Genomic DNA, 58,965 nt, shown 5'->3' on the forward strand with positions numbered 1-58,965 from the left:
ATCCAAATAGAAACCGGGCATTTTACACTGCATTAAGAATGCATTATACAAGTATATAGTATTGTTGTAAACGTTTTGTGGCAAATTTCTGCGAAGTCGATTTTGTCGTGTTAGCGGAACAAAGACATCGCGACAACACTACAGATACAAAAAGTGTCGTTCTGTCGTACCCGCAGTACCCGTGTACAGATCGAAGGTACGACAATAATATAGTTCGACAAACAAAGGGCGCCATAACGACATTTTCATACTCGCAAACATGAAAACTTGATAACATAAATGTCGAGTGGGCGTCCATTACTTATCTTTTTCTTCGTTTAAATTACGGTGCTGTTATAGTGTCGTGTTTTGCCCAGACAACACTACAGTGCGACAGAAGGACGAGTTCTGTTTTTGACTAACTTTCGTGTATATGCGTCTGTCGCCCATGCGTGCGTAACACTCCGAAACTATTGAAAAAATTTTGTTAAACTTCAAATAATGGCAGAGACCATTGAAGTATAGTGTGCAAGCACCGAAATTCTGCCTTATACACTTATCTTCCCTAAGGACCAAAGGGAATTTAAGCATAACTTCACCCGAAAAATACAAGCGGAAAAAAGACAAGTACATTGTCAGTTCCAGTGGGATGGGAGATAACTGATACTTTTCTTTTTCTGAACCATTTACCACTTTATATCCCTTGCTTTGTCTGCCGATTGTATTTACTTTATATATGTAAACTTACACTAAATCGATTGCGGCTGGCTTAGTCAAGCGGGTACTTCGAAATTACAAATTTCTATTAGATTTGTGTTATCGTTGGGACCTGGAGTGCCACGGAGTACATAAAGATGAAGAGGATACCCGGTGGTGAGCCCACAGGCTACTCCTGTCCCGCCGATGCCGCCCAGCTGCTGTTTTTATACTAAATTAGTATTTTTAACTATATGGCGACTAAATTTTCTAAACACTCGAATTTGGATAGCATTCAACTGTTCAAATCATACAATTTAAGATATACTTTTTTTTTCTTATCATATTTTTATATGTATGCGTGACATTATTATCACAAAGTCAATCTTCAATATAATCTTTTTTGTTTGTTTTAGCACATTATTTGCTTTTGAAGTTTGTAAAACAACATATTTCAAAAATACAAAATACAAATTTATTGTGAAGGAACCACGTGTTGATGAGTCCACTTCATCAAAAAATGCATTGCTGACGACGTATGTAGAGGCTCGATCGTTAGCCCATCTGGGCTCTAACTGTCACCTCAAATCTGAGGGTCAGAGTCCTCATCTTTAAGTAAAATTATATAATGCTTGACACTACGTGTGGACTGAACTTTAAAAAAAAATATCTTGCATCATGATCTGATAGACAAAAAATGGGTTATATTTATTGTTTCAATGTTTTTAAGGCCTCAGAATCAAAAAGAATTTTCAAATTTGATCAATATTCCAATACATGTACATTCTACTTTGTATTTATATCGTTTTACCTGTGGATAATCGTATATAAAACATTTTACTATACCTGGTACGTCACGGTTTTGTGTGCTCAGGTAGTTTAGATCAATACAGATATCGTTGTTAAAATCCAATATAGATTATGTACTGGCTTAGCCTCGCGGATACTTCGCAAATACTTACCTGCTTACTCTAGATCTACCCAACATGGGTTTATCCATCATCATGGGGGTTCGATCCCCTGATCCGCCGGCGCCATCCAGTAGTTTCTTTTATTATTTTGTGAAGTTAAAAAAAACAATTTTATTAACTGCTTTTCTTGATTTATAAACAGTGAAGTATTTTAATATCTCCCAACTTGAAACATAGTTATACAAGAACTGAATCGGTAGTCAGCATTCTTATCGGTTGGAATGAAACTCACTTTTGGTGGAATTAGTAGCCTAAATTGTTTAGCAATAATATTTCTATCATGGAACGGCACGCAAATAATATTTTCCGAATTGTCTGCATCAATGAAACAGATAATTATAAGTAAGTCATTAATGAAAACAGATTTTAGAAAAATCCACGACAGGATGCTACAAACAACATTTGGTGTAATTCAGGCCAGTAGTTTAGGAAAAGTAAAACAAAAAACAAAAAACAAAACAGAATGGTGACACACGAAAATAGACGACGGACGTTGACTGATGAATAGCTGACAATCCATCTACACTAATTGCTTATCTTGAAAAAAAGTTAATATACAACATTTTTGCTTGTATACAAGAGAGTGTATGATGTTAAGGCATGCGTCCAACCTAAAGTACATCACGCATGCACGAACGTACGCATGCACAAAACACACACACACGCATGCACGAACATACGCATGCAAAAAAACACACACACAAACGTACGCATGCAAAAACACACAAGCACACGAAGACAAGGAAAACAGTAGAGCACCGCTGTGGAATAGTCAGTTGCAAAAGACCACAAGAATTGTGCGTGCTTAGCCCATCTAAAACAATTACAAAACTGCAGGGCACAGCTAAACTTGACTCGCTGTCAAAAAAAAAAAAAAAACAAAAAAAACCCGGCCCCTCTTGCCCTACAACTCTGAAAATTGCCTAACATTACATTACACGTGACATTGAGGGTGGAAATAAACTGTGCAGAGAAGTGATAATATTGCTACCAGTATTTGCTTCCAAAGAATCTTTTTACAGATTTTATTAACAAAATAATTACACAGATCAATCAGAACATTCAATATGATTTCATAACCGAAACTTTATTTAACAGATTGCAAAATCTTGAAAATATTCTGCAGATCTAATGATGAATACATCCCTATTAAATGAACCCGATCAATTTTATTGCTCATGTCTTGTTTACTCTATGTTTATATTTACATAAACCTTGATGTGTATTCACCGTAATATTTTACTACTTGTTATCAACCTTACTTGGGAATCCAGATATATATGAGAATATTAAAGGTTTCCCGAAAAACACATGCTAAGTATAAAACAGCTTAATGCAATGAGGTCTGATTGTACTTTAAGGCAGCATTATTTATTTGGTTTTATGTCACAAACACCATCAAAGGTCATATGGCGACGTTTTAGCTTTGATGGTGAGCAAGATCAAATAAGTCCCTCAGTGCATTATTTTATCACGGGCGGGCACCTGGGTAGAACCACCGACCTTCTGTAAGCCAGACGGAAGACCTCCTCACATGGAGAATGCAACGCTCAGAGTAAAGGTTTGAACACACATCGGTGAGGGCCAAGTGTTTTAAAGTCAACGATCTTAACAAACTCATTTACAAGTTTGCTGTGAATAGCATTAAGTATTCATAAAATGGCAAAGTCAACTAATATTGAGATCAACTGAAGTAATACACTCTCTCTAATATCCAGTTTGTTTTGTTCCTTTCATTGTTTTCTCGTTTAGGGCAACTGGTAACCATGAAATTACACGTGCATTCAATTACCGTTCAAGAACAGACTCAACCAAAAGAATATTGTGACATCCCCCCACCCCTCCCCCAAATCCCGCTAAATATCAAATGGCATAATATGTGCTGTGTGAAAATCGTTTTTCGGTCCGGTCCGACTGGGTGGTATTTCGATAGAATCAACAAAAAATACCGAAGACATCGAATCTCATAGAAGCATTCTGTGCGAAATGTTTTTGCAAAGTGAAAACATGTGTCGCATGGAGGTGCCAAAAGAGGGTTTCAAATAATTCATTAATGATTTACTTATAAATATCTGCTTATTTTTCATTTTGTGATGAAATATCGTGAATTTTGTTAAATATTTAAAACAAGAAGACCCATAAAGCCCTGCATCGCTCGCCTGAAGAACATAGGTCAAAAGGTCACATTCATGGTCAATGAAGTCAGTTTTAAGATCGGTGTGCAAAACTGTACATGTCATCCAAATTTCAAGGCTGTTTCTTAAAAAATAAAAAGGAGGACAGTAGGTTACATTCCACATGACCCAAATTCAAACTTGACCTAAAGATCATCAAGATTAACATTCTGACAAAGTTTCATGAGGATACAGTCATAAATATGGTCTCTAGAGGGTTAACAACCTTTTCCGTTGATTTGACCTGCTGATCTAGTTTTTAACCCCACCTGACCCAAATTAAAATTTGACCTTAACATCATCAAGGTAAAACCTCTGACCAAGTTTCATCAAGACAAAATCATAAATATGGCCTCTAGAGTGTTAACAAACTTTACCTTTAATTTGATCTAGTGACCTTCGATCAGTTTTGTCCAAATCATTCCATTTTTTCGGATGTACTAAACTCTAAAATATTTAAATTGAAATAAATTTCATCATTTCAATGAATTTGACGAATTAATTCTAATTCCATTTAGCAGTTACAGTGCTGGTGCTTCATAACTAATATGTATTGTCAGAGCTATCAAACATTTGGGTAACCTGAAAACCGATGTATTATCTCGTATGTTCTACATTGTGTACCTAATATAATTATTATTATTTAAATTACGTTGCGTCATTAGTTGTATACTCATTATTCCTAACTGCAGCACCTTTTAATGCTTGGAAACTGCAGCAGTTGTACAATATCTAAATCACTGCATTCATATACTTAGACATGATTATAAGTATCTACAAATAAATATCATTTATTTTCTTTCTTTTAATGAAAAACAAGGATAGCAGTTTGTAAATGCTACTCAGTTGTTATGTTCAACATAGCTGAAATTGAAAGATCTGTGAATTTTATATCTCTGGTATACCATCGAGCAGTTACACAAAATGGAAAATTTTCGTTCAGCTCACATTTTGTATTAATAGTTTATTGAAGTCTTGTAGAAATTGGAGAGGAGTTTCGGAAACATATTGGACGTTTTCAGTTACTTCGTATCTTTTAGTTCACCTGAGTACGAAGTGAGGGTTAGCTTTTGTGATCGCCCTGTGTCCGTCGTTCGTCCGTCGGTGTCGTCGCCGTCAACAATTTGACTGTTAACACTCTAGAGGTCACAGTTTTGGCCCAATCTTAATGAAACGTGGTCAGAATGTTATTCTTAATAAAATCTTCGGTCATCTGGAGTCAAAAACTAGATCACCAGTTAAAATCAAAGAAAATGCTTGTTAACATTCTAGAGGCCACATTTATGACTGTATTTATATGTCTGAATCTTAATCCTGATGATCTTTAAGTCAAGTTCGAAGCTGGGTCAGATAGGAAAGAAAACTAGGCCACCAGGTCAAATCAAAGGAAAAGCTTGTTAACACTCTAGAGGCCAAATGTTTGATCATAACTTCATGAAACTTAGTCAGAATGTTAATCTTGATAACCTTTAGGTCAGCTTTAAATCTGGGTCAGCTGGAGTCAAAAACTAGGTCAGCAGGTCAAATCAAAGGAAAAGAATGTCAACACTCTAAAGGCCATATTTTTTATGTATCTTCATGAAACTTTGTCAGAAAGTTAATCTTGATGATATTTAGGTCAGGTTCAGAAACTAGGTCACCAGGTCAAATCAAAGATAAGGCTTGTTAACACTCTTGGGGCCATTTTTATGAATATAAATTAATGAAGCTTGGCCAGAATGTTAACCTCGATGACCTTTAGGTTGAGGTCAAATCTGGCTTAGGTTGGGGCAAAAACTAGGTCACCTGGTCAAATCAAAGGAAAAGCTAGCTAACACTCTAGAGGCCACATTTATGCCTATATCTTCGTGAAAATTGGTCAGAATGTTAATGTTGATGATCTTTAGGTCAAGTTAAAATTTAGGTCAAGTGGAGTCAGAAACTAGGCCACCGGTTCAAATCAAAGTTAAAGCTTTTTAACACTCTAGAGGCCAAATATATGATTATATCTTAAAGAGGCTTAATCAATATGTTAACCTTGATGATTTGTAGGTAGAGATAAAATCTTGGTCAAGTGGGATCAAAAACTAGGTCACCGGGTCAAAACAAATCTAAAGCTTGTTAACACTCTAAAGTCTAATTTATGACTTTATCTAAATGAAACTTCAGAATGTTAACTTTGATACTCCTTAAGTCAAGTTTAAATCTAGGACAGATGGGGGCAAAAACTAGGTCACCAGATCAAATTAAAGGTAAAGTTTGTTAACACTCTAGAGGCCATATTTATGACTTTGTCTTGATGAAACTTGGTCAGAATTTTTACCTTGATGATGTTAAGGTCAAATTTTAATTTGGGTCAGGTGGGGTTAAAAACTAGATCAGCAGGTCAAATCAACGGAAAAGGTTGTTAACCCTCTAGAGACCATATTTATGACTGTATCCTCATGAAACTTTGTCAGAATGTTAATCTTGATGATCTTTAGGTCAAGTTTGAATTTGGGTCATGTGGAATGTAACCTACTGTCCTCCTTTTTATTTTTTTAAGAAACAGCCTTGAAATTTGGATGACATGTACAGTTTTGCACACCGATCTTAAAACTGACTTCATTGACCATGAATGTGACCTTTTGACCTATGTTCTTCAGGCGAGCGATGCAGGGCTTTATGGGTCTTCTTGTTTTAAATATTTAACAAAATTCACGATATTTCATCACAAAATGAAAAATAAGCAGATATTTATAAGTAAATCATTAATGAATTATTTGAAACCCTCTTTTGGCACCTCCATGCGACACATGTTTTCACTTTGCAAAAACATTTCGCACAGAATGCTTCTATGAGATTCGATGTCTTCGGTATTTTTTGTTGATTCTATCGAAATACCACCCAGTCGGACCGGACCGAAAAACGATTTTCACACAGCACATATTATGCCATTTGATATTTAGCGGGATTTGGGGGAGGGGTGGGGGGATGTTACAATATTCTTTTGGTTGAGTCTGTTCTTGAACGGTAATTGAATGCACGTGTAATTTCATGGTTACCAGTTGCCCTAAACGAGAAAACAATGAAAGGAACAAAACAAACTGGATATTAGAGAAAGTGTATTACTTCAGTTGATCTCAATATTAGTTGACTTTGCCATTTTATGAATACTAAATGCTATTCACAGCAAACTTGTAAATGAGTTTGTTAAGATCGTTGACTTTAAAACACTTGGCCCTCACCGATGTGTGTTCAAACCTTTACTCTGAGCGTTGCATTTTCCATGTGAGGAGGTCTTCCGTCTGGCTTACAGAAGGTCGGTGGTTCTACCCAGGTGCCCGCCCGTGATAAAATAATGCACTGAAGGACTTCTTTGATCTTTCTCACCATCAAAGCTAAAAAGTCGCCGTATGATCTTTGAGACATAAAACCAAATAAATAATGCTGTCTTAAAGTACAATCTGACCTCATTGCATATATATATATATGGATTACCAAGTATAGTAAAATATTACGGTGAATACACATCAAGGTTTATGTAAATATAAACTTAGAGTAAACAAAACATGAGCAATAAAATTGATCGGGTTCATTTAATAGGGATGTATTCATCATTTAATCTGCAGAATATTTTCAAGATTTTGCAATCTGTTAAATAAAAGTTTCGGTTATAAAATCATATTGAATGTTCTGATTGATCTGGGTAATTATCTTGTTAATAAAATCTGTAAAAAGATTCTTTGGAAGCAAATACTGGTAGCAATATTATCACTTCTCTGCACAGTTGATTTCCACCCTCAATGTCACGTGTAATGTAATGTTAGGCAATTTTCAGAGTTGTAGGGCAAGAGGGACCGGGTTTTTTTTGTTGTTGTTTTTTGACAGCGAGTCAAGTTTAGCTGTGCCCTGCAGTTTTGTAATTGTTTTAGATGGGCTAAGCACGCACAATTCTTGTGGTCTTTTTGCAACTGACTATTCCACAGCGGTGCTCTACTGTTTTCCTTGTCTTCGTGTGCTTGTGTGTTTTTTGCATGCGTACGTTTGTGTGTGTGTGTGTTTTCTTTTTGCATGCATATGTTCGTGCATGCGTGTGTGTGTGTTTTGTGCATGCGTACGTTCGTGCATGCGTGATGTACTTTAGGTTGGACGCATGATACACTCTCTTGTATACAAGCAAAAATGTTGTATATTAACTTTTTTTAAGATAAGCAGTTAGTGTAGATGGATTGTCAGCTATTCATCAGTCAACGTCTGTCGTCTATTTTCGTGTGTCACCATTCTGTTTTGTTTTTTGTTTTACTTTTCCTAAACTACTGGCCTGAATTACACCAAATGTTGTTTGTAGCATCCTGTCGTGGATTTTTCTAAAATCTGTTTTCATTAATGACTTACTTATAATTATCTGTTTCATTGATGCAGACAATTCGGAAAATATTATTTGCGTGCCGTTCCATGATAGAAATATTATTGCTAAATAATTTAGGCTACTAGTCCCACCTAAAGTGAGTTTCATTCCAACCGATAAGAATGCTGACTACCGATTCAGTTCTTGTATAACTATGTTTCAAGTTGGGAGATTTTAAAATACTTCACTGTTTATAAATCAAGAAAAGCAGTTAATAAAAATTGTTTTTTTTTAACTTCACAAAATAATAAAAGAAACTACTGGATGGCGCCGGCGGATCAGGGGATCGAACCCCCATGATGATGGACAAACCCATGTTGGGTAGATCTAGAGTAAGCAGGTAAGTATTTGCGAAGTATCCGCGAGGCTAAGCCAGTACATAAACTATATTGGAATTTAACAACGATATCTGTATTAATCTAAACTACCTGAGCACACAAAACCGTGACGTACCAGGTATAGTAAAATGTTTTATATACGATTATCCACAGGTAAAACGATATAAATACAAAATAGAATGTACATGTATTGGAATATTGATCAAATTTGAAAATTCCTTTTGATTCTGAGGCCTTAAAAACATTGAAACAATAAATATAACCCATTTATTTGCCTTTCAGATCATGATGCAAGAATTGTTTTTAAATTTCAGTCCACACGTAGTGTCAAGCATTATATAATTTTATTTAAAGATGAGGACTCTGACCCTCTGATTTGAGGTGACAGTTAGAGCCCAGACGGGCTAACGATCACGCCTCTACATACTTCGTCAGCAATGCATTTTTCGATGAAGTGGACTCATCAACACGTGCTTCCTTCACAATGAATTTGTATTTTGTATTTTTGGAAATATGTTGTTTTACAAACTTCAAAAGCAAAGAATGTGCTAAAACAAACAGAAAAGATCATATTGAAGATTGACTTTGTGATAATAATGACACGCATACATATAAAAAATATGATAAGAAAAAAAGCATATCTTAAATTATATGATTTGAACCGTTGCGTGCTATCCAAATTCGAGTATTTAGAAAATTTAGTCCCCGTATATGTTAAAAATACTAATTAAGTATAAAAACAGGAGCTGGACGGCGTCGGCGGGACAGGAGTGGCCTGTGGGCTCACCCCCGGGTGTCCTCTTCATCTTTATGTACTCCGTGGCACTCCATGTCCCAACGATAACACAAATCTAATAGAAATATGTAATTTCGAAGTACCCGCTTGACTAAGCCAGCCGCAATCGATTTAGTGTAATTTTACATATATAAAGTAAATACACAAGGGATATAAAGTGGTAAATGATTCAGAAAAAGAATAGTATCGGTTATCTCCCATCCCACAGGAACTGACAATGTACTTGTCTTTTCTCCGCTTGTATTTTTCGGGTGATTTATTTATTTGGGTTTTACGGCGCACCAACACAGTATAGGTTATATGGCGCCAAGCAGGACTACAAATTTTGCTTCCACACCTCATTTACATCGAAATAAAAACATGAGGTATGGAATCAAAATTTGCATACCTTCTGGAATCACAGAGTTACTGCAAAACCAAGTGTTAAGACCCTATTAGTCGCCTCTTACGATCATGCAAGGGTAAGGCAGTGGTTCCAATTCTTTTCATACACAGATCGTCCCAGAACCACATAGGGCATTTTTCGGGTGAAGTTATGCATAAATTCCCTTTGGTCCTTAGGGAAGATAAGTGTATAAGGAAGAATTTCGGTGCTTGCACACTATACTTCAGTGGTCTCTGCCATTATTTGAAGTTTAACAAAATTCCTTCAATAGTTTCGGAGTGTTACGCACGCATGGGCGACAGACGCATATACACGAAAGTTAGCCAAAAACAGAACGCGTCCTTATGTCGCACTGTAGTGTTGTCTGGGTCTGTACAAAACACGACAATATAACAGCACCGTAATTTAAACGAAGAAAAAGGTAAATAATGGACGCCCACTCGACATTTATGTTATCAAGTTTTCATGTTGGCGGGTATGAAAATGTCGTTAAGGCGCCTTTTATTTGTCGAACTATATTATTGCCGTACCTTCGGTCTGTACACGGGTACTGCGGGTACGACAGAACGACACTTTTTGTATCGACAAAATCGACTTCGCAGAAATTTGCCACAAAACGTTTACAACAATACTATATACTTGTATAATGCATTCTTAATGCAGTGTAAAATGCCCGGTTTCTATTTGGAGATTTTATTTAGATACTTTGAAAAATACTAAATCAAAAAAAAATGTCTGAGTCGGGAATCGAATCCGGATTGCCTGTGAAATAAGAACTTCCCATGCACCTAGAAGGAATTCGCACTTAACGGTTATATAAAGCTTAATAATGCAGTTTAGTTTAAACGCTTTTCAATTTCGAACGGTAAAATCAGTAAAAGGAAACCCAACTCATTCTAATGTATTACATAGCTAAGTAACTAAGTTTCTAAATCTTCTGAAGCAGTTATAACCTAATAACCTGTAATAACTTTTATATTCGTACTATGTAGATGTCAGTCCTTTTAAGGTCTGTAATATGAAGAGCGCTCTAGGTAAAAGCCAGTGTATCCTCTAAAGATATGAAGTTTTGAGAATGACACACTGTAAGAGTATCACCAAATGGAAAAAAGCAGACTTTACCAATGGTAAAAAGACACAACTTATAAATTTAAGAAATACCGTTTACGCAAATGGTAATCAGCTTTATATTTATTTTTCATTCAAGTATTTTTCATTCAAGATATGAAAAAAAACAGTCTTAAACGGGAAACCTGTCTGTTCTTTTAATATTTGAAAAACAATATGATACAAATGTATTACTTTTCAAATTTTGGATTATATAAAACAAATTCGGAAATTATGCCGATGTGGTAAAAACCATTATTGTAATTTAAAATGCTGATACGATGACTGGTCCTCGTATACAATAATTGGATTGATTTCAGAATATTTTAACCTTTAGCCTACTAAAACCTCTAAAATAGACTGGGTTATCATTCAAAGGGGTGTGCACTGAAACATTACTGACTGAATAGCGAACAATGCAGACCAAAATTAGCCTGCACGGACGTGCATGCACTTGTCGCAAAGCAGAATCACTGGCCGCCAGCAGAGTAAAGGTTAATGGAATATATTAATACAGTGTATTCTTAATCTGATTTATACAATTCAGAATTGGTCATTGTTTGGACATAAACAATCATTACTTATTTTATTTATCACAACCACAACATTATGAGTCAGATCCTAATGAGATGTATGTTCAATAAAGCTGTAAAATTTATACATATATTGCGAAGCGTCAACGTATCTAGAGTTGGCCGATCGAATAAAAATAAGTGGATATGATCATTTTACACAACTTACAAAAGAGACAGACAGGACACCCAATATTTGTTCAAACTTTTTTTCCTTCTTTGTTTCTATTGGAAAATATCAACCAGATAAAAATCGATATCGCACTGCCAGGTGATTTCAAGGGGGATAATTTTACCGATAAGACGACAAATTTTACCTAATTGTTGATCATGTTTGCATGCATGTCTGTGCATTCATTCGTTCTTTTGCAATATACAAACTAGTATCATGATGATAGAATCTTTCAGCAAAAAGCACATGACCTGTTATAAGAGTAGTTTGTTAAACAGGGACGACCTTTCGACACACCCTTTTATGGAAGCCCTGGAGGGACAATTGATTTCCGTACTTTCCACTTCTGACTTCTATCTTTTGCACTTCTCACTTTCAACTTCTTGACTTTCTACTTCCTACTTCTAACTTCCGCACTTCTGACTTCCAACTTCCTGACTTTCGACTTCTGATTTCCAACTTCCACACTTCTTACTTCCGACTTCTTGACTTCTTACTTCCTTCTTCTAACTTCCTGACTTTCGACTTCCAACTTCATCCGGGGAACCACGGTAGACCTCTGGTAGACCTCTGGTATGCGAGAATGGTATAGTCATGCAGGCTGTTTGTCAGTTTGTCCTTAGACATTTTTTATGCCCCCGAAGGGAGGCATATAGTTTTTGAACCGTCTGTCCGTCTGTCGGTCTGTCGGTCTGTCAGTCTGTCCGCAATTTTCGTGTCCGGTCCATATCTTTGTCATCCATGGATGGATTTTCAAATAACTTGGCATGAATGTGTACCACAGTAAGACGATGTGTCGCGCGCAAGACCCAGGTCCGTAGCTCAAAGGTCAAGGTCACACTTAGACGTTAAAGGTCATTTTTCATGATAGTGCATTCGTGTCCGATCCATATCTTTGTCATCCATGGATGGATTTTCAAATAACTTGGCATGAATGTGTACCACAGTAAGACGACGTGTCGCGCGCAAAACCCAGGTCCGTAGCTCAAAAGTCAAGGTCACACTTAGACGTTAAAGGTCATATTTCATGATAGTGCAATGATGGGCATGTACGGTCCATATCTTTGTCATTCATGCATGGATTTTGGAATAACTACGCATGATTGTGTGGCACAGTAAGTCGACGTGTCGCGCGCAAGACCCAGGTCCGTAGGTCAAAGGTCCTAAACTCTAACATCGGCCATAACTATTCAATCAAAGTGCCATCGGGGGCATGTGTCATCCTATGGAGACAGCTCTTGTTTTATTTATACTTCTAAAACCTATTCGAATTGTTCAAACTTTGAAACTACACGGTACTTATTATCATTAAATTATTCAGTTATATTTATTAGCAGTATTTGGCTGTTTTTCTCGTAGAAAACTGTAATTTTAGAGTTGGTTCTCGGTCCGCCTGCTACACGACTTTGCCAGATATTTCATTACTGATTATTTTATTCAGTTTTAATTAATATTGATTGTTAAGGCTTCCCATAAATAAAAGTTGTTTGAAGCCGAAAGGAACATTGTTAGTAGTTTATTTTAACTCTGAAATAAATTTGAACTCGGACGCTACCAGCCTTGTTTTAGTCAACATATTGCTTATCCCCAAAATGAATAACCTTACAGTATTGTATTTGGTGGACTCAGTCCCCAGACTGTAGTCCCCTTGCCCTTGGTTTGTTTAATTTAACATTTTTTACCCTAACCCAAGTTCAGTAAAGTACAGTAAGAGTGACCAGGGTGAGGTGGGGGGGGGGGGGGGCACTACAGAATTTGGTAAGCAGCGGTGGGATCCGTTTTTTCAAGTCGGATCCAGTGATACGAACTCTACACTCCATAAACTTGCTGAAAAAACGCTACCATGAACAAATGATTATCTAGAAGTTGTTGACAGTGAGCACACAAATGTTTTCAATCAGAAAGATACAGCTTAGCAGGATAAAGAACCACACATCAACATAACCAGTGACCTTATTTACTGCCAGTATCGATCGATAAACGAGTATGACATTTGTATTTTAAACATTTGTGAACTTGACCTAGATATTTACTACAGTGATGGTGTATCAATTGTTAAACCACCCCAGTATACCGAGGAGTCGAGGACTTGATTTAAGGTATTGGACCCGTAATAGAGTACCTCCTTTTTGGAGAGTATTTAATTCCTACCATAAACCTACTTTGACTGCAATTTTCAGGGGGGCGTAGGTTCAAGCCCAACTGGGACCAAATTTTTTTTCTCCATATTTTCCTTTTTTTCTAGTAAATTTTTACTTCTTTCAAGACTTATTATGGATGTATTGTACAAAAGTGGAACATTTTCATTTTATAAGCGATTTTTTGCTGTTCAAAGTGAATTTACCTCTGAATCAGCAGGGGTAGAGTTAGACAGCTTTAAAAATACTGAGTTACATGCGGTAAAAGTTCTCTATTTTGCCTTCATTCTTTAGATTACATATTGTGGAAGAAATGCAGGTAGGTTTTACTTCTGCCCCAAGGATATTTTTAAATGAAGTGAGCAAAATTCAAAACAGACCCACAGGATTCGACCTTAATTTTTCAATTTTTGGAGTTAGAATTCTGTCTCATTAAATCTGTTTACTTGAGGCACCCTAGAAGATATGATATTTACAGTTTTATTTTGTGTTTTATAATTGTTTAACAATAGTTTGATGTTTCTTTTATCAAAATTATAGCTGTAATGAATTCTCTGCAAACGTTTTAGATAGTGGCCATAACATTGAAATTTGTCTCTTCTTGCGCTCGAGGAAATACCATAAACTATACAAAATTTACAAAAAACGGCACGGTAAAAGTTGTTTAAAATTTGCAACACAGTGCAAAATATGGTCAACTTTAAGAATATACCAAGCAAAGGCCATTTTTTAAACATTACTATTAAGGGTCCAATACCTTAACCGAAGTCAGAGCCGTTCTTTAGCAGTGCTGATTTAATTGTGGAGACTGCAGCCTTATAATTTTTTTTTTAAATAAAATATTGTACATGTTTAATCTTAAATATAAAATTTAGATTTCAGTCCAGGTTAATGTAAAAGATAGCAACTTAAGGCTGTTTCCAAGCCTTGGTGAGTAAAAAATCAGTAGATCAGGAGTAGTTTAGACTTTAAAAATTTAGTACAAATCTAGTATAACCACCAGTGACTTGTTTTGTTATGAAAGTCGACTCCAGACTTTATAAGGGTCATAACCAGACCTTGCCTTTGGTAAAGTCGTTACCAGACTATGGTAAGAATTTTTTCGTGTTGTTTTGTTGGCGCCTTGAGCTTAGTGTACTTTGTTCTTGGTACATTTCATAGAGCCGTGCCCTGCCGCTTATTAAATATCTAGACAACCATCCTTTTGAATATTGCAGCTGTCTCCAGGCTTGTATTGTGACCGGTACCAGGTCAGGGTATAGCGCTAAAGCCATTCCCAGGCTTAGGTAACAAATATATTTCATTGAATACTAGTAACTGTACCATTCCTGACCTAGATGTGAAACAGCTGTCAGCCGGTGGTATTTGGCACGCCTTCCGGTGAGGTGACCTGGCGCAGGCGCTCAGGGGAGGACCGAGTTTCAGAAGACCAGGGTTTTATCCATCCTGGCAAGTTCTGCATTATATCCAGTGGAGAAGCCAGGGCCCCGGGGGTCAGGAACAAAGCCTTGCAAGGTGGAACTGATATGGTATGTGGGGGATGGGGGGAAAACAGGGTTTTTTGTACTAATGCCAATTATTGTGGATCAGTTCCTTTATACGCGGACAGGACCTTGGCCGATGGTATTATAGACCAGTGTCAGGAACCTAGGGGATATATTGATAGGGGAATGGAACAAGGGATTTTTTTTTCCTTTGTCCCCGTGATACTCGTGTTGATGCAGACTTCATATGCCTTTTTTACCTAGGAAGAGAGATGTAGGAAGGGAATTGTCGGCATACATAGCATCTACACCTAGACCATCAATTGATAAACCAAGGGAGATAATTCCATCGACCTTAAACCCTACAAATTTTATGAATGGACTAAGGGAGGCAAATCCAACAATCTTAAACACTTTAATTTGCAAGTCAAAGATGATAATGATAGAGACAGAACAAGAATCAAATGAATGCATGGGATTGTCAGTCAACCTTACCTTAAATGTATTCAGAGTCTGCATGAGAGAGAACGGAATGGTTATACAGGAAAGAATAAGAGTGAAGTTACAGACGACCAACCAAGAGCTCTGGTGGGTGATCTGTTGATAATTGTTACCGAGATGCTTTTTCAAGGTTCCAATAAGAATTCTGACCCCCTGAGGAATACTGTAAGACCGCTTGAGGATACACCAGAGGTAGATTTGTCGACAACCCCGCAGGAAGATCCCAGCATAGTGAGGAAATTTCAAGTTTTATAATTATTTAATAATACTGTCTGTTAGAAAATTTTAAGTGTAATATTTTGGTCTGGGCTACTTTTTGTGACATTTTAGTAGGGTTTTAAGCTTTAAATAGTAAACTAGTTGTTTTCGTAAAATGCTATTATTGCCACATTTTTGGTAATATTTTGGTAACAGTTGATTAAATGTAAAGTATTTTGTAATGTTTACCTCTGATATAGTAAGTCATTAGTATATCTCTCGTATTTTAACTTTTATAAGTGAAAGTAGATTTTTGACTTTGTCACTTCATTTAGCACTATTGTCAGTCAGTGGTTATAAGTAAACTTGATAAATTTTCAACATTTTGTTTAAAGTATTTGGTACATTTCAAGTTTAACTGTTGAATATAACTGAGCCCTGGAACAAACTACTGATTAATATTGATTGTTAAGGCTCCCATAAATAAAAGTTGTTTGAAGCCGAAAGGAACATTGTCAGTAGTTTATTTTAACTCTGAAATAAATTTGAACTCGGACGCTACCAGCCTTGTCTGGGGCGCTACCAGCCTATAGGGTCGCGACCAGACCCTAGTTTAGTCAACATATTGCTTATCCCCAAAATGAATGACCTTACAGTATTGTAATTGGTGGACTCAGTCCCCAGACTGTAGTCCCCTTGCCCTTGGTCTGTTTAATTTAACATTTTTTACTCTAACCCAAGTTCAGTAAAGTACAGTAACAGTGACCAGGGTGGGGGGCACTACACTATTTTGAATCTGAAATCTACGGTACATCCATGATTTTTTTCTTCTGATGAAAAGTAAAGTTTTATCAGTTTTACTAAATTATAGATGATGAACTTTAAATTGTATTGCATCTGGTGTTTATTATTGCAAAAATGTTATAAACAGATATTACCAATTACATGGTACACAAGTATATTACTCTTCTCTTGAAACAGGCGTTTTACCATGCTCATGATCAAAATATTTTCGTTGCTATTAAGAGTTTCAGTTTTAGAAAGGTATATATCATGTTTTTATTATCTTTTTCATACCAAAGTGACTGTTGTAGTACTACTTGCGCACGTAATTTGTAACAATAACATGCTTATGTTATTGAGAAAGTGGGAATCGGGAAGTAAAACCATTATCTGTGAAGAGATGTTGTACTACTATTGAATTGTATTAACCAGAAAGAAAACCCTGGTTTACCAATAAAGACATAATCGACTTTTCCGATAACGTTTTCGTTATCGTTTTCTATATACAAAGCATTTCAATACCACCATCATATGTAACCATATAAAATTTTAAAGCGGTTTTGCAGATTTTATTAGAATTATGCGACTTAAAACAAAAAATATAGTGCAGTATTCTAAGCTGTTGTTTCGTACTTAATTCAATACATACATCCGCTTTTAAACAAGTTTAAAAACCAGAATGTACACTTAGTTAAATCAATGTTCTTTACATTTGTTGATTTAATGACACCTGTTGGCTCAACATACTTAAAACGATACGTCCCTGCTAGAAGTTCGGAATAAACAATACATGCTCCACAACTGACCTCGTCACAATTCTTGCAATACATGTTATTTGAATTGGTATGTCTACATGCGTTGTGTTTTCACGCTCCTGATCAAGCATAGAAACATCTAAAATTTGATGATCCTTCATCAGGTCAAATCTGTTGTGCTGACCCAGACATGTAACACACAAGTAATGGCCACATTCCACACAAAATTTCAAGGCGGAAACGTCCTTCCCGTCTTTAGAACATGTAAAACATTTTTCATGGTTTTCATCTAAGTTATGCTCAGTGATTCCATAAAACTCGTTTCAAAACATTTTTCAGATCCCGAATTTATAGAATCCTTTTTGTTATGTCCTGTCGCCATTTTACTTCATCGTCGTTATATCGTCACTGTGCGTATTGTGTTTCGCGGTATTTTGTATTACTGCATTCATCGTTACATTAATCAGGGTGACCAAACAACATTACTTTTCAGTGTCAAACACTCGATTCAGGAAAATTTTCTGCTTATATCGTTTTATTACTCGATGAATTTCAATAAGACAAAAGTGTCGAAGGCTGGGAAACAAGTGCTTTCCTCGGCACAATTTGTCACACATTCTCAATACTTTTTCAAACATTTCGCCCAAATCCCAGCGCGCTTGCTGCCTGCACGTTTGTTCCGTGATAAACATTTGGGCGAAGTGTCGAAGTGTTCAAGAAAAGTATTTAGAACGTCTGGCGTATGCTTTTTGTCGCTTTCATGTCTTCGACGCCTTTTGTGGAGGAAATTATAAGCAAACTCTTTCCTGAATCGAGCGATTTTCCCATGTGCACAATACCGAAATGTCACGTGGTTTGTCACCCTGGTTAATCATCCTAAAATAAATCTACGGGACATTTCTGCTGTTTGATCCACCTTTTCCGTAACTACTATATTCCTTCTCTTCTCAAAACCGTTATTATATATCATTTTAAAGACATTTCCGAGTTTCAAATATCTTGAATAATATTGAATTTATAATGAACAAACACAAATTTCTATTGCAAATATTCGGCATTTTGGGACACATTTTGATACTGCCCGATTTTTACAACAGGAAACGTACACTTTTGGCCGTAGCATTTATGCAAGACCATTCTATTATAGAATTATAAGGGACTAAATTAAATACTACACATGTCACAAAATTCTATCATATTACTATTATTGTATTAAGAAAGATTAAAAAAAACAAAAACACATTATGATGTGTAAAAAACCGAGAAGCTGGCATTAATCTGGGCTTTTAATGGCCTAAAAACTGCCATAAAACTGGACAATTACATTAAAAAACTGAAAAGCCAAAGCACCACTAAGTGTTTCTAATAAAAAATGGTTTAAAAGAACAAATATTATAACAGATCAGATCTGTTATAAACTGATTAATACCAACCTCTCTTTAAAACATAATTGTCTACTACAGTCTTTCAATATTTTACATACAGTACCATGCATAAATACAACCATTCTTTACACAAGCTGTCCTTAAGGCAGTGTGCTCCACTCTTCGGCTATTTGACAGTAACATGGAAATAATTCCATGTATAACAACTCAGTGACCTTGACCTTGGGTATAATAGGCCCAGCCCCTTTGACAAACTTTAACCAAGAAAGCTCACGCCGACGCCAGAAAATAACAAAGATATTTATACTCTTAAAAATATAAACAAAATATGTTATGGATTAGTAATACGTGGACCAAACAATAAAAATATTTATGTTAATTATTTTAAATTCGTTATATGAAATCAATATTAGCTGGGAAAACGTGAAATAGTCTTTGCTTACAAAAAGTGATTTTTTAACACAAATATATGTTAATAATGCTTTACTTTGTGGTTGACAAAGTGTTAGGTTTTAAAGAAGAGAACTGAACAAAACAGAACGGAACGAAACAAAACCGAAATATTATTTTAGACTTCACATGCACATGGTACAATCAAATTCAAGGTCAACAATATATAAGCTGCATCAAATAATACTTACATATTTTAAAGAAAGTAGATATAGGTATTATATTAATAAGTATTCTGTACAAAAATAAAGCGCACATAATTCATTCCGAGAAAACTACAGGCATACGTAATATGAATTACGAAGTGAAGATTCGTAAAAAAAAGTACGGGTTACGTGGGGAAAGTATACAATTCCATTTCGTGTTACTAGACAGTTATTACTGACATCATATATTATTCTCAAAATCATACCAGTACTACATTTCGCCTTATTTTCAAGGCACAGTTTATGACACATGCTAATTTATTAAATGCGTTTTCATTTGAACTCTACAGCAACTGAGCAAGCTTTAATATTATTCATAAACATATCAAGTTTTAGATAAATGCATAATTTGTAACTTGTTATGTTAAACTAGGTAAACCTATCTCTCGCTTGTTTATTTTATGGTTAACTGAAAAGTTATAACACATGTATAGCAGTATATAACTTTTTTAATTTTATATCAAGGATGGCATTGTTGGAGTTACTTTACAAATATTGCGAGTTGCAATGTCCAAACGCAAAAACCGGTTGTAACTATATATTTGTTGGTAAGGATAAAACCGAGTATTGGGAACATGTGAACAAATGCCATTGTAATGAAATATTGCAAGTAAAACAAGAAAGGAAAGTAGAGGCGCCTCATAAAACACATGTATACCTTTATAACAGAACAAATGATGAAGGATACAACGGGAACAGGAATTATAATATTGACACTGGAAGCAAACAAGGTCGTGCTGAAAGCATAATAGAAAAACATCCACATAAGTTCTGTCATGGAGAAAGCGACAGCACTGTGAAACAAGATCCTTCTGATAGATTTAGATCTCGTAGCATGTCTGGATCAAGATGTAGGAGCGAAAATCAAGTGAAACCCGTTTTGACAAATGACAATGTGTATTCGCCCATGCCAGAGGTCAGTGAGGTTAATATTCGCCTAAATTTACAGCTTATTCAAACGATCAGAAACGCCGGCCAGACACTTGTTTACATGCTCGATGTAGACAAAGAAAACGGAAAATATTTTTTATTTGCTGACCTGTCACGTAGTGACAGGGTGAGTTTTTGTGATAACCCTTCGTCCGTCGTCCGTCCGTCCACAATATTCCTGTGAACACGATAGAGACCACATTTTACATTTGGTTTTTATCAAACTTGCAAAAAACTTGTATTGGCATAATATCTCGGTTCCTGTCGAAAACGTTCCAAATCCCATCGTGGGTTCTAAAATTATGGCCCCTTAAAGGTGAAGGGCCGAAAATTTGCCATTTTTGGATTGTGAACACGATAGAGACCACATTTTGCAATCAATTTGATAAAATTTACAACTTGTATTGACATAGTATCTCGGTTCTTTTGAAAACTGGCCAGATTTCATCATGGGTTGCAGAGTTATGACCCCTTTAAGGCCCAAAAATGCTATTTTTGACTTGTGAACACGATAGAGGCAACATTTTGCAATTGACTATAATCAAACTTCCACACAACTTGTATTAGCATAATATCTCGGTTCCCTTCGAAAACTGGCCAGATCCCATCATGGGTTGCAGAGTAACTGTTATGGCCCCTTAAAAGGCCAAAGTTTGCTATTTTGGCATTTGCAGCCAAATAGAGACTTCATTTACGCCTTTCATTAAGCGCCTTTGAACGTATATTACATATGAAAAGGGCGCTCAACAAATCTGGTATAATAATTTACGTTTTGATTTGAAACAAACTTGCAAAATATCTTCAACAACAATAAATCTTGTATTCTATGATTAATCTGTCAGATCCAATCATAGGTTCTGGAGTTACGGCCCCTGAAACAGCCAAAAGTTGATAATTTTTACCTTGTGAAAACGATAGAAGTGACATTTCATATTAGATTTTTATTACATTTACACACGACTTAATTCACAATAAAACTGGCTTTTTTCCATCATGGGTTCTAGAGTTACTGCATCTGAAAGTGGCAAAATTTTGTATCTTGGCCATTTCAGCCATATAAAGTTCCATTTATGCTTTGATTAGATACAAACATGCACAGAATAATTATAATGACGATTTCTAGGCCTGGATCAAAAATAGGTCATCAGGTTAAATCAAAGGAAAAGCTTGTTAACAACCTATAGGCCACATTTATAATCCTATCTTCATAAAACTTGGAAAAAATGTTTATCTTGATGATATCTAGGCTAAGTTAGAAACTGGGTCATATCGGATCAGAAATTTTATCGTAAGGTCAAATCAAAGGAAAGCTTTGTTAACATTCTTCATTATGACCCTATTTTCATGAAACTTGGTCAGAATGTTTATCTTGATGATTCCTAGGCCAAGGTTGAAACTGGGTCATATGGGATCAAAAACTAGGACACCCAGTCAAATCAAAGGGAACGGTTGTTGACAGTCTTGTTCATTTGGTGTGCATGAAACTTGGTCAGAAAGTTTCTCTGCATGAAATATCATATGATTTTTATCAGGGTCATATAGGGTCAAAAACTAGGTCACCAGGTCAAATTAAAGGAAAAGCTTGTTTAAACCCTAGTGGGGGTGGGGGGCACATTTTTTATTCTAACTTCATAAAATTTGGTCAGAATGTTTGTTATCATGAAGTCTTGGACGATTTCAAATCTGGGTTACGTTGGTCAAAAACTAGGTCACTAAGAAAAATCATAGGAAAAGCTTGAATACAGTGTAGAGTCCACTTTTTCCTCCAATCTTCCCGAAACTTTGTCAGAATGTTTGTTTTCATGAAATTTTGGACAAGTTCGACCTGGATCGTGTGGGGTAAAAACCTATGTAACTAAGTCAAATCAAAGAAAATGCTTGTTTACACTCAAGAGGGCACGTTTTTGTGTACAATCTTAATGATAATTGGTCAGAATATTTGTCTCCATGAAATCACTAGATAAAACATGCTTACACTGTTATGGTGTGTAACACAGGTGAGCGACCTAGGGCCATCTTGGTCCTCTTGTTAGCTCACCTGAGCCAAAGCCTCATGGTGAGCTTTTGTGACCGCTCATTGTCCGTCGTGCGTCATGTGTCGTGTGTCCGTCAATAATTTCTAAAAGACATCTTCTTCTTCAAACCCACAGGGCCAAATTACACCAAACTTCGCAGGAATGATCCTTGGGTGAACCCCTTTCAAAATTGTTCAAAGAATTGTTTTCCAGCAGAACTCTGTTTGCCATGGCAACCGAAAGGAAAAACTTTAAAAATCTTCTTGTCCAAAACCGCAGGTCACAGGGCTTTTATATTTTGTATGTAGCTTATCTAGTGGTCTTCTACCAAGATTGTTCAAATTAGCCTCATAGGGTCAAATATGACTCCGCTATGGGGTCACATGGTTTACATAGACTTATATAGGGAAAACTTTGAAAATCTTCTTGTCCAAAACACAAGGCGTCAATATTTGGCATATGACTTCATATAAGTCATATGGTCCTCTATAAGATTGTTCAAATTATGCCCCTGGAGTAAAAAAGAGGCTCTGCCTTGGGGGTCCAAAGTTTTACATAGATTTGCATAGGAAACAACTTTTAATAATCTTCCTGTCTGAAAGTTAAAGGCAATAGGCTTTTGCTTTTGTTATTTGGTATGTAATCCCTAACAAGATGTTACAAATTATACCCCTGAGGTGAAAAGAGGCCACCGAGGGTCACTTAGTTTTTATATGAGTTATATAGGAAAAAATACTTTAAAAATTATCTGATCATATTTCCTAGACTGTTTAATTATAATTACCTTATGACCCCAAGTAATTAGGGGTCACTTGACTGTGACCTTGATCTACTTACCTACTTTCTTGTTTTTTAAAATACAACCTTGAAATTTGAGTGACATATACAGTTTTGCACACCGATCATAAAACTATGACTGTGACCTACTGACCTACTTTCTCAATATTTTAGCATCAGTTTGACATTTGAACTATGTAGCTCATATTACACAGGTGAGCGACCCAGGACCATCATGACCATCTTGTTAAAAATATTATTCAGTTACTTCTGATACGCCAATTTCAAAAAAAAAATCATTTGTGTAGTATTTTTTTTTTTTGTTGTTTTCTTTTTTACATATAGACAAAACTTTCTTAAATTAAGTGTTGTTTTGTCTTTGGGTTATGGAATCAATTCAGTGTTTTATACTTTAATTTAGACTGTGATTTTCGTAATGACAGACAACTTTGTCATTTTCTCTCATAAAAACTGTATCAAATTTCCAGAGATCTACAAATGGATGGCAGAGACCAACAACTGATCGTCGAAGACACTCATCTAAGAGGGATTCTTTTCCTGTTCATGGTTACGAACCGTATGAGAGTAGGTATCTGCGATAGCAGTTAAATGGTATCAACAAATTTTAAACCAATTCTCTTGCCACGCCAGACTGCTTAAAAACTACTTCAAAAGACAGAAGGAAACCATTTTTAGAACTCTGAAATAGCTTCTTCAAAGGCCCTGGCCTCCAGATTTTACGACAAAAAGTGGGGCGGGGTGGGTGATAGGTATCAGGAAATTAGTGTTATATTTCTTAAGAAAGCTTTAAAACTAAGTTTCTGACAGACGACACGTTACGAAAACACAAGGTAGTTAGCTGTTTACAAAACTTTAAAATGAAAATTGAACAGCGCTTGTAGGTGAACTGCCTTAACTATAGATATCTATATCTAACGCTCGTCACATAAGTATGTCTCCGTGGTATATTGGTAAAGACCACTAGAAAGTTTGTATTGCCGCCGCAGCCTGGGTTCGAATCCCAAACCGGGCATATGTTTCTTAATTTGGCAATTTAAGTTAGTTTGAAACGAACTCATATTCTTATGTTTACTTCAATTTAAAGGAAGATCTTTATAGCCCATATCTGGAGGTCAGTGCGTTTAAAGCATAAATTGTCACTAAATGGTATTTAATTATGAATTAATTGCATTTTATCTTTTTATTTGGTAACAATAATCAATTTGCAAGTAATATCTCACTTGATGTTGACTGTGAACTATTATTAATAAAAGCAGTGTCGTTTTCATAATTATTTTAGGTTCCAATTCAGAAGAATGGTCGTCTTTTTTGAAACATTGGGGTATTTCATCACTTAATTCAAACAATTACTTGATTTAGAAAACATCAAAATATTAAAATATATATTATATATTTAATATACTCTTGTTTTAAGAATCATCTCATTCAAATGATTCTAAGTATGTATCAGATGACGGTCATCATTTAAGTCGATACCGGGCTTCAGACGGAAAAGTAACATCTGACATTGCAGGAATTATCCGTAAGTGACTTAACCGTAATTAACATTTTATCATTTTGCTACATGTTCAGCAAAATGTAAAATTCATATAAGTATGCATTTTTGAAAGCAAAAACATTCATTCATGTTGTAAAGACTGCATGATTATTACAATACAGAGGCCACGTGTTTCGAACCTAGGTATCGTCCTCCGTAACTTGTTCGTTAAAGAAGATTACCAGTTACTTGGAGAAAGTTTGAATACTACTTTAGAAGCAAGATACATTTGGTAGATAAATTGACAGCCAGCTGGCTGTAGACTACACTGAAATATAAATCATACGTACTAAAGGTTATCTTTTGTTTAGAATTTTGAGAAGACAGAATCGTCGCCTCAAAGTCATTTTTACTTGTCACTATTTATTTAGTCAAGATGTGCTTTTATTTGACGAGATTGACCTGATCGGTGGAAGTGTAGCTATTATTTTTGTGGCTTAACTTATTAACCTGGTTTTAATTAAGTTAATAGTTTTTGAAAAAAAGAAGTTACTTAATTGAAATCGGCCTTGAAGAGTTTTTTTTCAGTTCAGTCAAGCAATGTTTTTGTTGAATTTTTCAGGTACTGTAACTCCAAGACCGGAAGTTACGCCGAATGTAAGAGCTTTATTCAGTTTCAAGTGTACAGACGTTTAGAGGGGTTGGACCTGTGAGATATTATACAATTATTGACTTTTTCATAGGTTGATATCAGGATTTATCAACCCAAAAAGAGTAATACTCACCGAGCCGAAGGAATTGATGTACAGTCAGTCTTGTTATTAAAATTGTATTCTCACTTAATTGAACGACTGAAATTGGAAATATTGCCGCCTATTTTTAGACCAACAGGTTGATATTGGCTTTCCAAGCACCGACTTCGATCTATTTTTATACCATACTATTTATAACCCAACATAAATTGATATAACATGTACTCATTACTTTTCAAACCGTTTTCAGAAAATCAGAGAAACAATAGAATACAATCGTGTAATAATGTTTAGTGAAGCTTTTGAAATAATTAGATATATAAAAGCAATTAAAACGTTATAGCATAATTATTGAAGTTATTTTGAAACCATGAAAGAACTGTACTTCATACTAGGAGAACAAAGGTTTGACATTTATGAGAAAAACATGCTAGGGTAAGAATTCAGTGATAAAAATTCACCTTCGATTACTTCGTGTCATTCGGAATTAGCCAAGTATTTGATGTTTTTGCATCGGTTATTTTCTCTGACTAGATCTATCTAGTTTATTTTTTTGACATCTTAACTTGGGTTAGTAAATTACTTGGAATACTTAAAGCCAATGTCAACAAATGGGAAATAATGGAAAGCAATTACGTTATAAATATATTAATATCCTACCTTCATGCAAAATAAAGGCAAAAATCAAGGGGTCAGATAAATTTTGCTTTATCTGGTCAGTGACTAGATAAAGCTTAGCGGACTACTTTTTGGATTTTTTTAAAACGACGCCATCTTGTTTTTAAGAATAACTGCTAAAAGTCATATTTATGCAATTATTTTCATAAACGCGCTTTTATTAGGTACGTGAGACCATGTCACAAATGTATAGTGTATGCATACCGTATTTGCAATTACTACAAAAAGTTTTTATAACGGAAAAGCTCGGAGAAACGGAAAGTGACTCATGTATAGCGTTTGTTCAGGATTTTAGCTTTCTACACTTCAATCTAGGAATATATTACATCTGGAATGAAGTGTTATTGAATAAAATCATCGAGGAAACGGTTTGCCTATTTGTTCTGTCAAGCGGCGTTATGGCGTGTATATAAGTCACGTCAATCGTTTGCTTGTTGAGGATGGGTAATCCGGCATTCAACTGAACTTCGGACAAAACTTCACTTGGCAGCAAATTAAAATTATTCTTTAATGTTCAGCAGAACAGAGAAGTCGAGCAGGAGCAAGTCTAATTCGGAGGAGTAAGTCTTCCAAGTGCAGCAAGTCCAGGTTGCGCAGCAAGTCTAGTGAGAAGAGCAATTTAAATTAGAGGAGAAGTCTAAGGAGCGAAGCAAGTCTAAGAAGCGAAGCAAACCTAAGACGTGAAGCAAGTCCAGGAAGTGAAGCACGTCTAAGAAGCGAAGCAAGTCTAAGACGTGAAGCAAGTCTAGGGGTATAGCAAGTCAACGGAAACCTGAGTTATTAGACTGGGGTATGTCGTTGGTCGGGCGGGCGGGCGGGCGGCGTCAAACTGGTGTTTCCGGTCAATAACTTTTGTTTCGGTAAAGATATTTGAATAAAACTTGGTATGTATGTAGCTTATATCAAGACAAAGGCTGGGATTGATTTTGGGGTTTCTGGGGTCAAGATCAAGGTCACTGTTACTTAAAGTAGAAAAAGGGTTTCCCGTCAATAACTTAACTTAGGAATGAGCTATCATGATGAAACTTGGTGTATAGAAGACTTATATAAAGTTGTAGCTTGGGATTGATTTTGGGGTTTCTGGGATCAAGGTCAAGGTCATTGTTACTAAAGTTAGGGTTAGGGTTAGGGTTTAGGGTTAGGGTTAAGAGTTAGGGTTAGGGTTTAGGGTTTAGTGTTAGGGTTGTGCTTCAAAGTGGTGCACTGTGATTCAGTATACTTTTTTATTATTATGAAAAGTGTTGAAAACCTGGTTTCGTGGCATTGCTGCGTTTCTTGTTCAGCTCTTATTTTATAATATTTTTATTTTAAAGACCTGTTTGTTTAATGTGGGGCGTAATAATTTCTGTGCAAGACAGACTCAGATCTAGTTGGTGGTAAATTTTGAATTTTAATTTAAAAATGATTTTAGATCAGAAGGTAGGATAAATAGAACATTAGGTTACTGTCTTATAAATTTAAATTTATTAAGTTCGTCTACGAAAAACTAAAAGTCTCGACAGAGCCTCGACTTTTATATTTTCTCCGACTCATTTCATAAATTTAAATATATAAGACAATAACCTAATATTCTCTATTTACATATATAAGAATGATATCATTTTAGAACTGTTTATTTTTCAGCCACCGCATTTTCATCAATGCTCCTACTGAATTCAATATCATGCCACAATTGCACACTTCACATAAATTGGACAGGTTCTAACCAAGTCGCTACCATATTCCACTTTAGAATAGTATCCAAAATTTAATTTTAGTGCTGTGTATGACTGAAATTTTGAATTTATGTGCCTAAAAGTGAGTTTAAATGCTTCTTTATGACCGTTTCAACTTGATGCCCCTCTTTGATCCGTTACGGGTGTGTATGTATCTTGATATTTATCTATGAATTTTTGTTGAATATGTCATAAATTCATTTCTACACACGTATCATAGAACTTTGACTTTTGGTAGGGCTTCGTATCTCGGAATGTGACTTTTCCTATATGATCTTTGGACGGATTTGGGGGCTTTTTTGTATCAGTTGAATGTTGTAGAAGAATGATGAACAGATGTGTTATTATTGAAGAAGTTGAGCTTTGTTCTATTACTTAGATCTTACACACAGGAAGATTAAAAAGGAAATACAAATGTTGCTTAAGCGTGTTCACACATATTTGGTAGAGAATATACACATTCAAATAGTGGATATATTTTTGTGTTCCGAAATTTCGATTGTACTGACCGTATTGAACGAAGAACAACCACAACCGACTTACGATTTCTTCAGTCAATTTTGATTAGCCTCAGTAATGACCAATTCATATTATGATATCGATAGGTTATTAGCTTTGTGAAAATATACACAAGTTCTTCAGCGGAAATATTGAACGATTTCAGGAGCGCAATATCCTTCCGCTGGAGAAAAAGTCAGGAGGGGAACCTGGGGTCTTATTTTAACAGCAATGCTGGAAAAGTCCCCATATGACCTACATTTTTTCGCTTCCCCATAAATAACAACAAAAACAAAGACATTAACACACAACGTCAGACATGAAGTAAAAGTTGGACAATACCTGGGGTATATCAATACTTGGCTATAAATGGTCGCCAAGTGATGAACCGCATGTGCCTAATATCTTAGAGGGCGAAAAGATATTGGTTTTGAAGTGCATTCGTTTTGTTAAATATAGAATGTTCCACTAGGTATTTGTTCTTGTGATTATACTTGTGTTTCAATATTTCGTTGTATTACAGTTAAACAGTACTGTTTATCTATATCCATTGTGTAAATATAAAATGAAATACATTGTTATGTCTGTATCTCAAAGGTTTTCGGCACCCAAATCTTCCAAACACAAAACGTGTGGCATATATGTATGCAGTTATCGGTAACCTCTACTTCAGGCTTAATGAAATGAAAAATTAACTATTGAAAAAACAAGATCTATCAAAATGGTTATCGCGCTTCTCTAAACGGGATGTTTATTCTAAGTACATGCTGAGTTTGATTTGATATCGAAATTTTACCAACAAATTTTACTAGAGCTCTAAGATGGCTGATCATCAGTACTGCACGATCACTTGAAAACAGTTGTTAATTTTAAGCATAAATAACAAAAAGTCTAAGCTGATACTGAAAATGTTTTGTGAACATGAGACCAGGTTATTATATTTAAAAGTGATTTGCATGTAACATACGTTGCTATCTTTCAAAGTTATATAATTTTGTAAATAATACATTTTGTAATATTATCTAGTTATTAAGTATTTAAACAATACCTGTGATTGTGTGCTTGTACACGGAAGTAAAACTTACGATTATGATCAATAATATTTAGTTTCATACCTTATATTTAATGTTTTCTGAAGAATAAGTGTAATGCTTTCGTAAGTTAAACAAGTTATAAGCCTGCTACATAGATACGGTTTGGGATATTCAACTACTCGGATGGCTTTGATGAAATTGTTGCATACACACTGTGGGCTGCTTTGTCCATACGAAGAAAAGTGATGTAGATCTGTTTTAAGGGGTAAGGACAAAGACAGTTTTGTGAGACACAAAGAGATATGCAGATATGGAAAAATCCAAAGGTTGATACCGAATCTGGAGTGGTTCGGGATATTAGTGGTAGCTTTCAGACTAGCAGTATTGAATATGAACTAATGGCAATGGCAGCTACACATCAATATGAAAGGGAAGAGAATAAGAGAAGTCTGTATAGGTTTCCCAGAGGTAAAGCATCCCCGATCATTTATATCAATGAAAGACTAATTGAAATTTTAAAAAAAAAAACTGAAGAAAAAAATGTTAAAAGATTTTCAAGGTCAACGCCAAATTCACGGTCAAACCTGAAAATTGGTAATTTTACGTCTTTTAGGTACAAATTATTGCCTTAATTTTAATGCAATCGGACAAATGTGTTATCTATTGTGATATAAAGAAACGCTATCAAGTATGCTATAATATATTAACAACATAAATCAGACAAAAAGATTACAAACGGGAAATCCATGATGGCGTCCAAGATGGCTAACATGATCTTAAAAAGCAAAAGAATTACTATTTAGTTCATACGGTTCACAATATCTCCACTGTCAAAGTATTTTATCTAAAACTTTAAAAGGATGAACATATTTATATGAGAATAATGTATGGATCTTTTCAGTATTCAATTAAATATTTTATTATGTTTATATTAATGTTTATGATGTATATTTCAGAGGACGTGTTTCATCCTGATAACTCAAAACAATGTGTATACAGAGATAATTATCCACACGTAAAGGTTACAGAGGAAGCTAGAGCTTTGTTCCGTTTTAAAACCCATTAGTCTAGTTAACATTTCCTGGAACATACGGCAGAAATACAAAAGATATCATTCATAGTGCTTACAACTATTTTCCTTTTTTAACTTTTATTTTCGCTATCAGTTTCACTTTACAACATGGCTGACTTAAAACATGGTTATATTTCACGCAAGTACAGAAATTACAGTAAAGTAATTACCGAAAAGAGCAAAAATTCCCGTGCTCGGCCTCTTAGGCGCGTGAACCCTAAATTACTACTTGAAAACTTAACTAATTCTTTAGAACATACTTCCCCACCTTGATAAGTTTGATTCAATCTAACTTATCAATAACATTTGACTACAGAAAATTACATTATACAAAAATGAACATTTTTGAAAAATAGCAATTTTGACAAAACTACAAGAAAATATCTAAAGCTAGACACTTTTAATATACTTCATATTTACACTGATAACTAGAATATTTCACTTAACTCTTTATCATCAGGTAGAACCAATTCAGCTTCTTTTTCTTGTAAAATTATATAGTAAATAAAGCTTAGGACAATTTGGTTGTTTCAGTTCAGACTTTGGACAATAATATCAATCCAGTCAACACCAATAATTATTCTTTCAGTTACATGTATACAAAATTCTAGCATTCAAAAAAGTCTTACAATGCTCAATATATAACCAACAATTACGAAACACCTAAAATTTGAAACCTATACATTTCAACTATTTACTATAATACTAATCGCTAGAAAATTTTACATAAATTTACTCTAGCAACAATTGTCATGTTAACATAATTTATTGAATAAAATATTGAGCACTATATTTTTTTTTACGCTATTCATGTGTACCGTTTATGACTAGTATTTTTGTTAATTAAACAATTCTTGACAATCTGCGTACTTACTAATGTACTGATGTTCTATCTATTAATTTGTTTTATGAAAAGTATTTGTAATATGTGATTTTCAGATTATATTCTCCCACAACTGTTTTACATAGTTACATACATGTACATTCTCAATAAACATTCAACAATTAAGTTCATGACATAGTAAACTTTAAACAGTTCATTTTCACACAAAAAATGTTAATAACTAATAAAAAATGTACAATCTCCTAGAGACAGTATTTTCTTCTAGAGTCTTGTTTGTTTTACAATCTTCTTCATCAGATTATACAATTCCTGAAATAAGAAAAATGTTTGTCCTCGTGCCCAATCTTTATCTTAATTTACTGATTTATAAAATTACTGCTTCTGAGGGATTATTATGCCCTCCACTTACAATTAGCCACTGATATGAGGGATTATTATGCCTTCCACACGCGAATTATGAGTAACTGTAAACATTTTCTGCTTTAGTACGCGTTAATATTATTTTAATCATCAGCATTTATTTCTAATGGGCACAATTTTGTTATTGGTCGCACAAATTCTTTGCCATTCATTAAAACATTTGCTGCGCGCACATGTCCATCGCGACTTGTATGCACACGCGTAATACGCCCCAATGGCCACTGTGCTCGCGGTAAATCATTAGACGTAACAATCACGACACCGTTAACTTTCAGGTCTGGATTAATTCTATGCCATTTTTTTGATGTTCGTAGACTGGGTAACCACTCACGTAACCATCTATTCCAGAAGTGTCGAACTAACTCCTGTATTCTACGCCATCGCTTTCTAGGACTGAATTCTGTAGTATCCACACTTTCAGGAGCAAACTTTCCCCCGATTTGTCCATGCAGAAAATGGTTTGGTGTAAGCGGTATACAGTCTGCTGGATTACTAGTTTGATATGTAAGTGGTCTTGAATTGATCAAGCCTTCAGCTCCAGCAAATGCCGTCATAAGCTCTTCGTCAGTAACTGAAGCATTTTGTAATATTGCGTATGTTGCACGTTTAGCACTTTTGATCATTATTTCGTGTACACCTCCCCAATGAGGAGCAAAGGGTGGAATAAATTGCCACTGTATTCCTTTATTTGCTGTGTTTTCTATAATTTTATCCTGATCAAGACACTGCAATAACTGTTTTAATTCTTTTTCAGCACGAACAAAATTTGATCCATTGTCTGATAACATAGTTTTTGGTAATCCCCGACGACTAACCATCCGGTAAAACGCATTAAGAAAAGAATCTACATCCATTCCAAATGCAATCTCTAAGTGTACAGCTCTTGTACTCAAACAAGTGAATAAACAAAGGTATCTTTTTTCTCGACGTTTTCCACGGCCTTGAACAGTTACAAATGGTCCCGCATAATCTACTGCTACATGAACAAATGCTCTTAATGGCATATTGTGACGGATATTTGGAAGTGGCGCCATAATCTGTTCTTTTGGTCTTGCTTTGCGAAGTTTACACTTTGTACATTTGTTTTCTACTGCACGAATTACCTCCCATGCAGATGGTATCCAATACTGTGTTGATAACACGGCAAGTGTGTAGTTTGTACCACTATGTCCTGAATCTTCATGAAAGTGACGAACAATTAGTTCAGTAATCCAATCATGTCGAGGTAGTATCACTGGATATCGACAGTCATACAATAACATTTCAGCATATTTTAAGCGTCCATCACTTCTGATTACTCCTTCACCGTCGATTTTTGGATTCAGTTTGATCAATTTGCTATCTTTTGGTAGTTCTTTTTGCTTAGATAAACATGTAAATTCTTCCTTATAATGAGACCTTTGAGCTCTCATTATTAATTTTACCTCTGCATCATGTATTTCATTCGCACCCAGTTGTCCTTCAATTCTTGCTGTTTTTGTACGTTTACAATTTTCCACGAAACGCATAACCCAAGCATATACCCGTACTAATTTTGTCCAACTGGAATTTCGTTTCGGATCAAGCCGCCATTCTTCATTGCACGTTTGTACATCCGCGCTCTGTGTGTGCATTGTTTGTACTTCAAACTGCATTTGTTTTGACTTTTTTATTTCACTGTTCTCATGTGAAAATTCAACTTTACTTTTTGGCCATTCGCATTCATTTTTCTTCAGAAATTCAGGTGCGTTCCACCACAATTCGTTCGTTTCCAAATAAGATATTGAACATCCTCTACTTAAAATGTCAGCCGGATTTTGTTTTCCTTGTACATGTCGTCATTGTATAGGATTTGAATGATACTGAATCTCTCCAATTCTATTAGCAACAAATGATTTGAAAATTGTGCTTCTATTTCGTATCCAATGTAAAATATTCATACTATCTGTCCAAAATGTGCAATTGTTAATACAAATGTTCAGTGCAGCACAAATTAACAATGTAAGTTTCAAGCACAGAACAGCTGCCAAAAGCTCTAATCTAGGAATACTTATCGTCTTAACCGGCGCTACTCTACTTTTTGCTGCAACGAGTCTAACCGAAATGTTATTTTCAGAATCTTTACAGCGACCATACACTACTGAACCGTAAGCTTTTTCTGATGCATCTCCGAATGCATGTAATGTTACTCTTTTTGGCTGAACATAATGTTCATGTCTTATACATCTTGGTATTTTGATTTGTTTAAGTTCTTTCAATTCAGATAACCACCTCAAAAATGTTTCATTCATTTCATTTGGAACAATTTCATCCCAATCTAATCCAGCTAACCATAATTCCTGCATCAGAATCTTTGCTCGCACGATATATGGTGCAACAAAACCATGTGGATCAAATATAGTCGTTATTTTTCTTAGAATTGTTCTCTTTGTCAATGTTGTATAGTTATCCGACTCTTGCACATTGAAAATAAAACAATCTTCATTAGCTAACCATGATACACCAAGTGTTTTTACAGTTGGCAAGTCATTTTTGTCCAGTTCAACTTTAGAAGCTCTATGCTCAGTGGGGATTTTTTCTAGTACGTCAGCCGAATTTGACAGCCATTTTCTTGCATACATGTTTGCTTTCGCCCAAAGTTCTGATAGCTGATAATACAATTCAATACCTTCTTCTACGGTAGACACAGAATCCATACTATCATCCATGTATGTTGAACTAAAGACCGTTTCTGCAGCACGTGGATATTCTTCTTTATGTAATTCAGCATTATGTCTAGAAACATATTGGGCTAGAAATGGTGATGCATTAACTCCAAACACCAGTGTTTTGAATTCATACCGAATTGGTGCTGAAGAATTCCAAAGAAACCTGTGATATGATCTGTCAATGGGGTAATTCCTACACGTAAGTACATCTCTTCAATATCACACATAATTGCTATGGGCTGACTTCTAAATCTCAACAATACATCAAATAATTAATTCTGCAACTTTGGTCCCTGATATATCACCTCATTTAGACTTAATCCCTCTGTTTTTGCTGCTGCATCGAAAACAATACGGACTTTAGTTGTCTCTCGATCCAGTTTAACTACCGGAAAATGTGGTAAATACCACTCACTGTTATTGAAACTTTCATTCGGGTTAACTACCGTTATATAACCTTTATTTAGATATTTCTGTAGTGTTGTTTCATACGCTTCTTTCACAACTGGATCTTTCTCTATTTTCTTTTCTGTGTTTCTAAATCTCTGTAATGCCATTTCATAGTTATTTTTCAGAGACGGTTTTTTTGTCATTCCATGGAATGGATACTTGATAATGTCCTTCACTACATGTTATCGTAGATTTTACTTGTTTCACAATGGATTCGTCTTCGACTGACATGGTACTTCCTTTTTGTGAAATGTGTTCTATTTCCCAGAATTTTTCTATCGATTTTTCGATATTTACATCTTTTTGCAAAAAGAATGTATGATAATTTCTACTTTAATTTTCAACAGAATTTTCAATGGATCCAACACAAGTCCAGCCTAAGGGAGTGAGACGAGCTATTGGTTCACCGGGTTCCCCTCTGACTTCGTGTAACGAGTAATGTAAATCTGAATAATCTACCCCAATCAATAAATCTATTGTATTTTTTCTCTTACACACTGGAAATTGTATACCATTTAGATGTTTAAACTGTCCAGATTGTTTATTCCAGTCTACTGTTCTGAGATTTCCTGTTACACAAGTTGTTGTTGTAGCCTCCATTCCCATTTTCACTTGACCATTCAAGCCTTCAATATAAAATTTCACAGGTGCAGTTTCAAAAGTTTCTTTTCTACCATTCATAACATTTACCGTTATCAACTGTGCATTAGATACTATGTCTAATCCTAATTCTGCAGCTGCATCTGCATTAATGTATGATTTTGAACTGCCATCGTCCAACAGTGCATTTACAGTCAACTGTTTACTTCCATTTTTCACTATTACTGGAACTGTGCGAAGTGAAATCCGATTTGGCACTGAGAAACGATTGTTGTTATAATGAGCCTGATGTTGAACATGATGACTTGTCGCATTTTCATTTGTAGGTACATTTTGTTGATTCATTTCATCTTTGTGTAACGACAAACTGTTATCCGCATTTTGATAATTCATTGCTTCATTATGTAACAACCTATTATGGTTCTTTTTACAACCTTGAATTCCGCAAACTTTCATTCTATTACATGTACTACCAGCATGTCCGTTTCCTAAACACCGAAAACACAACTTCAGATCTTTAGCTTTTTCCAAACGCTGTGATGGCGATAATTGTTTGAATACGTAACAGTTCCAAACATCATGATTATCAAAACAGACTTTACAGACCTTTTGGCTTCCTTGACTTTTTTTGTTATTTACAAAGTGAGTAGCTACTTGTGGTCTTGAAGGCTTCCACTTGTCTCCAGAAAGTCCATGAACAGTTTCGGCAACAGCAACATAGTATTTAGCCTCCTGATTGAACCACTTTCTTAATGTTTGAACGGATTCATCTTCTTTAGATTCATAAAGCCACCGATTATACCTCGTAAGCATTGTTTCAGGCAATTTTTTCAGAAGTCTCAAATACAGTGCTCCATCTCCTAAATCTTCTTCCTTTTCTGCTTCTATCAAATTAATCACTACAATATCTAACAAGTCCGCAAATTTCTCGATAGTTTTAGCACACTCCTCTTTCATTACCGGAAATTTGTCTAATTCTTCTAGATATGCCATAACTTGCCTTCGTTTACCTCCAAACTTTCTATCTAAACGTTCTTTTGCTGCTTCGTAACTAGCTGCCGAATGCCCTAACTTTTCAATCGACTTCAATGCCTCACCAGATAAATATTGTCTTAACTGCAAGAGCTTATATTCAGCAGTAGACGGTGCACTGTCAATACAAGCATTGAAAGCCGCCTTCCAAGATTCATACTTTCTTTTCTCACCTGTGAATACTGGAATTTGTACTCTTTTTAACTGCTGCCACATATCTTTGCCTAAACCTTCGGTTGTAGCACTAGCTGGCAGTGAAGCCTTCGTAGACTTTTTGAACACAGTTTTATGGGTCTCACTATAGTCTTTTTCAATTATGTCAATCTCTTCCATAACTTTTCTTTCGTTTTCTAAATCATTTACTTCTCTGTAAGATGAACACAATTTGTGCATAGTCCCAAAAGCAACTTCATTTGCATCATCTAAATAATCCTGATATTTTTGAATTTCTTTTTTGTCCAACTCTTCATCGATATCAACGTCTAAACACCGTAAAAGTTTGTTTTTTGTCTTTGTATATATTAATTTATGTCTTTAACAATTTCAAGTCCGCAATTCTTTGCAACACCACTTGTTTTTCTTCTTCGCTGAGCTCCACAGCCATTTTTACACTTCAGAGTCAATTTACTGTTTATATGTATTAAGTCCTATTATCATAATCTCGCTCTGCTACCATTTTGTTCCGCTTACAACTATAATTACAACTATTTTCCTTTTTTAACTTTTATTTTCGCTATCAATTTCACTTTACAACATGGCTGACTTAAAACATGGTTATATTTCACGCAAGTACAGAAATTACAGTAAAGTAATTACCGAAAAGAGCAAAAATTCCCGTGCTCGGCCTCTTAGGCGCGTGAACCCTAAATTACTACTTGAAAACTTAACTAATTCTTTAGAACAGTGCTTATATTCTAACCTCGCGAAATTTCGTTATCTGTGAATGCAAAATGAAAATTACAAAGTATCTTTCGTCGGAGTGATTGTTACGACAGATATTGAATCAAATGCCATGTAACGACAGTCAAAATTACCTCTTACTTAGACTAAATAGTGTGAATTTTTCTGGTCCATCAAGATTGTGGCTTCAGTTTAATGTGTCTATATTGTTAAGCTGACAGAGAGAGTCTGACATTCCCTTAGAATATATATTATTATACCAGATTTATATAGCGCCCTTTTCATGATAAATTTCACGTTCAAAGGCGCTTTACATAGTTCAAATGCAGCCACACAGGGCGCATAATTCATCCTCTACTAGTACAGACACAGAGCGATCTGACCAGAGGGACAGAGTGAGACAAAGCCCCCACGACAAAGAGATCAGAAATCAGATACAGGCTGGTCCGGCTAACTTAGCCTAGCTCGTTTCGAATAGACAGCCTGGTTCTTTAACGTGACCAGTGTATAGCACTGATACACGCAAGGATTGCCTGGGTTCCTTACCTGTACACCTCTAGTTGGGTGGGAAACACTGAAAAGCGTTTCTGAAAATTCCCGAGTAGCTGCTGGGGATCGAACCCCGACCACAGGATTGGAAGGCCAGTGTGCAAACCACTGAGCTATCCGTCCACCCATAAATATAATACTATATCTATGAATATAGCTCCTATAAGATGTATTACTTTCAATAGGTATTCAGTTTCAATTGTATGGTAAGTATACAGTCGTAGTCAGGAGATGTAAAAAAAGGGCGCAATTTCACGAAAAAAACTTGAGTAATTGCTTCGCTAAATCTGTTATTTTAAATGCTTGTTTTTTCTCCTTGATGCGTCTTCAATGTTGACTTTTTCATCTATATCAGAACCGTATATGACTGACTATTTCGTAGATGAAAACCCAACAATTCTGAATTTTACAGCAAACGAAGAATAGAATTAGGAAATACGTTTTTTTGTATATACTTAAGCAAATACTTAAGTTCGTTATATCATACTTGAAGAGAAATATCAATTTTGCGTGACTGAAAAAAGTACTGCAGACGAATACTACTAACCATAGTATAATTTAGCTATAAATGCATTGTTATAGAAAAAATCAACATTAGATAACAATAACTTAAGCAATAGCTCGATTTTAAAATAACTCATTTAACTTAAAGTATGGTAGTTGTATATTTAAACATCATTTTTTTAAACTAATTTATAGTAGTCTATATCTATAGTCTACATATATTAATATTTTTAACATATACTTTGTAATGAAATAATGAGATATATACGAAATCCCAATGATGACTTCACGTTTCCATTTTCATTTCCTATTATACATTATGAAATATACCAGTACAGAAATTATGAAATGATACTTCTCAATTTTTTATAGAAAACGAGAAGTGAAAACTGTTAAATGTGAAAATTTACATTTCTCACTTCTGATTTTATACTTTCCTATATGTGTCCTATAGTATGACAAAAATAAGAAAATGAATGTGAATTTCACATTTTTAACTTCACACTTCTCAAATTTTTTTAATCGAAAACGAGAAGTGAGAACTGTTAAATTTAGAATTAAACATTTTTCACTTCTTATAAGAAATGACAAATGAGAAATAGGGAATGGGAATAGTGAAACGTGGTCACTACAGAGCTTTTGTAGATGTATTTCCATTTCATTTATTTTCATCTGCAGTGACATATGTTTTCTATATTTTTACTGAAGTTTAACACATTTCATTTTCACTGTTTATCCGGAACTCTTTTAGTTGATTTCAATATCTGTTGTCAAATTATACCAATGAATAATGAAGTGAACTTTTTCTGTGTCTTGTTGACGTCATTAATCCGGTATTGATACATCGCAGTTAACCTTCGCAAAGGGAAACCATTCTCTTTCGAATGTGTACGCCAGATATGAACAGCATAGCTTTGTACAGAAATGCCATGCTGCGAATGTGAGGTAGGTGTGGGAGGGGCCTCCCCATGTAAAGTAGGCAAGAGATGCGTTAAATCTCTTATATCTCATTCAGCGTTAATTAGAGTAGAGACTGGCAGATATGTAGGTGAACCAGTCAATTCAAGTCATTGTAGATTCCGTTGTTTAAATTCAGTTGAAGATAAAAGGCACTAAGTCTTGCTGCTTGAGTGCGTTATATAATATAATCCGGTAGAATGCCTTCGGGAATGTTTTAGAAAATACTGACTTTATGCGTTTAACAACTAAAAATCAAATCACATTCATTCTATGTAATTATCCTAGAAAAAAAACAGCACTTATAAGGCTAACTTATAATTGCGAAACATTATGTAATATTTACGTTTGAGATGACTGCGTTTTTTAGAAAGTGGCCTTCCCTGTTGGATATTCATCCTTGTTTTTAGTTATTCAAAGAAACATATTCCGCCGCCTTTTTTATCTTGCATGCGCCAGGGACATGGTAGATAAATTGACACACATACATAACGAAACGCATTTTGAATAATAGTAACTTTTTTTCCTTAATATATGAAAATAAAACTGGATTTCGATTGCGCGGGGAAATAATGTTGCGGCTAATGTAAACAAACATATTGGATAATATATTCATACCCAGAAACCACTCACATGATAAAAGTTTGTGCTTAATTTAATCTTCTGCATGTTCATGCATTATCTTGCATGCGACAGGAACATGCTTATTTCAGATAGAATGAATCCCAATTTTACCTTTGACAGCAAAAGTGTGACATTCACTTTAAAGAGGAAAGAAAAATAAGTGGACGGGCATTAACTACATATTGCCTATGTGCGTGTGTGAAGTTTGAGAGAGGCAGGTGTAATAGTATTAATTTATGAGGCCACACATACAAACAGACCGGACAGACAGACCGCATGGTGACCTCCTTCAAACTTCGTTTGCGGGTTCTAAATAAGAAGAAATACCATATTAGGAAGGGACAGCTGCAAAGAGGCATATAGTCTTTTTTATGAACGTCGCAAACATTTGTGCAATACTGCAAGCAAACATGCATACAGTCAGGACAATACACCACATCCTCTTTCGTTGACGGTTAGAAACAAACTGGAGGTTTTATCAATGATTTTATTTAATTTTACCAAACAAGTATGGTTTCTTTATCCACAATACATTGGGATTTGTATGTAGATCATTCTTCAAATAAAAAAATGCACTTTTGACGCAGACAATGTGCAATATCTGGACAAAATCAGCGATCAATCGAGCTTTTAGCTATAATTCTACCTGTAATCTGCCCAACACATTATATAAAGAAACAAACAAAAAAAAACAAAGACAAATATCAAACAGGGAATGCCACGTACCAAAAATGCAGCCTCCCCAAAACGAAACCCACAGCACGCAGACGTGCACACCACAAACACACGCACACACATACACACGCACACACACAAAGCCAACATATGAGGACAAAACGAACAAAGGAACACAGTGGGGCACCGCCTTGGAACGGTCAGTGGCAAAAACACCACTGGGGAGCTTAAACCGGACTCTTACCCCCACCATGTTCCAAAGACACGGGACAGTGTAAATAAAATTAATCCCCTCCAGGTAAATCTCTAAGACACGTAATGGAAACAAAAAGGCATGGTATGTAAAACACAAAAATGCTCGTGTATAAATATATAAAAAGCAAACCTTTAGAACCAAAACCGTATGTACTCAATGACTTTTAAGAAGACAGAGCAACAAGAGAAACACCCTTAAGGGCCCGACGAAACAGTCATGTTCAGCTTCCAATGAAATATAAATATACAAACCAAAAAAAAGCATATTATTCACTTTAAAATAGTTTTTCTTCCAACTTTTAGCGATCAGTTTATTGTTTTGGTCGGTCACAACAGGAAGAGGGGAAATATACTCGTTTATAGGGGTGATAAGGAAACTCGTTATGAGTAAAAGAAAGCACAGCGCTACTGAGCTAGGATACAAAGGAATGAAGAAAGAATACGACTATCTATATTTGGTCTACTTGTGACTACACCTGTGTAGGTTTACATTTGATTTAGTAGTGATCAGCATTAGGACGCCCTTTATTGGGAACTGCGAACTGTGCTACATATCTTCACATATGCAATAATAGTAACGTTCTTTTTTTTTTTTTCATTTTTATTTCGAAAATAAAACTGGACAGGAAAATAATGTTGCTGTTGTGGCTAATTGCTAATTGCTAATGTAAACAAATGTATATTGATTAATATATGCATATCCAGAAACCATTACATCCTCATTTAATCTTCCACATGTTTATGCATATGATAAATTTGTTTTTTAATCCTACACTCGATACTGTTTGTACGGGGCGAGCTAAACTAATGCATTTTGCTTCAATTTCTACAGTAATTTGAATACATATGCGTGACTAAGTATATCAAAACATGATTTTTAATGAGGTGTTTATTACAAACTACCTAAGATGCAGGGTCATGGTAATTTTCCAGCTCAGTCCGGTAAAATACAACCCGTTTACTTAAACAGGTTATGACCAGACTGTTCGGAGGCACTTTTCATGTTCTGTGTTCAGATCTTTACAATTAAACACTGGCCTATGTATGACGGAACAGGTGGAAGACTTCATGATAGGCAGCTATAAAATCCCATTGGGACAGATCTGATTTAATACTTATCTTCCTGCATGATTTGCCGGTCTGACAGATTGCTCTGCTTTCTGCTAGTCTTTGAGTACATGCTTGTACGGTTATTTAGATTTACTTTTTATATAATTGTAGACGAGAATTGATGGGGTTTACATTTTATGATCTTTTTATGATACATGCACTATGGATTTGCCGGTTATGAGTGACTTTTATTTACAATGTCTGATAACTTTGGAACATGATTGGGCTAAAGGTGGGCTTGTCGAACAAATAGCCAGTGTATATCCTTCCCTGTATATCTATATGTATATTTGTTTCGTAGGATATTCTACCTCAGGTTTCCTATATAGATGTCTTTATTTTGTTTCGGTTTTGGGGCGTATACGTTCCTAGAGACTCCCATCAGATCATTTTTCCCTTTTAGTACGGATCAATACAGTGGATTGGAATGTGGAAGGAAAGGGAAAAAGAATCAATAAGGTCACTGAGGCAGAATTTTTCTGATAGATGCATCAACTCTCCTGATAAACATTTTCGAAGATTATTGTTTAGAATTATTTTTGTGGTCTGTTAATGACTCATTGCTTCTGAGGTAAACAAGGTAATGGTCAAGGTTAAGATAACACAATAAATTTGAATTGCTTTTAATTCAAAACTTGCGACTACACTTAAATTACTAGCATTTAACGTCTTCCCTTTCAATCAAATGTTACAAGCATACTCAGTGTTCAGTCTGTTTACCAAAATCATAAACATAATGCAAATGTCGGGACGAATATTTTTTAATTTTTACTAGAAAATATCTCTTAACCTTGGGTTGGGTTTGTAATTTGAAGAGTGAGTCTATATTATATGATGTGCCGCTCATCTCGTCAGAACTTGAAATTTCACTTCATCTATTATTTTATTGAACGTCTCGTGTCTTTGTAATCTTCTTCTGGTTACCACGATAATCTCTGTAATCGTGTATCGCGACGGACTTTATCGGTTTCCTGTTCCAAACTTAATAGAACGACGAAGAACGAAATCAGTGGAACATTTTCTAAGACTATAAAACCCAGAGATTTGACGATATAATTTGATTAATCGTTTCCCCCCTAGTTCCAAACAAAACGCTGTCACCTGATTATATTAATATCTATTCAATACTGCTCTACAGGTAATTTCATGATGCCCAATACTAGGAAAACCAAAGAGGAATCACACTCAACTGCATCAATGGTCATTTGTGGAGTTCTAATTGTACAATATGACTTCTTCGGCTTCTGGCCTTATCGAAGATATCCTTAGAGTTTACTCTACATACGTACTATGCCCTGTGTTCATTATGTTACCATATCCTAAGGATGATTATGTAGACTTTATTAAATCCTTTCTCTTTGCTTACTAATAAGCTTGGATTCTAACCATTCTATGTGCGAACCGTACACCTTATCCCTCTTCCCGACCTATGCAGGTGTGTCGGCAGAAAAAATGTATCCTTATTTCACAGGAAAAGAGTATTTTATTTAAAACACGAAAGTAAGGAAGACATTAAAAATATGTTATCTCAATTCAACAATAACCTTGCGATTAGCACGTTCTCCACCTCTGTATTTTTTAACAGATATTATCAGAATCTTATCTCTGTTATCAATAACACAAATTATTTTATGCATCAGGATTATTATCTATTAGGATTATATATTTTACGTGACAACTCACGAAATGTGAAAGCAACAAGAAATGTGTGTGTATTGACACGCGACTTCTATCCTATCGCAAAATGCTAAATTCTGTTATACGCTACTTTTACAAGCAATAGCAAAATATTTTCCGGCACAATATTGCCAACACGCATTATTTTTGAATAATGAGTCGTTGAAAAAACTATCAACTGCAAGGTTATTCAAAAACCGACTTTCAATTTTGCGCCCTCGTTGTGTTTCAAATGATATGACGTTGATGGTATTTGACTCAAATCCGACAGCAATAACAGTATCATCCTGAAATGCAACTGCCACTGGCATTTTCATGCTATCGCATTCAAAAACATTTGACAGAGCACCTTCCCAGTTAAGAAGAAAAACTTTATTTGATTTTCTATCTGAAAGACATATCAGATGCTTCAGCGGATGGACGTCGATATATGCTGGCTGAAGAAACAACACATGGCCATTTTCATCTGTAGTTATTCTGTTTTCTTCCTTTGACTGTGCCGTGTCATAAATGACTAGGCAAGCAGGTTTTGAAGATGCAATAAAAAGTTTGCCATCAGCATATGCTATGCCTTTTGAAACACTTGCTTAAACGACTCATTGCACTTATCTTTGTGTTGTTGAGAAAGACCCTTTTTTACTTCAAACATATTTTCAGACTCATCTAATTCTTTAAGAAATTCTGAATACTCTTCCGACTTTTCTGTGTGAGTTGAACGTTCAGTTAAATCCCTAAATCGACACCCCTTGTGAATATTTACGATACAATTTACACACAGTAACTTATGATGTCTTTCGCAATAGAAGTTAACATTGTTATTTGCATTGCAATCACATTTGTTGTCCACAACAGCAGTAGATACTTGTCGTCTAGGCATTTTATCCTTTCCAACTAACTTATGGTTTCTACATGGCTTAGGTTTACAGTGGTTTCGAAAGCATTCATCACACAAGTATTCCAAGCAATCAGTACAATATCCCTCCGCGGGCTTCATCGTACAGAAGTCACAATTCATTGCCCCTGTTGCGTCAATATCGGAGCCTGTGTTTTCCGAACTGGTAGCCATTTTATTCCTATCGCGCTCGCTTCAATATCAGTTTGTAACATGATCACACACTTAACCCATTTTGTCGATATCAAGCTAAATTTCAAATGTGTAAATTTATTCGAGGTGTCTAATACAAGTGATAGATAACAATCCGTCACAAAAAAGCTATCGAGTTTAAACTTTGTATTACTTAGCAGGTCATTTAGGTTAGTTCACATGTTGGACTGTCAAAAATAAAATTACCGGGGGGATAAAATCTATGCAAACAATACATATTTTATATTTGAAAAGTGTGTACTTGTTAATGGATGGTGTTGAGGTAATAGTGTATACAGAAAGGGAATCCCGTGCGATCGGAAAAAAGATTAATGGCGACATATACCAAACTTTCAGACAGTGTCTGAAGGTCACAAAAAGACATGTCGCCAGTCCTAGTTCCGCGACTGGACTGATCTATGACGTTATCTAAATGGCGGCCAAGTTAGTTTGAAAATATAACTCTGCGTATTTTATAATTTACATAAGTTACACCGCAATATTTAATAGTATTATCTTTAATTTATCATCCTGGAATATTTGTTGGCAATTTAATAACAATAATGACGTATATAAATAATTAAATGATGTGAAATAATCAAACTATATATTACCCAACCCACCTTTTTGAACATATTGTTTTCTTATGTATGTATTTATTTCCTATAAGCTATACCGTCGGAATATACGAATATCATCATATTCCAATAGTGTTGTGGCTTTATGTGTGCTACAAACTATCTCAATGTGTTGTATACATGTCAGTTGCGATATTTATATAGTCTGTAATTGAACAAAGCTCATTCTCTGCTACACATAAACATTATTCTATACCAATTTGCTTACCCAGCATTCGTATCGCGTTGAACTGCACAATGATTTTTAAACATCAACACTTGATAAAATGTAATGATTAGCATTCGTACAAATAAGCCACTACCTTTCTTCTATTTTAATCTGATAGAAGCCTTTCAAAGGTTACGATTATTAGTTTCCATAGGATCTCGAAACGTTATTAAACAATAATGGAGTCTTTGAACAATGAAGTTTACATACCAAGGGGTGAATGCGACACAGTGCTAAGTGACATTTTTTGAAAAAATCACTTTTTTTTCATATATCAAGTGTTTATGACCTTGCCCATGTCCCATAAAAATATCAAGATTTTAGCAAGTCATTAAATGAATTTTTAACAAAATGGTCAAAAAGTGCTAAGTGAAAATGATATACCATTTGAATGCGACACAGTGCTAAGTGCCTCGTCACTTGGCGCTTTTTCGCACCGAACTATATCAAGTTTGCACTCAGTATATGTACCAAGTGACAAATATTTTTCAATAATTGTGCCATTTAGCTGGTTTCTTTTAAGTATGATATCATTATCAGTACCTGGTATAAAGGATTTTTTTTTTTTGACAAACAGTTGATTTTTATTCTTCTTTTTTTTTCACTTGGTACTTTTCACAGTAAACATGTGGCTGTAAACCAAGTATTGTTTACTGTGAAAAAGTGCTAAGTGACAGAATGCATTTAAAGTTCTTCAGATGAAATTGTCTGATTTTTTTTTTATTTCAAACATTTGTCTCAAGATTTTTTTATCTAAATGAGGACAGGGAAAAGTATATATTAGTGAAATATAATTATTTGAACTTAAAAAGTATTTCTATATGTACAACTGCACTAGTTCTGACTAACGTGTTGTAAATCTTGCCTCTTGGGTCAGGTGTACAAATGAAACACCCCCTGATCCAAGCAGTATACTCAGTTGCAACAGCTTAGGGAGAATCTGTGTCCACGATGCCTGCCAAATACAATGACCTTATTCTTATTTCAGCAGCATGTCATGTGTTTTATGTGCTGCTACCATACAAAACGAAAATTAAGTACTTTTTTAAACTACATTGTAATATATGAATACTAAGAACAGTTGTGTAATTTCGCACACAATTAGTATGCAGAAACTGACAAATCATCATATTTTATTTTCCTTTTGTAAATTAATTATTTATATTATATACAAATGAGTTCTGCAATAAACCCTACGAAAGTACCATTTATTCATAAAATACGGATGTATTTCGGTTATGATAATTTCCCGCACGGTTATCGTTTTGAGTGAACTTTTTTTATTTTACTTTCGTATGTTAATTATTTATGATATATATGATTGAATTATATTAAAAAACCTTCAAAAATACCTCTAATTAAAAAGATACAGGTGTATTCCAGTTATGGAAAGTGTATTCCGGTTTTTAGGTGGATTCCGGTTTAATGTGTGACCGATCGGCAAGTTATGACTGTTTGTACAGTTGTACAGTTCTTGTTTAATGTGAATCACAGTATACAATTGTACTGTAGCATTTTCATAGTATATGATTGAATCACAAGTATATACGAATAAGTTCATCTTGGCCTGGAATTTAGATTGATTGTTCATCATTTTGTCATTTCACAGTTAACTTAAACCTTGTCAGGTGTCTTTTGAAATTTCTTAACCACATTTTCTGTATGTCTCCAGTAACAGTGAATGAATGCAAATATCGGAGCTTCTGGTGATTACTGCTCTGGATAACAAAAACATAGCTTTTTTAGGAAAATCTTTGTACTTTTTAAGTATTCATAAATTTACTCATATATTGTTATGAGTTTTTAGATTACAAACAGTACAGTATAATACAACTTTTAACACAGCCATTACAGTAGCTGCTGTAATGCTGAAACTGAAATGACTGCATGACCATGGCTTTCAGCAAATTATTAGGAACACATGTATCTTATCTTATTTGTGGTTAACTGCCGTGTATATTTATAGTGATATCTGGAGAAATTCATAGAACATGTAATGAAATCTTTGGAATCAAAGTTTAATGATCTTGAAAAGGTTCAGTGTCACCTAAAGTGACTGTTGATTAAATTGCCAGCATGTCACAGAGAATATGATTGACAATTCCACACTGAAAATAAAGCCATATCTCTGGAAACTGTTTCATATTTGTAACCAAATAAAAACTCAAAATCATTAATATATCTTGAAGAAACATTTAAACCTAATATTAATGTGGAATCTATGTTATACAATGACAGTCTGATTTGTAGTGTATGTTATAAGTATGCATGACCTGCACTGCAAAAAAATGGCAGTGTGGCGTAGATTGACATTAACTCCTTATGTGTAAGTCACACTACACCGTATAGCGTTAACGGACGCCAAATGTATATAAAAACTGTGACAGAAAGTTATCCGGTGACGAAAGGCATTCCCCGCTGCTGCTCGATGCTCTCGCGATCGGTGTATTGGGCGCATAAAACACATAATGACCGCAAGATTTACGCATATATACAGGACGAACAACGTTCAATTAACGGATATCACCGTACTAGTAACAGACTTGTACCGTGTAAAACAAAAGCGCAATGCATGAGAAACTGACAAAACGTTCTAGTCAGTTATCGTCCGTTGAACATACGTTACATCCGTTGCATCATCCGGTAGTGGTCCGGCCGTGAATCAGGTCCACCGGACAAGAACGAATGCGAACCTAACAAGAACGGATGCGAACCGGTTAAGTTCAGAATAAGGAACGCTCGAGTAACGAACAAAACGCACATCAGCGCATTGCTACTGTACATCTAACGGACAACTTTGTCCGGTAGTGTACGTTCTAAATTTTGAACATGCTCAAAACCTTCCACTGGATGGAACGAATTTCGCAGAACAAGGAGTGCAGGTGCCGCATGAGAAACGGAAAAGAAACGCATGCGAATGGACACAAACGGATTGAAAATTTTGTTATACGTTAAAGGTCCGTTAACGCTATACGGTGTAGTGTAACTGAGACTTAAACTCTTATAATAGATTATTTAGTCAGGTTAAGTTATTTAATTATACTGTTTTGAGAGGCTAGATCTTGAAACAAGCTTTCCAACTTATATGTATATTTCTCAATAATTAAAGTACTGAAGCTTCATTGGGCAAAAAATAAATTGAAACACTGTTTTCTGTACTCAACATTAATCTAAGTACAGAATAGGAAAATGCATGATGATCTAAACTTTATTTATTGTAAACAGTTTTTTTACAGGAACAAGAGCTGTCTCCATAGGATGACATATGCCCCCGATGGCACTTTGAATGAGTAGTTATGGCCGATGTTAGAGTTTAGGACCTTTGACCTACGGAGCTGGGTCTTGCGCGCGACACGTCGTCTTACTGTGCCACACATTCATGCGTAGTTATTTTAAAATCCATGCATGAATGACAAAGATATGGACCGGACACGCCCATCAATGCACTATCATGAAAAATGACCTTTAACGTCTAAGTGTGACCTTGACCTTTGAGCTACGGACCTGGGTCTTGCGCGCAACACGTCGTCTTACTGTGGTACACATTCATGCCAAGTTATTTGAAAATCCATCCATGGTTGACAAAGATATGGACCGGACACGCCCATCAATGCACTATCCTTTAATGTCTAAGTGTGACCTTGACCTTTGAGCTACGGACCTGGGTCTTGCGCGCGACACGTCGTCTTACTGTGGTACACATTCATGCCAAGTTATTTGAAAATCCATCCATCGATGACAAAGATATGGACCGGACATGCCCATCAATGCACTATCCTTTAATGTCTAAGTGTGACCTTGGCCTTTGAGCTACGGACCTGGGTCTTGCGCGCGACACGTTGTCTTACTGTGGTACACATTCATGCCAAGTTATTTGAAAATCCATCCTTCGATGACAAAGATATGGACCGGACACGCCCATCAATGCACTATCCTTTAATGTCTAAGTGTGACCTTGACCTTTGAGCTACGGACCTGGGTCTTGCGCGCGAAACGTCGTCTTACTGTGGTACACATTCATGCCAAGTTATTTGAAAATCCATCCATCGATGACAAAGATATGGACCGGGCACGAAAATTGCGGACAGACTGACAGACTGACAGACGGACAGACGGTTCAAAAACTATATGCCTCCCTTCGGGGGCATAAAAAAACATTTTACTATTGAAAGAGAACTGTTTTACTGAATCAAAGCATTATACTGAACAATACCAGCTGTCCAACATTTGTAAATATTTCTAGAAATATTTAATTCTAGTGATACAGTAATTAAGAAATAATTTACACCAAAGCAGTGTTTTAACATTATTTATGCATGATAGGTGGTTATACATCAGGTGTAATAATTTTACGAGGGCGCAGCTCGAGTGATATTATTTCGAACGATTATTACTGCCAGATTGTATAAATAATTTTGCTATAGAAAATTTCCTTTCTAATATGTCTTTGTCGTAAAATTTAGATCAATATTATGGAACGGTTTCCTCGTGTATGCATGGCGTGTCATCACGCTCCTTTGTATATACACACCAGACTGGAAATGGTAATACGTCTTGCGGAAGAGTTCACTTTGGGCGAAAATGATGGCAAATTATTCTGTAAAGCGAATATACCAGATTAGTATGTGAGTAAATTAATCTAGACAGTTGTGCAGTGTTACATTTCGTTTTAAAAATGCTATTAGGTAAAATACTGAATCAAATTCGAAAGCACTACATGGTGCTAAATATCATGTTGACATGATGTTAACATAACAACGTTGTGATGAATAATCTTGCATTGCTAGTCATATTATAATGCATGAATTTTTAACTCTGAGGAAAATATCATGTCTGAAATACAGTTTTTATAATTCTCTTAAAACTGATACACTAACTAAGTCAAAGCATATAATTTATAAAGATACATTGTGATTGGCTAGCCATTTTTGTTCAGTGTAATTGTGAGTCATAGAAATTACTGAAGTTTAAAAGCTTTAAATAAATAAAATGGAAAAAAATTATGTGTTGTTTCTTAGTGTGATAAATATTTTCATGTATTATTGAAAAGATAATCCGCAGATAAAGCAGTTTCATTCGTTATGCTATGCTCTGTACAATGAACACTACTTTTGATTAAATGGCCCACTTCTTTTGTCCAGCCATCAAACATCATATTGTTTACTAGATACATGAAAAATATTTCCTTCTAAAGAAAAATAAGCTCAGAAGCAAAACCTTTGGATGACCTATACATTGTAAGGGCTTACTTATAATGTCACTTAGACTCTTTTCGAAGTCACAAAGTTTTAGAATAGTAAACAAAAATGACTGCGAAAAAGTTTTAAGTGACATGGTTTTAGTAAGGTTCATTTTATTCAATGATTTCAAACACTAAAAAAAACTGGGTACTAAAAGATGAATTTTATATCCCTTTAATAATAAAATATAAAATCACTTAGAATTTTGTCGCGCTTAACTTTTTGCAAATTTGTGTCTATTTGGAGTGCTAAAAAGTTCTAAGTGACATTTTGATTAAAATTTCTTATCTGTCAGACATTTCTTTAAAAATTCCACTAGATGTAAAAAAAATAAAGTTGATTTTATTCAGATTTAAAAATATTACAACAGCTGCCAGAATTATAAAGCAACAGGAATGTTTTTTCCTTCTCCTGTAAAATTTCATGAAATGCACTTAGCACTTTGTCGCATTCACCCCTCGATACAGTCTATTGTTTCCATTATTTGGCATTGTCTGGCATTCTGATTTAACTCTTGAGAGTTCTGGGATAACTCTACCTATGGTCAACGACTGTCAGCAGCATTTTATAACATTCATAACAATTCTATGACAGAATCGAATTCTAGCTATCACAAATGTCTTCTCCCTGAAACTATTTTGTCAACGGGAAAGAACGTATGTCGACAAATTACAAAATTTCTTGAAATATAGACACCCGTAAGTAGAGAACGGTTATTGTATATTATTATTCAATTTTACAATATTACACACTGTATTAGATCAATTGCAAACATCATATGAAACAGACAGATGTAATACAAAACATAAGTGAGCCAATACGGAATTCAAGCATTTTGATTGGTTCAAAAGAGAGGACCAATACGGAGATGTCACTTCTGTTAGATTTTTAAATGACGACATTTTGTTTTACATCAGAGTTATAGATTACATTTTGTTTCACATTTTGACAAAAAGTCATCTAACATGTTCATGTAATAACCAATATGACTGAGCAGGATGTAAGTCTTCATACATTAAAACGATACTTTAGCTTATTCGGTATTGTGTAAAGTGTTTCCTGTCAGAAATTCTGGCAGTTGTCAAGGAAAATAATGAGAAAATATGGAAACTCAGATTAATTAAAAGGATGAGACTTATCTTTAACAGACATTTTGATAGTGTGGACTATTTGTGCACTGATAAATAGCGATTCAAATGTTGCAAGTGAATGAATACATGGGCGAGCTAGAGTGTCAGTTGTGAATTGCAAACAATTTCGGATATTAAGAATTAAACGAGGCTTACGGCCTCGGGCCAATATGACAACCCTTGAACAAATAACAAGGTCAATATGAAATTGCTTGATTAATAACATTATATTATTATTAGCTGTCTGATTCTGATGGGCTAAAACTAATCTACTAAAATATATAACCCGTGTAAGAAGTTCTTTAGTTCTGTAAGTTTTAATGTTGCACGTATACCGACTGCAACTTGTAAGTTCTGTTAGCTATTAGCTGCAGTAGAATTGTGAATGTGCAAGTACATGTAAGGGTCGGGTACATAAGATTCTGCGACGAGTTGAGAACGCGACTGTCCATGACACGTTAAAATTGCCACTCTCGCTTTCCGCGGAAGGACACAGAATACAGAATCAACCAACGCATATAACGTGCAATGAAATAGGTATGAAATTCTCCAGATCAGTAGTACCTTTAACTAATTCTGTCAGGGCTGAGTATCATTTTCCCTATAGAATTTAGCTCCGTCAAAAAAGGTGATTTGTTATGTATTCGTTACACCGTTTGAAGAGTGTGTGGTTATTTGTATTTGTCAAGTTATTTAGCAATAGATTTTATAATATCGATATTATCTGCATTGCCATATTTTGTGTTAATTGTCGAATGTTTATTAATTTGAAATATAAAGATTGTAAGGTTTTTATACTTCGATCTTCTCAGATCGTTCAGCACGACTTTTATGTCGTGTTATCGGTACTGTTTAGTTTCTCAACATGACCATTTCGGCCTGGTAGGTTCCAATACTCCCGCTTTCATAGCCTTGGGTATTGTTTAATCACCCCTTGGATATGGTGCCTGCTTTTTAATGTTGTCTTTTGACAGCTCCTGTAATACGCAGGCTCCATAACCTCAGATCCCCTTCCTAAATTCCAGTTTGTTTAGTTCTGCCCATTGTTTTCTCGTTTGGGGCAAACCCTTTACTTTATCTGGGGACCAAACGCCACTCTTCATGGAATTACACGCCTCAACACGAATATCATTGAAGGTTCCATGTTCACCGCCGTTTGAATACATCTGCGGATGTCTCTTAATTGATTTTTGTACTTTTAGCATGTGTTAATGTTGAGTTCTGCTCAACCCTGGGCTAGAGGGCGTGGACAGTAGCATGCATTTCCACTACCGTCCATGAACAGGCTCAATCGAACCGAGCCTGCAACATTTTCGTTTTTGCCGTGTTGAGCGAGCTGTGATGTTTCCACGTTTCTCTATTTTAATCAGGGCTGTTATATTTAGATCTTCTCAGATCGTTCAGCACGACTTTTATGTCGTGTTATTGGTACTGTTTAGTTTCTCAACATGACCATTTCGGCCTGGGTGGTTCCAATACTCCCGCTTTCATAGCCTTGGGTATTGTATAATCACCTTTTGGATATGGTGCCTGCTTTTTAATTGTGTCTTTTGACAGTTCCTGTGATACGCAGGCTCCATAACCTCAGATCCCCTTCCTAAATTCCAGTTTGTTTAGTTCTGCCCATTGTTTTCTAGTTTGGGGCAAACCCTTTACTTTATCTGCGGACCAAACGCCGCTCTTCATGGAATTACACGCTTCAACACTTGTATCATTGAAGGTTCCATGTTCACCGCCGTTTGAATACATCTGTGGATGTCTCTAAATTGCTTTTTGTACTTTTAAATGTTGTGTAAATGTTGAGTTCTGCTCAACCCGGGGCTAGAGGACGTGGACGGTAGCATGCATTTCTACTACCGTCCCTGAACAGGCTCGATCAAACCAAGCCTGCAACATTTTCGTTTCTGTCGTGTTGAGCGACCTGTGAAGTTTCCACTTTTCTCTATTTTGTAATTGTTCGCTCACAGAACATTGATGCCTTTGAACAAGTAATATTTGCGATTGCCTTTCTTGACAGAAAAATACAGGTTTTTAATCGTTTAGTGTCTGATTTTAGCGCGACCCATTGTGTAACTACTTGCCGCGGCTACTAGTATGTCTTCATCATCATAATAAATGCGTTCTCGAATAGTAGAGAAGACTATTGTTTAAGCGCTATGACACATTTAACCACTGTACATTTAACATATCATACATAGTTTCCATATCGTGCCAGTTTCGCTTCTGGGGCTTTGATGTGATCAGACACCTAGATACTATTTAAGAAGATATTTACAACAGATTTAAACTTTATTGATGTGTTACATTCAGAAGCTAAAAGTTTTCTGAAACGATTATATATATCCTCCAAAGACATCAAGTCAGTTTTCAATGGATTTTGTGTATATACATGTAATAGCGATATTTGGTTTAAGGGTTTCGCGACACATTAATTTAATTGGGTCAATAGCGCCGATATATGAATTTCACAACAACAGTAACGAATGTTGAAAGTATCTCATTATTCTGCTAAATGTGAAAGACAAATTACATCTAGTGATAATTGTTATTCTTTGTTTATTATAATAGTTGTGTACATTTGTTTTAAATAGAAAGACTAGAGACCGCTTCGCTCGAAAGCAAAGAAACCACTCATTATTTCAAAAGAGCATGAAATAGTCCACATGTAGAACTATATTGAAGTATATTTATATACAAGTCCCAGCGGGGTAATGGTGTTTTTGGTGTTTTTTTTTTTTTGTTTGTTTTTTTTTTTTGTTGTTTTTTTTTAATCTATTTATATTGTTTTCAGTTATAAAAATATACTGTGCACATCTTTTATAAACGTATTTTATCATTACATATTGATTTAAATCTAGAAAATCTCCATCAAACATCTGTATGTTTATTTGCATTTGTGTTAAATAGAAAGACGAGCGTTCACTAGAAAGAAATGATTCACTGATTCAGAAAAATTTGTGACTGTTTGTCCACGTGCCGAGTTATTTTACAGTATATTAATATACAGTTTTTTGAAGGGTCGTGAGTCCAAGTCCCGGCGAGATGACAGTGATCTTAACTTTAAGTTAGTTTTTAAATCTATTATTGTTGTTTTCAATTAGGTAAAATATTATATACATTTAATTACGATGCAGTACAGAAATGTCTTCACCAAAGCATTTATTTTTTCCTCTTTCCTTTAAAGATGTACTTGTTCACCCAAAACCGAAATTATTCCATCGTTGCATATTGATCTAAATCTAGAAAATCCTCATCAAACATCTTTAACTTGGCTAAATATATAAACTAACTGTGTATGCAGCAATTGCAATAACATGACCATTTATTAACAACTATTTGTTCCAAACAAACTACCAGATTTTTAGTGGCGTAACATATTCATAATGTTTTTAATTACACATTTATTAGTACAATGTATATAGTATTAAAATCTTACACACTACCTATCATACTCACAAACATGTTTATTTTATAATTCCATAGATGTGGTAACTGTTTATATATTCAAATATGAAATTTGGGCAAGTGTATCTTTAATATTGTTTAAATGATGTTCTTTTATTCAAAATAACGTAAGGCGAGATAATTATGAATGTTTACGATATAAACAACAGAAAAATTCGCTTTAAACTTCAAAAACAAACAACTCCGATCAATCATTTTGAAGAAGATGACAGATTTAATGATGACGTCATAAGTCGATCCAGTCGCAGAATTCAAACTGGCGACATGGCTTAGAATAAACTTCAGACATAAAGGAACAGATTGGTACATGTCGCCATTATTTTTTTTTCCAATCGCACGGGACCCAAAATATGGCTCTATGCAAATACACTAAAAGGAAAAAAAAAATTTATACATGTATTAAATTCATGGCCAATCTAAAAAAGAACCCTTTTTTCAGGACATCCTAACGTTCTCTGCAAGGTCAATGGTTCTACAAGTTCCAACCCATATCTGATATAATCGGAAATGTCGCCATATCACTAAAATTGCGCGACTACATGGAATAGAATTAATTAAACCTTCCTTGTCTAAATTTATTAATCATTAAATGTATTTTATATAAAATATAATTCGCATACTTACCCGTTGGTAAACAAGGAACATCTGCTGATCACCGGCTACCGTCCTATTTGACGATCTCTCCTATTATTGACTACACTGTATTAACGAACGAATACTCTTTTGCAGTCTACTTTCGTTTCGTTATAAGTTATTAAGTTATAAGTCGCAAAAACACAATTTGTGTGGTACTGTTACTTTCCAGCTTTTAACGAAGGCAGGAGACCCTTGTTGCACCAAAACGGCAGTTTTAGGCACGAACGAAAACGTGAATAGAACCAGTAACCTTCTGCAAGCTGGTCGTTTGACTTGCTCGAATCACAATCAGAACAATACTGTCATATTGCCTATTAAGTTAAAAAGAGCAAGGATCAAGATGCAAGAAAAGTTCCAGAAACTCAATCTCCCAATAAAATCAGTATATGACTGACATTTGCACAACCAGTATATAGACAAAGTAAGACAAAATAAACAAATAAAAAGTCAGTCTGGCACCGTCTTCGAACGATTTTTTTTTTTATTTTGCAAAAAAAAGCGACAGGTAAAAAAATCTACCGCATATTCTCTCAAGAAAGCGAAGTGGAAAAGAGTACATATATTCTGGGGTTTTTTTTAAATACTGGGATATTTTATCAATTACAATTGAACGAAGTTTCTAAACGTCTCCATAAAATCATGATTTAATAAAATTTTCGCAGTTGATTGCCTCAGAAACTAAAATTCATTAGTATCTTATCTTCCCTTTCATCGCTCAATAAGTTAATACGTAGCAAAAATAAATACCAAAGTTGAACTGAGCAAATAAATGCAGTAACACCCCCTAGAATCAGCTTTAATTTGGGATGAGGGTTTGAAATAATTATCAAGTTATGTTCATTTGAAATTATCAAATAATCCAATATAAGACAAATGGTGCATAACAAACATATATGCACACATTCACCTACAACTTTTAAATTATACTCGAAGGTATAGATATGATATCTGTGCAACCTTGAATACTTCAATAACTTCGTACGTACGAGCATACAATAAATGGAGATAAACATGTTTCCCTCTGGGACTATTTTGTTACAAGTTATTTCCCCTCCTCCAGTTCGGTAACTTACAGTTTGTATAGAAACATTAATGGTGGCTTAGATTATTATAATAAGAAGATAAATTACAAGTTAAAGCATACCAAAGGTTCCTTCTAGGGCACATCTATATAAATATAAAATTACCATGTTTTAAAATTTTGGTTGCGATGTCTGTCTTATACTGCCAAAAATATCAGGTAAGTATTTACGCTAGTTATTTAACATAAATTGTTAAATCCAACAACAAATTAAATCTGTTACCTCTTTCAGTAGAGTAAATACGGCAATAAGACATTGACCTTCTCAATCTATTATGATTCGATGTGTGAATTTGTTGCACATAATTAGAGGGTCACAATGGGGTTTGTTTTCACATATTAACCATGCATTTGAAGGTAACGATAATATTTGGTTGTTTACATTTAAATTTGCTGATATATGTCTATCTGGTGAATGTACATAATATAATATTATCATGTTATGTTCAGGAGGAAGTAAAAGAATCAATTAATCATCCTCGGGTTTAGTATTGTGTAATCTATGGAGTCGCCTCAATTGAGAAAGAATAGTTTAACGTCAGAGGTAATTTCTAAGGTCACGGAGTTTAATTGGCCAGCTTGTAATTACAACAGCTTTCGACATCAGTAGCTCAGTCAAGTGTGACTTATTAAGCTATAATATTCCTTCTCAAGAGAAGGAATAATAAGTTCAGCTCTGTTAATCCAGACAAGTAGTTATTTGACAGAACACCATCTTTATACTTAAATGCTTACTACATTTTGAGTCCATCATTTAATGAGAAAATAGTAAAAAGACTGCGTCACTCAAGGGTGGTAAACTGATTATCGGCAATCGCTCATATACCGTTAATTCTCTGCCGATCAAAGAGCTCGAAGGATTACCTCCAAGCACGGTTGCTAGCGGTTTTACGTAGGACTACGAATCGGAACAGTTAACATTTTTGCTCTGGAATGTTCAGGGTATTGGATCAAAAATCAATGATAGCGATTTCATAAATTTTGGAAGTGACTATGACTTATTGCTATTCACGGAGTGTTGGAATTCTGAATTGTCCAATATAAACATTAAAGGGTACGCCTGCTTCAATTGTCCTCGGCCTAAATTTAACCGCAGGGCAAAACGGCATAGTGGAGGGATTGTGATTTACTATAAATTAGAACAAGAAAATAAAATTGCACTAGGTAGCCTAGATAACAAGGGTTTAGTCTGGTTCAAACTAAAAAAAGACTCGTTTGGGTATGAAAATGACGTATATTTCTGCACGTGTTATGTACCACCTGAAGACTCAAATGTTTATCGAAATAACAAATCAAGTATGTTCGAGTTTGATTTCCTTGACCATTTAGCTGACTGTATAAGGCGATATAGCACTCTTGGTGATGTATACGTCACTGGAGACCTGAATTCGAGGACTGGGACCCTTTCAGACCGCATCGAACATTCCAATTTGGATCGCTATGTTAATATGCCTGAGTCCGAACAGTGTGGATATATCCCCCAAGGCGTAATGACGACTTTCATGTTAATAACTTTGGAAACCGTTTGTTATATTTGTGCAAGCAAAATAATATAACAATAGCCAATGGACGCCTGGAGGAGGGGCGTTCAACTTTTCACTCAATGTCAAGAAATAGACCACACTCCAGTACTGTTGATTACTTGATAACAAACTTTGCTAACTTTGATAAAATATATAATATGTACGTACTAGATCAAACTGAATTTTCTGACACACCATTCGCCTATTTCTTTTTCAATGTGTTTTAATCATCAGGTGTACACGTCAAA

General features: G+C 35.1%; 5 protein-coding genes across 6 annotated transcripts; 1 reads left to right on the forward strand and 4 right to left on the reverse strand.

The window, feature by feature from the left end:
- The first annotated feature begins 19,745 nt into the window (after positions 1-19,745).
- LOC128546178 (uncharacterized) lies at positions 19,746-27,250 on the forward strand. Of its 2 annotated transcripts, none has more exons than XM_053539406.1 (4): positions 19,746-20,375; positions 23,670-23,766; positions 24,617-24,724; positions 25,302-27,250. In XM_053539406.1, exons 1-4 carry the CDS (start codon positions 19,926-19,928, stop codon positions 25,373-25,375), a joined length of 729 nt encoding a protein of 242 aa, XP_053395381.1. In that variant the 5' UTR covers positions 19,746-19,925; the 3' UTR covers positions 25,376-27,250. The 2 variants fall into 2 exon arrangements, with proteins under 2 accessions (XP_053395381.1, XP_053395380.1); XM_053539405.1 differs by having other exon boundaries at positions 19,749-20,384.
- Positions 27,251-31,775: 4,525 nt separating this feature from the next.
- Positions 31,776-33,326, reverse strand: LOC128555992 (uncharacterized). Its single transcript, XM_053539869.1, has one exon. It carries the CDS (start codon positions 33,324-33,326, stop codon positions 31,776-31,778), a length of 1,551 nt encoding a protein of 516 aa, XP_053395844.1.
- Positions 33,327-33,509: 183 nt separating this feature from the next.
- Positions 33,510-34,936, reverse strand: LOC128555993 (uncharacterized). The gene is made up of 2 exons (XM_053539870.1): positions 34,795-34,936; positions 33,510-34,522 (listed from the first exon to the last, which is right to left on the reverse strand). Exons 1-2 carry the CDS (start codon positions 34,934-34,936, stop codon positions 33,510-33,512), a joined length of 1,155 nt encoding a protein of 384 aa, XP_053395845.1.
- A 226-nt stretch (positions 34,937-35,162) lies between these two features.
- On the reverse strand, positions 35,163-36,854 carry LOC128555994 (uncharacterized). Its single transcript, XM_053539871.1, has one exon. The coding sequence runs from the start codon at positions 36,852-36,854 to the stop codon at positions 35,163-35,165; it is 1,692 nt and encodes a 563-aa protein (XP_053395846.1).
- A 7,423-nt stretch (positions 36,855-44,277) lies between these two features.
- LOC128555995 (transcription intermediary factor 1-alpha-like) lies at positions 44,278-44,778 on the reverse strand. The gene has a single exon (XM_053539872.1). The coding sequence runs from the start codon at positions 44,776-44,778 to the stop codon at positions 44,278-44,280; it is 501 nt and encodes a 166-aa protein (XP_053395847.1).
- Positions 44,779-58,965: the final 14,187 nt, after the last annotated feature.

This window comes from Mercenaria mercenaria, chromosome 3 (genome assembly GCF_021730395.1).
Source record: "Mercenaria mercenaria strain notata chromosome 3, MADL_Memer_1, whole genome shotgun sequence".
Lineage (NCBI taxonomy): Eukaryota > Metazoa > Mollusca > Bivalvia > Venerida > Veneridae > Mercenaria > Mercenaria mercenaria.

What these genes read in the sequence shown, in the direction of transcription:
- LOC128555992 (XM_053539869.1), bottom strand. Translation starts at nt 33,326, where the DNA reads ATGCAGTTTGAAGTACAAACAATGCACACACAGAGCGCGGATGTACAA.
- LOC128555994 (XM_053539871.1), bottom strand. Translation starts at nt 36,854, where the DNA reads ATGCACAAATTGTGTTCATCTTACAGAGAAGTAAATGATTTAGAAAAC.
- LOC128555993 (XM_053539870.1), bottom strand. Translation starts at nt 34,936, where the DNA reads ATGGCATTACAGAGATTTAGAAACACAGAAAAGAAAATAGAGAAAGAT. An exon ending in GAATGAAAGTTTCAATAACA is followed by an intron (nt 34,523 to 34,794) that starts GTGAGTGGTATT and finishes GGAATTCTTCAG; the next exon opens with CACCAATTCGGTATGAATTC.
- LOC128546178 (XM_053539405.1), top strand. Translation starts at nt 19,926, where the DNA reads ATGGCATTGTTGGAGTTACTTTACAAATATTGCGAGTTGCAATGTCCA. An exon ending in CCATGCCAGAGGTCAGTGAG is followed by an intron (nt 20,385 to 23,669) that starts GTTAATATTCGC and finishes TCAAATTTCCAG; the next exon opens with AGATCTACAAATGGATGGCA. An exon ending in TGACATTGCAGGAATTATCC is followed by an intron (nt 24,725 to 25,301) that starts GTAAGTGACTTA and finishes TGAATTTTTCAG; the next exon opens with GTACTGTAACTCCAAGACCG.
- LOC128555995 (XM_053539872.1), bottom strand. Translation starts at nt 44,778, where the DNA reads ATGGCTACCAGTTCGGAAAACACAGGCTCCGATATTGACGCAACAGGG.